This window comes from Pistacia vera, unplaced genomic scaffold (genome assembly GCF_008641045.1).
Source record: "Pistacia vera cultivar Batoury unplaced genomic scaffold, PisVer_v2 Contig426, whole genome shotgun sequence".
In the NCBI taxonomy this organism is placed as follows: Eukaryota; Viridiplantae; Streptophyta; class Magnoliopsida; order Sapindales; family Anacardiaceae; genus Pistacia; species Pistacia vera.
The window spans coordinates 796,528-857,475 of NW_022196253.1; the positions used below are offsets into that span (position 1 = coordinate 796,528).

The window sequence follows — 60,948 nt, forward strand, 5'->3', positions numbered from 1 at the left end:
GTCTGAACCACTTGGACACAAGCCTCCTAATCCCAATACACTTCCTGGACTTATGATCGAATTCAGAGCCCATGGTCACCTACGGATCACATTCCTACTCGAACACTAATAAAGCAGTCCATTACCATCCCAATTCCTCCAAGATCCGTGTCAGAGTCATACTTGGACTCCCTTTCACGCTAGGATAATGGGGCCAAAGGATATATCCCTAGAGGAAACAGATTACTATGAGAACTCCTAATCCTACCAGGAGTGGGAGACCAGAGAGCCACTATTTAAACAGAGGCCAGCCCTCTCACAAGGCAGATTACATTACACCTTCGAACCCTGGAGTTCCAACTTGAGAACTTCACATCACAGCCGTAGTCAAAGTCCCCGACTGGACTTCTGGTAACCATTCTACTCCCTAACATTCACTAAATCAGCCTCTTTCAGCCTTGCTAACTTGAGAATCAGAGTGCCTATGGCAAACACCACCCTAGTGTTTTTCGTCGCTTCACGTTTGTTTCTCTACGTGTGCAGGTACAACAGATCGCTAGTGGCCTCAATCACACGAGATCAGTCCCTCTTTTCGTACAGGTAGATTTTTACGCCCACAATCTCTTAGTAAGGGAGAAAAGTATTAAAAGGATAATAATAAAAATTTTAGTATTGTACACCTTTAATCATTTAATTAATTAAAAACAAAGGTAAGAAAAATGTGTCAAACTTGTTGGGTGTAACTGCACTTACTCAAATTCATGAGAAGTCAAGTTATTAACTCAGGAAATTAAAGACAATTCCTATATTACATGTTTAAATTAATTAATATAGTTGACATTACCATTAAATTCATAATAATCACCTTTTTGTTTTACTATCCTATCATAACCTAATTCTATCATGCCTAAAATACATATTTATTTCAATATTTTTAAAATCCAATCATATTCTATTTAACTTAAGGGTGCGTTTGTTTTATTATTCGTTGTCCTATTCCCAATCTATTTCCCAAAATATATGTTTGTTTAATTATTTGGGAAATACTATACTATTTTTTAATTACTTTTAGACCCCTTAAGTTTATTAATTTAATTAAACACTCTTGGAAAAAAAAAGTTTAAAAAATAACAAAAACACCCCACCCACCCATAGTTGCCAAATTCCAGAAACCATCGTCGGCGATTGCCGGAATCTGTTACAACGACGTAGGAACGATCAGAATTGGCTGGTATTTCGCCAATCTGGCCTTTTCCGGTCAGATCCACAATGGATCTGGCCGAAAAATGTCAGATCTGACCGATAATGACGACCATATCTTTGGCCATCACTGACGGCCAAATCTGGCTTTTTTCGGAGGTCTACGGCCAGATCTAGCCGTAGATCTGGTTTTTTCCAGCATGATTCGTGGTGGATCTGGCCGGAAAAGGCCATATCGACGCATGACCCACCAGATCAGACCGATATGCGTCGTAACGCCATTTTTCGGCCAGATTCCGGCAGTGGTGGCCGGAATCTGGCACTATGTGTGGGTGGGGGTGTTTTTGTCATTTTATAAAATTTGTATATATTGGGGTGTTTAGTTAAATTAGCAAACCTATGAGGTTTTTTTGTTAATTTTTAAATTTTACCTCGCAATACTCACCCTATTCAACTACCCAATATTATTCCCAAAATCCTATCCAAAATAACAAAACAAACGCACCCCAAAATATTTATATTTTTAATTTTTAACTCCTTAGGTTTGTTGATTTAACTAAACACTCCCAACAATTAAAATTTATGAATTGACAAAAACACCTCTATCCACCCATTAAATGCTAGCAGTCGGCCACCACCATCGGAGGGTGGTCAAAATCTGCCGAAATGGAGCATAACTGGCTGGAATAGGCCAGATCAGCGCACGATCGGCCAGATCCAGCCGATCATGCATCATTCTGGTGACTTCCGACCATCCCCCAACTGTGATGATCGGCTGTCGGAATTTAATAGTAGGGGGGGTATTTTTTTTAATTTTTAATATTTTATTATAGGGGGTGTTTAGCTAAATTAACAAATATAAAGAGTGTTTTTGTTAATTTTCAAATCTTATACTCCTAATAATAACTCAATTCAACTTTTCAAAAATCTTCCTCAAAATACTCTACCAAACACCCAAATGTTGTAAAATTTAGACGAATATTCTGATATTTCTATCAATCTATGAAGCCATGAATTCAAGAAGAGAGACGATATCTTTTAAGGAAGATATTTTTTTTTTTTTAAATAAATAAATTTATAAAGAGAATATACAGAAATATATAAGTTGAAAGTTGTGGATACATGGAAGATTGACGAATTCCAAGTTCATAGCAAATTTTAACTGACAAAGAACATTTAACGGAAGAATCTATATCCTACATTATCACCATAAACGCATACCCACAAAAACGACTACTTTTTATGAGACTTTTGTCACAACAATTCTGTCTCTTTTACTTTAGATCTCTCTCCATACTTTCTCTTTCTATTTTCTCTCCATTTCAGGTATATTTCTATTCGTTTCAGATCTCACTGGTTTTTCACGTCAAAAACTGTTCTTTTTTTTACGTTACATGGTATTGTTTCATTGTCATTTGGGTATATGCATTGCAAATATATCGACTTCAAACAATGCCGACTTGTTTTTATCTCTTTTTTTTTTTTTTTTTGTTTTCTTGGGCGGGTTTGAATTCAAGTTATGACATTGTCAACTGGGTCTATTTTATCTCTGTCCAAAGCTTGCTTTTGTGGTATCGCCTTCGCATTATAGCTAGCAACTGTCGGTGCTGAAGCTTTACACTTTGGTTGTTTTCATTTTTTGACCTCTGTCTCTTTTAACATGGCCATTTTTGATACAATTTAGATTTTGTTTTCATATAGATATTCCCTTTTGTCTCTATTATCTCTTTTTTCCTTTTTCTTATCTCTTTGTTCGTTGCTTGTTGGAAGCACTAGTGTTTTTTAGATTCTAGTTGCACTCGGTTTGTTTTGTTAATGCTAAAAATCTTGATAGTGCCATAATCTTTGTCTCTTCCTGTCTCTTAGTTGTTGCATTATATATAATATAAACATGTAATAGTTGTTTAAACTTTTAAATTATTTTCTTGTTTGATCGCGCAATGGTGGTAACGTTCTTTCTCTTTTTCAATTATAAAATGTGTTTATTTCTGGTAAATTTGGGCACAGAGTTTAGTCATTTGATGATTTGATTAAGCTTGGTTGTTGTACTGGTGATTCTGGTTTCAGAGGTTTTTTCGGTGGAAACATTCTGTTAATTGACACTTCCGATTTTGGTTTATCTGAATTTTCGCAGCATTGTTAATCATCATCCAGCCATCACATGTGATGCGAGGGCTCTAAAAGGATCATAATTTGGTCAAACAAAATTTTGGAATAATTCGAACGGAAGCCAAATTTTGTTTTGGGTTTTTAATTCAATATTCAGCCACTCAGCTTGTGAAGTTTGATCTTTGTCTTCTACATGTTGCAGTCAAAGTAGGAGGCAGATTTCCTTTTGGTGCTTTGGGTTAACGATAATAATGAGGGGGAGATCTGATGAAAATCAAAAGAAGCGATTGGTCACCTGGGTAGTAGTTTTGGTGACCATTTGTTTTGTACTTTATATGTGTTCTCAAAACCATGGTTCTCCTGCTGTAGAGTATGGTAGCAAATCTTTGAGGAAATTTGGTTCCTCATATTGGGGTGGCGATGAAGATGCTGATGATTCTTCCACCAAATCAATTGAATATGTAGATGATGGTAATATACTAAAAAGTATTCCGGTGAGCAATCTGATGACAAGCTAACTTTTTTTAAAATCTTTAAAATCAGGTTCTTATTTTGGTTTCTTTGTGCATAAATTGAACTAACATAAGTCTTTGTTGTTGCATATCGAAGGTTTGTGACGAGCGGCATACAGAACTGATTCCTTGCCTAGACAAGAACTACATGTTTCAGTCAAGACTGAAACTGGATCTATCTGTGATGGAACATTACGAGAGACATTGCCCACCACCTGAGAGGCGCTTCAATTGCTTGATTCCTCCTCCACCAGGGTACAAGGTGAGATTTTGTTCAAGATTTTTAATTTTGATTTCTGGACATTCCTTTGTGTCAGTTACTAAAACAAGGAAATATAAAGTTAGTATTTTCCTGACCTTGATGGTTACAGATCCCAATCAAGTGGCCCAAGAGCAGAGATGAGGTATGGAAGGCAAATATACCTCATACACACCTCGCTACTGAAAAGTCTGACCAGAATTGGATGGTTGTCAAAGGTGAAAAGATATCATTTCCAGGGGGAGGAACTCACTTTCACTATGGAGCTGATAAGTATATTTATTCACTAGCGCGTGTAAGTCAAGTTGATTGACCCATTTTCAGAGGAAAAAACACATAGTGATCATTTCAATACATGACTCTCTTTTTCTTTTGTATGATGAGTAAGGCAGTGATCTTTTATTCATTTCCGAATTGACAGATGCTGAGATTTCCACACAACAAAATAAACAACAGGGGAAAAGTCCGGACAGTTTTGGATGTTGGCTGTGGAGTTGCAAGTTTCGGAGGATACCTACTTTCTTCTGATGTTTTAACAATGTCATTAGCCCCCAATGATGTCCATCAAAACCAAATCCAATTTGCCTTAGAGAGAGGAATTCCTGCTTATCTTGGTGTTTTAGGGACAAAGAGACTTCCTTACCCAAGTAGATCTTTTGAATTTTCACATTGTTCTCGTTGTAGGATTGATTGGCTTCAAAGGAATGGAATTCTTCTTCTTGAGCTAGATAGGGTACTCCGGCCAGGAGGCTATTTTGCCTACTCATCTCCAGAAGCCTATGCACAGGATGAAGAAGATCTAAGAATTTGGAAACAAATGAGCGCCTTTGTGGAAAAGATGTGTTGGAAAATAGCTGCGAAACAGGACCAAACTGTTATTTGGGTTAAACCTCTGACGAATGATTGTTACATGGAACGACCACCTGGTACTGAACCTCCACTATGCAGATCTAATGATGATGCAGATGCTTTTTGGGGTGTGCCAATGGAAGCTTGCATCACTCCTTACTCAGAACGTAAGTGATATTGTCCCCATTCTGCATGTACAAGATTGGAAGTTCAAAATGCAGTAATAAGTTCTTTTTCTTTTCATTAGAAATGCATCGAACAAGAGGCAGTGGATTGGTTCCTTGGCCTGCTCGCTTGACAACTCCTCCTCCTCGTCTGGCTGAAATTGGCTATTCTAAGCGAATGTTTGAAAAGGACATGGTAATGTATCAGCATTTTTCTATCACAATTTTCATAAATATTATAGGATGCAGGTGGGTGATATGATTCATGTGTTGCAGGAACTTTGGCAGCAAAGAGTGGGACATTATTGGAGTCTTTTGAGCTCAAAGATTAAGCCTAATACGCTAAGGAATATAATGGACATGAAGACACACATTGGTTCATTTGCAGCTGCTCTGAAGAACAAAGACGTTTGGGTTATGAATTTGGTGTCTGAAAATGGACCCAACACTCTCAAGATAATATATGACAGAGGCTTGATAGGCGCTCTGCATAACTGGTATGAATAAAAAATTAATTACTCATCCCATTTGACCATTCTTGATTTTTCCTCTGACCAAAGTAGGAAAAGAAAAAAGTTTTGCCGTGATTTATATCCTTTTTTTGGGTATGCAACTGACAGGTGTGAAGCATTCTCAACTTATCCAAGAACTTATGATCTGCTCCATGCTTGGACCGTCTTCTCTGATATTGAAAAAAAAGGCTGTAGTGCAGAGGATCTATTGATCGAGATGGACAGAATACTGCGGCCCCAGGGTTTCATCATTGTTCGTGATAAGCCACCGGTGGTGGAGTTAATAAAGAAATATCTACCGGCATTACACTGGGAAGAAGTAGCAACAGCCGATTCCAACCGGGAATTGGAACAATATGAAGATGACATAATCTTTATAATTCAAAAGAAGATGTGGTACACTAGTGAAAGTTTTAGTGATTCAGAGTGAGACGGTGAGCATCATTGTCTTCCCATATCTTACCTTATTCCAAATACAGCATTGCGGGGCTTGAAGTTGCCCAAACTGTGCTGGTGGTTATATAATTTTGCCAGAGGTGATGTTCCTTGGTCTTTTTGCTCATTACTCGGAAGTAAAATGCTTACCCACATTATTTTCATTATCTCAGTCAGGATTGTAAGATGATTACATTGATAAATCTCGTATAGGGAACTGTTAAGATTCTTTATATAAACAGGAAATAGTATTGTTATCCACTTTGTCAAAGCACTTAAGAGTTACTTGTTGAATTTCTTTAATATATCCGGATAAAACATAGCGACATGGATGTTCTAACAAAGGAAATCGAATAAATATAAAAGAAAATAATCACATCCCATCCTCCTCCAAGTAGGAAAAGAAAACATACTAGGGCAATCTAGCTTCAGCCACTCCAATTTTCAAGGTCCTTTTTTTAAACAAAAAGAACATCAAGGAGCTAACTACTTCTAGATAGTTGGGTAATCCGATAGGGACTCTTAAATATATTATTTAAGGGGTTCTGAGTTCGAATCCCTTCTCGGTTGCTAATAGGGGTATTCATTGAAGCTCTTACTCGGTCGATAGTTCTAGGGTATCGAGAGATTAGTTAAGATGCGCATAAACTAGCATTCAAACACCCTCAATCATTAAAAAAAATAAAAAAATCAAGGAGCAGAAGAACATCATCTCATAGCATATTAGCATCATTTCGTTTTAATACAATAGTATTGAAGTTGCTAAGTTTGTGTTGGTAGATCATGAAACGGACCTCTCAAAAGTTGAATATTTTACACCTACTCTTTATCTCATGGATACATTCCCTGTAATTTCATATCACAATTAACGTTTACTTAATGCAGCACAAATGTCTTGAATCAGAAATTAAATGGCCAACTAATATTATAGGTAAAACAATAAAAATTAGGTCACAATCCAATCTTACAGACTCTCTCTTATAACCCGATGTGATAGCAAAAAAATTCATCAAAAATCTATTACAAACTATCAAGTCAGGACTGTGAAACAAAATTTGTAAGATTATGTTGTAATTGTAGTGTCACTTTATCAAAAACGACCATTTACCGATAGATTGAAATTTTTTCGACGTTATCAACTTATCATAACTTTGTCATCATTGTTTTAAAACCCGACCCGACCCAGTCGGTTCAACCGGTACCCAGCTGGTGAGGCTCAAAACCGTTTATATCAGTCTACCCACTTACACTCATGGTTGGACCGATGCACTGTAGCACCTGCTGGTCCAACCATTATTTTTAAAAAATTTGGGTCGGCTAATTTATAAAATTAAAAATTTAAATTAAACTCTAAAACAGTAAAACCCATACATTATAATTATATAAAATTATAAATTGAACAATAAAACCACCCTATCCCAAAGCAAATATCAACATTCCGCGTGCCCCGCCTGGGGCCGCCACCCCCCCCCCCCCCCCCCCCCCCCCCCCCCCCCCCCCCCCCCCCCCCCCCCAAATTTCAAGACATTTCCCACACTTTTGGTCTCAAAGTCTGAAATTGAAATCTTCCACCGAAGTCTCCCCTTCATTGTCGAATCTCGTCGCTTCAACCTTCACCGTCAACTGCTTACTTCGTCGTCAGCTGGGGTACCGTGAATCTCCTCTCATTTCACGATCTTCTTTGTCCTCTAACACTCTTCTTCACCGCCGATCTATGTTGTTCATCCGTCGTCGTCAATCTTCTCGAAGCTACACAGTCGATCTTGTCTTCTTCTTGCCCAGGAATTATCGCCTCTTCCCCTCACATTACTTGAATCTTAGCTCTTCATAGTTGCACTGTTCACAGTTGAGCTCCACCTCTCCGATAGTCAACTCAACTGTCAACGGAAGCTCATCTTCACCAGCACCAGGTAATTGTCACGGTGTCACCTTACTGATGTACATTCCACTATTCCAGCAGCAAATCTTTAATTTTGCTTTGGTGAATCATGAATGAACACTTGATTTGAGTTGCTAATTTTGTTTTGGTGAATGAACACTTGATTTGAGCATTGAAGAATGAAGATATTAGACTTATTAATATATGACCTGAAGACTGAACAAGGAGGTCGTAAGAGTTAAGACAAACCATTGGGTGAAAATTATTTTTTGTTAGAATATTGAAGTGTTGAAAGAAGTCAAAAACTTTTATATTATGTGATTTCTTCTTTTATTTTGTTATTTTGATTTGTAATTTGTTGTATTATTGATGTAATAATGTTTGATGATGTTTTGCTAAGGTCTTTTTATTCAGAAGTCTATGATTTGGATTCACATTCTGCAATTTTGCATTCTGTAAACAGTAACATTACTGACATCAACATGATAACATCACTAGTTGAACCAGCTGGTTCAACCGGTCAACCCGAGACCCAACAGCTTGCCAGGTTTTGTCCCGAGTCGATTTTTAAAACATTGTTTGTCATTGAATAAACGAGTTAATCTCCCTGAAGTTTCGTTTAATAAACTTTTATCTTAAAGTAACTAAAATAATAATTTACTTTTTGTCATTGTTCCACTAAAATTTCATTTGCCACAACCAACCCTTATTGTGAGAGGAGAGACACTGTGTATAAGTGAGAGGTGAGAGGATTGTTGGAGACTGTAGATGCCCATCCCATCTAAAACTTTTTTGTTGGTCCATATAGTGCAGGCGCAACCAGGAAACACGAATTTAATACTCGGAAAATTTGACAGAGCAAACTATGGCAACTTAACTCCAAGAGAAGAAGATGCTGGTTTTCTAGTTGCTACCATACAATCTTCAAAAATGTGAAAAAGCATTAGCAGCAGAAATGAGAGATGGGAGTAAATAAACTTTCTTTCCAGTTTTTCATCGTGGATGTCGGCTGTGTGCACTAAAATTCTCAATAGGTTAATATAATTTACTAAATAAGAGTCCTACAAAACTTGACCATGATGTCCATTGCACCTCTTTTGAAAGAGAAATTTCCCCTCATTTTTGTCTTGAGTCGCTATTGAAAAGGAACTTTGTTCATTTTGTTCAAGCAGATTTCACTTTGGCTGAAGCTGAAGCCAGGTGTGAAAGGATCCTGTGACCAACGAACATTAAGTAAACCCCCAAGAAACCAAGTGCCTTCAATGTTGTGAATAGATCCAACTGCAGAAAAAAAAATCACCATATTGTTACACCAGCACATAACATAGAGTAATAAACAACCAAAAGTGTAATACTTTGACATAGTTAAAGTTCTCATCTGTTTTAAGGCATATGCAATTAAAATTCTATATTTCAAATCAAGGTGCAGCCATCCAAACAATGGCTGACTGACCAATACACACTAACTGAAAAAAAAATAATAATAATAAAATATAAAAACCAACCTTCAACCAGAAAAGAACATAGAGTAACAGCACTGCTGCAATGCCAAGCTGGAAGAGGATGGCAAATGTAGCAGGCACAGGTGAAGCAGGGAAGTTCTTCAGGTTCACCCCTAATCGTAATAGCTGTCCAAGAAATCAAAGTATAACACAAATATCACTTGCTGCCCAGGAAAAGACAATTGGGAAAGCTGAATGAAAATTCAGAGGGAAATAAATTATTCATGACTCACCCCAATTAAGAATCCAATAAATGGCAAAAGAGTAAGACCCAAGAAAGCAAGGGAAAGCTTCTGAGGTGGACGCTTTTCTGGTGCCCTGAAAATGTGGGTTATCTCTGCTTTCGGCCCATATCTTGAATAGGGATCAACAGGCAGTGCTGGAGGACCGGATGCCTTCTCAGGGGGTTCTGGCAGATCTAATTCAATATAGCCAATATCTTGTAATAAAGAGTTCTCCTGTAAAGAGGCACAACATATTTAGCTCAAAATGTGGGTACACAAAAAGAAAAAAAAAAATTAAAAAAACAAACCCATGCTTACCATGACAGCATCACCAACAGTGAGTTGAATCTCGTATCTACCTGAGAGATAGAAAAACTTCTCAACCAGTCCTAGAAAATCCTGCAATCCAAATTGCCATATATATGATCAACATAAAATCTTATTTTTTTTCCAAATGATGGCCAGTTAACAACAAAACTTTGTCATTGATTTTGAAAGTCAGGCTAACAAACATTGGCACCCATTAATAACTGACTGACAGAAGATAAAGTTAATAAAAAAGGTGAGGAAAAATAAAAAAAAAGAAATGGTACTTAACTAGAATTATCTGAAATTTTTTCCCAGAGTTCCCCACCACAAAGATGTGCTCAACCTTGCTCTCATGTCTCAGCTTGAGAAATGCCTGCACACCAACAGAATATCTCAAACAACTACTGTCAATAAATTCGTACAGAGGTGTTTAAACTACTTACCTGATGTGGCTTAAAAGCATTCCCATAAGGGGTGGTCAATTCAAAGGATAGACGGAGCTTCTGCAGGTGGTTTGCCGATAATGACACAGCATTTTCTCCACCCAAATGTAGCCTATATAAATCATGGGTGTGAAAATAAAAATCCAAATTATATGGTTGAAGTTTAATTAAAGCAAGAAAAAATTAAATTGGAATGACTTCTAAAAGTATCACATCCCCATATTAAAAAGCATCTAAAATACCATCATCAGTAATAGGTAGGAAGAAAAATTATAGCCAAAATCTGAAAACTTAACAACGTACTTTTTTTGTGTTTCTACGCTCCCATGATCACTATCAAGAACTGCAATTTCAGCATTGTCGATCTTAATAAGTCCTGTCACAAATATTGGTATTTGAGTTTCGGCTCCAGTAGCATAGACACTTTGCTGCTCAGAATCATGAAGCACCACCTACAAAATTCAAAATTGGTATCAAACTACGTACAGAAATATAGATATGAGGTAAGATAATTGATCCCTCTCTGGAAACGGTAAGCAACTGATAATAATAATAATAATAGTAATAATAATAATACCTTAAAAATAAAAATATAATTTCCAACATCAACAGGCTTTGGCACGGAATCTAAGAAATAAGATTCACTCTGTGGATCATACTTGAGTTCCTACATTACACAAACGATAAAGAACATAGATTCAAGTTAGAAAAAAAAAGAAAAAGTAAATTGCACCAAATAGAGGTTAAAACAAGGAAATTTTCAGCACCTTGTTCTCAACAATGGTAGTTTCCTTTAGCCCAGAGGAAAATGCCCGCACAAGTTTCACTGTTAGAGGAGGAGCATTTGCACCAAGCACAGTAGTGACCTTAATCTAATTTACAAAGCATAAGACAACAAAGTCAAAATTAACTAAAGAAACCCTATAAAACAGGCCAATAAAATTCGGCAAATTCATAATTATTGGCCAATAAAATTTGGCAAATTCATAACTATTGCAGGACAAGTGACAAGTTTTGACAGAAGGCACCCAAAGAATAAATATAGGGATCCACCAACCCAAACCATCTTGATTCTGAATGTGAAGGAAACTGTAAAAGTGATAGATCACACTATAACATTGGAGCCATAAAGCAGCTATACTAAGTATACACATTTCACCTTTTTACTCAGTAAAGACTATATTAAAAAATGGAAAAAATGTTGATAAATTTAACACAGATGGTATCCCAGAACATATCAAAAAGAGGAAGAAAACTGAGGTAGTAACTAGATAATAATAAAAACTGAAAATGAAGCCAACAACTGACATCAGAGAAACCAGCCAATCAGACAATTACAGAACTGTGTCATGAAGACAGGAATTATATTAGGAAACAAACCTTTAAGTGTTCATCCTTAGTCACTGAAAGCACTGTATATGGAAGTGATAGGATAAGCGGAATGGCAATTCTGTGCAAGAAAAAGTAAAATACAGCGTAAGTAAAAATGAGAACAAGTTTATAAGGCTGCAATGTAGAACCCCATAATTCAGCCTTTTTTTTCTCTCCATACTTAAAAATACCCCCCCTTCCCCTTGCTCACTGATTTTTAAACTAGAAGCTACTTCTGACCCTACAACTTTAATAGCTAGGAAACTTGTGTGATATAATTATATCCAAAGTAGGTAGCTTGAAGGAATTTGAACCTATGACCTCTTGGTTAGAACCATGAAATCACTCAATCTAACTCTTGGTGTTAGAGAATTCAACTATAAAGGTGTAACTGCATCATATATTGAAGAAAGGAGTCTGACTTTCACGTTCCAAGAAAATATATTGTTAAAAACTGTTCTCTGAGAAAGAAACTAAACAAATGCTATATTTCAAAGACAGTCAGTTGATTACTATCAAAATGAGTCTATCTCACAGCAGCATCACATGAATCTATTACAGAGAAAGGCCAAAATACTGAAAACTCAAGAAAACAACTTGCCTATTGCTTTCCAAGCAAGCTAATGAGTCCACTTGGTTAAAGAAGTCTTTGGCATCACCAGGAATTCCAATGCCAAGGAAAAATTTCGCTAAACCCAATATTTTATCCCCTGGAAGCTGCAAACAGAATACAGAATCAATTGAACATTGTCCAACAGAAAATAGCTTCTAAGGCATGTACTTAATAGTATACTCCTACTCACGTTAAAACTTCCAGTAGTTACAGCAGCAAATGCTGTCAGCCCTCTAACAACTGACGAGGTAGTTGAAAGAGGACCCAGCTGTTCACGTATGTTAACAACTTTCTCATCAAAGTAAAAGGCCCCATCATCTACAATAAGGAAACTTGATTAGACAAGGATACCATAGAATTGACAAATAAACTATGAATTCAGAATTTATCACCAGTTAAAAACCATCATTTGGAATAAGAACTGAAAAAACAAAACATTCTAAAGAGGGATATCTGTTTAATTTACTAGGGGTGTCTGCACGCGCGTGTGTGTATCGTCAGAAACTTGAAAAAAAATAATGCAAGCATCCCCAAAGAGGGGTATCTTAGGCTATAGAAAATCAATCTAATATGTACAATATAAATATGCATACAGTTCCAGTCTTGATTTTTCTCTAGAGCCTATACTTCATTCTACAGGCCTGCCTTTCCAAACATCCCCATTGCCAGTTATGCTCATTTCCCTACAATACTTCTCCACCATCTAATATTAGAAAGATAAGAGAATATTTTCCCTTAAAATTATCTAGTAAAATTTTCTCTTTATACTCTAATGGGTCCTCCAAAATAATCATAGAAGACCAAAGAAGTAGCTCTCTAGGCTTTGATTGTGTGGCCAAGATCCTCCGAAACCTAGGAGATATGACTCATAGTACAGTTTTCTTGCAAATTTGAAGTCTGTAAGCATAAAATCATAAAATGAAAATAAGGAGGAAAAAGAAAAACACAATTTTCTTCAAACCAAATTCAAGGCAGAAACTACAATACCATATTTCTCAATACTGTCAAAGAGTTTCAGTACGTCATTTTTCACTGTAGCAATCTGCCAATTGTAAGCAAATGCAGAATATGAATATCGCTCAGCTGAAGCTAACAATTAAGAACAAAAGGAAAGGCAAGGAGATAATCTTTATAAAGAAAAAAATCATGACAAAATAGAAACAGAAAGTACATAAAGTAAAGCAGAAGTATGTATAAGCACACATGCAAAACTATGAATAAAAGCAAAATCTAATGAAAAGAAGTCCAATATCCTTTCAGAAGTTCCAAAATACCATAGATTGATCAATCTCAGAAGATGCTAATGAGACAACTCCAGCAATGGCTTCAAGTGCTATTCCTGCAAGAATCACGGTAAGTCAGGGGAATAAGCATAAGCCCATTTTAGCAGATAATTAAGAATCGAAATAATAAGCAACATATAGATAGAAACTGTTTTCAATAATACAACTGAAGTTGTATTAAAGCTACGTGTCAACAAAATTATAAAACAACACAAGCATATAATTATGGTTAACTGCATCCTTGAAAATAATTACCGGCAGCAAAGGTACTTGACTCAGGATTGTTAGAACTATAACGCCACCTTCCATCACTCTGGCTCAGAGCCTGCAAACATTACTTCAATCATTTAGAAAATAAATGTGCCATAAGTAGAACAAGAAAGTGGTAGTAAGACAGTGAGAGTGAGAGATGGCAGTTTGAGTCAGGTCCAACACTAAAACTCCTCCACCCACTCATTTTAAAGTCAGGCTCAACCAGTAACTGGATCTCATCTGACCTAGCATATGAGGGAAGTCTAACACTGACTCTTTTCCAACATATAAAATATTGGCGGGTAAAGAAGGAACTAACCTTAATAGAGTATAAAACTCCTTCAGCATCACTAAGATGTAAATCAGTTTTAGAAGTTTGATCCTGCATCAACAGATCAATTAAAAAATTTATCAAAATGAGAAAAATGTAAAAGTCAATAACATATTGAAGAGCAGACTAATGCATCTTTTCTTCAATAACCTTACAACAGTAAAAGAACCTCACAACCTCGGGCATATCATTTTTGTCTAGAAGTAAAAATAAATAAATAAATAAAAGAAAAATTAGCTCATATGTAAAATAAGACCAGTAAAAATAAACTTAAGTGTTGAATCCTAAATCACAAGCAATTATATGTTCAGAGTTCACCTTGATAAGTTTCAAACTTCCAATTGAACAGTAGAAGTCAAGCAACGAACTTGCACCTTTGACAGCAGTTTGGAGTCTTGAAATGATTTCCTTCACAAAGAATAAAAAACCATCATCTTGTTCACACATTTCCACAATGCTATAAAATACAAAGGCAATAACTTCCAAACTGGGAATAACACATCAGTGACAAGAGCTCAAAGATACCTCAAATACTTGTGCTTTAATCTTGCATTTTAAAATGCCGTTGACATTCAAAGCATACAACAAATCCTTTGGAGTTGAGGAGGATGACTCAAGGGTTTTTGATACAGAACCACAAGTAGTCTTGCTCAAATCAAGCTTTTTCTCAACTCCAAGAATCTCAAGGGATCTGAGGGCCTCATAAGTCTCTTCTAAGCTGGTATAATCAAAACCAAATCAGATGGTTGTTTCAAAAGAATGATGATAAAGATTATAATATGAAGAAACGTTATATACAAAACTTGTAGATTTAAATTGTAAAAATCCAGCTGAACAGAAAAAATAAGTAAACCCAACGCAACTCCTAAAAGAGAGAGAGATAGCTAAAAATAAGAATCAAGTCAAATGATCATAATTTCCCCTAATCACACGCATCGAATTCATCTCACCTACAAATGAAAGTGGAAAAATGAAAAGGCAAAGCAGCTTAAAAACTTCCATTTCCAAATGTATAAACCCCAATATTTAAAAAAATAAAAACACATTTCATTCACAAGTAAAACTTTCGATCAAATTCTTCATTGAAAATCCGATTTTCTCAGCAACCAAACAGACATAAATCTTAAAATATATATATATATATATATATCCGCTTCATAATGCGCACTGGAATTGCAGAAAAAAAATATAAAAGAGAGAGTATATGCATCAAAATAGGGTTTAAATCGAAATGGTACCTGCCAAAAGATCCATCGACAGGTTTGAAGACGTCTAAGGCAGCGGATCGGTGGGAGTCCGAAATCGGTTGAAAGATCGAAGCAGCATGGCAGATCGAAATGGCAAAAAACAGCACCAGAAATCCTACTAGACTCCGGGCCATTACTGCAATAATATTAACAGAATGAATAAATTAGAAATAGAAATCATATAATGAGAAAATTGAAAGGAAACTGAGAAAACTAGGGTTTAGATCGTACGTAGCAGTTGTGGATGTAAGTCAGTGTTGTGAGTCTGCGACGACCAGCACTGGTGCGAGGAAGTGTTTCAACTGTTATAAAACCAACCAGGCGAGGTGTGTGTTCCAATTTGTACCTAAGTCTTGGCTATTATTACCGAACTGCCACTCTAAAAAAATATTTATTGTGGTATAATAATTTTTTAATGGGTATTATTTTGATTGATTCCTGATATTATAGAGGAAATTAATCATTACCGAACTTGAATTAGTTTTTAATTGCTTCTTTAGTTTTTGTAGAGTCCAATTGTCATGAGCAATGGGTAATCTGTGTTACTGAAAATTATCAATGTTCAATCGAGATTTCTATTTTTTTTAAGCTCCACGAAAGTCCATTTTACCCTGTTCCCTCAATCTTGTGTAAGATCCTATACTTTTTTTTAAAGAAAACTCAATGAGATCGAAGATTATTAGCATATTTGGATTTATTAATTAGGTTATCTACATTTGAAGAATAAAAATAGACAAAAATTTTAATAACATCAAACTTAAAAAGAAATAGACACAGAATTATATTTTAAAATTATTTTCCTTGTTAAATTGAGCTACCAGTAAGTGATAACACGCCAAGATGCATATGCTTATTGGTAACTCAATATGTCATTTTTTTATTTTTTTTTGATATCCAGGATGTCCACGTTAGCTTGTGCATACCTCAATTATTCTTCGAAGGCCTGAAGTTAACGACTAAATAAACCTCTATTGACTATCCCTTATTAATAATCGCAAAGATTCAAACTTAAAACCTCTTAAATAATACACTCAAAAATCCCAAACGAATCGTCAAACTACCTAAAGGTAGTTTCAATATGCCCTTTTCGGTAACTGAATTCAAATATCTTCACAAATTCATCACTTATTTTCCAACTGAGCAAGTGCAAATATAAGCCCATGAATGAAAAACGCAGAGGTACCCACACATATTAAGCTAGTATGACATACTTGATTGTTAATAATATATTTTTCAATCAATCATCGATCCAACATTAACATACAACTATTCCCTGCTACATTACACAACCATAGAAAGATGAAACATTTGAAAACCCTACCATTTAAATATAAAGTTCCAAATTAAAATAGCTCCAAATGATACACCAACGCTCTACGCTCCTTAAATAAAATTTCAGTACTTGAGAGGCGGCTTCTGAGTGGGCAAAAGTCCAAATCGCTTCTTCAAAAGAACTCTTTGCCTCGAGAATTTGTCATCAGGGGAAAACCGGGCTGCAGTTGGAAGACGAAATCGACGGCACATTAAAACTTATTAATAATCAAGCGAATGCTCATTTACAATAACAGCATTTAACCAAGTAAACTATATTCTCTCCTATGCTGCATCCCAAAACATATTACTTGGAAAATCTAACCTAAATTAACATAATTACTTTGGAAAATATATAAAACGAAAGGAAATTATCCTCAATGCAGGACAAACCAATTAATAAAGATCCTCAGTATGAATCATCTTCCAAATTTTATGAAAGTGCTATTGTTGCAGGTCGGAGAAACTACATCTCAAGCAATCAAAAGACCGGAACATTCATCTAAAAATAAAGTAAGACATTGAACAAATAAACAAGAGATTACCTGGATGAGCAGATTGAGTAGGAATACCTGAAGGTGATTCCTTCTGCATTCAATAATACAATCAAAGGTTAGTAGACAGATTGACAAAAACAAGAATAAAAAGATAATAAACTTTGAATCGAGTTCAAAATATGCGCAACATAATCAACTTTACAAATCCCAAAACGACATCCATAATTGACGTTCCACAAAGACATACCTTAGTGGTGTAGACTTTATCGCCATTCTCGTTTATGTAGAACTGAAGATACATCCTCACAATTTGTTAAACCTAAACAATTACTTCAGCTCAGAGAACACAAGACAAGCGATAGAACTGGGAACCCTAGGGTTTAAAAAGAGGGGTTTTTCCTCCAAACATGCGTCGCACGTGTCCAACTAATAGTAACTTCTGGGCCGTTATGGCCAAGGCCCAGATTCAAGCTCAAAAAGAGAATGATGAAATAGTTGACCAATCAAATCAGTCTTAGAAGCCACGTCTCTGTAGCATTCTCTCAAGTGATATGTGATACCTCCTCTTCACCACCCTGCCCTCTTGTTCCTTCTCGTTCCTGAATAAAAGTTTGAAGTCAAGTATACATTTTTTCTGCATTTCCTTGCAAAACGACAATGTCGTTTGAAGATGAGGAGTCATTCGAGCACACGCTTCTCGTAGTCCGCGAAGTCTCCGTGTACAAAATCCCCCCACGCAGTACCTCCGGCGGCTACAAATGCGGCGAGTGGTTACAGTCCGACAAGATCTGGTCGGGTCGGCTCCGAGTCGTCTCTTGCAAGGACCGCTGCGAGATCCGCTTAGAGGATCCCAACTCTGCCGAGCTCTTTGCCGCGTGTTTCGTCCTCCCGGGCCAGCGTGAGACGTCTGTCGAGACCGTCCTCGACTCCTCCCGGTATTTCGTGCTTAAGATCGAGGACGGAACGGGGAAACACGCGTTCATCGGGTTAGGTTTTAACGAGAGGAACGAAGCGTTTGATTTCAATGTGGCGTTATCGGATCACGAGAAATACGTGAGACGAGAAATCGAGAAAGAGACTGGCGAGACGAGTGAGAGCGATAGTCATATCGATATTCATCCCGCTGTTAATCATAGATTGAAGGTACAGCCAACAAGTTTATAATAAATTTAATTATTCTCATAATTAGCTCTTTTAGTCTTTCTTACTCTCATTGTTATATTCGTCTATTGTCTCTATACTGTGATAAAATTTATGAGAGAACTTTTTGTATTTGATGCGTAGCTTACTCAAGTTTGTGTCTTTCGCATTGGCTTCTTATTATTTGGATTTGCAATATCGTTGTGTGGTCTCCATCAATGGGAGAGTAGAATTTCGATTGATCTAAATTTTGGGTTATTTGATGTGGGTCTGAATTGGTATTTATGTATTGATTCAGGATGGATTTGACTTAATTATGTTTCCGATAATAGGAAGGCGAGACTATCCGGATCAATGTGAAGCCCAAACCAACTAGCGGAACTGGTATGCTTTCAGCGGCTGGGTTATCAGGAGGGACTTCTGATCTGGGAAAGCCAAAGCCTAAAATTGTGGGGCTTGCCCCGCCACCTGAGGGGGGGAAAATTAGGTCTCCTCTCCCTCCACCTCCTAATGATCCTGCTGCTGCTCGGATGAGCTCTGCTAGTCGTAACATTGGTATTAGAGCACCAAACGAAACCACAAGACATTCTACGACGGATGCTTTTTCAGATCTTTCTCAGATTGAGGTATGTAGTTTGGTGATAGTATTATGCTAGTATGACTGTTGATTAAAAAAATTATACAATGAAGGAATGATTTAATGTATATTTTGTTACTAATGGAATTAGAATGCCAAAATATACAAAAGATGTTGCACATATAAACTAGTATTATCATTTAGTGTATTTACTCGTTCTTGGAATTGGCACTGTTGTGGTTGACATTCATATATTCTGCTTTGCTTAGAAGTTACTTTTGAAACCCACGTTAAGAAATGGTACATAGAGTCTTCAAATGTAACTATACACAACACTTGTTGATTTTATTTTCCTTTTGTACAAATAGGATTCTTTTATTGTTGTCAAAAAATTCATGTTTTGATATCCAGGCTTTTACCAATAGATAAAGGAACATTTTGTATCCAGTCACTCCTGGAAGAAAATGTTTTTCAGATCCGCTGTTTTCATTTGCCATTTCCCTGTTCATGGCCATGCAAAAATTAACAAATATATTATTATTTAGGGTGAAAACAGCTGGGGCTTTTTATGTTTCACCTTGAACTCTATCTATACAAACTGGTTTTTCCTTTCTGATGATTTCCTTCTGTGATGTTTATACAATCTTTCTTATGTGTAAACATTGTGCTCTGCCTTCAATGCTAATCACTACTTCTACTGCTATAAACTAGAGCCATTTTTTAGTAACTGGGGACATTAATAAAACACCATAGCTTAGTTGCTTATTGATTTGTGCAGAGGAATCTTCCTTCATCTACCACATCCGGATCTAGCAAGACTACCGCATCAGGGTGGGCAGCTTTCTGATTGTGTGAGCATTTCTTATGTATGAGATCTTTGTTTGATGTTTGTCCAAGGGAAAAAACAAAAAATTGGTGAACAGAAATTGAGGAAAAAATATGAAAGAATACCAAATACTTGCATATTTGATGATGTTATATTGATATGTCTTTTGTCCATTCGGGATTCATTATGTTTCATTCAATATAATAGAGAAATTAATTATTTTTCTTTCTTCTTCCGGTTCGGCTTGTGTGTATCTTTGTAAGTTAGACATTCCTGCTCGAATAATGTTTGTCATGGAGCTTGTATCTTTAGCACATTAAATGAAGAAATATACAGTTTGTTAGGCCTTTCTGCCAATGGTTTTGTTTCACATTTTCCCGAATTTGACATTTCCCTTTCCCATCTCGCCATGTAGTTTTCCTTTTCCTTTCCTTTTCTTTTTTTAATTTTTTGGAAGTACAAATCTTGATTTATATTCTTATAACTGAAAATGCAAAAACTGGAAAACAACTCTTTATTTTGTTTCTCCGATTTTAATATCCTTAAAAAAGTATTCTTCAGTTATTTTACAATTATGAGATAATGATATTGTAAACATAACGCAAATCAAATACGAAGAAACACCCATTTCTCCTTTTCTCAAGAAATACGAAGGCAAACGACAATCCACGCACAGACGTATGAGCAGTGAAGTTTAATGTTATAGAAACTTCCAACTTTAGTTAATCAAGGGACAGCATACACTACAAATACAGAAAAAAACTTGTACTCAAATCCGGAACCTTCTTCCTGTATTGACCATCTAATCAGTGTATCATTATCTACAAAAATAAAATTGCATAAAAAAGAAAAAAAAAAAAAAAAAAAAAACTCTACAAAAACTACCATGGAAGTTCTCTAACTCCTTTTTTGTCGACAAAATGTTCCATCATTGTGAAGAAACATATAAATTGCAAAAATCAATCCAATTGTGGCTACGGGAAAGATGGTTATGTACATCAGTGTCTGTATCTCCAATGATCTTTTTGAGTTGGAAAAGAAACCTCGTAGTAATGACTATGGCAGTGTTGAAGCAATCATTCCTATTGTTGAAACTCAGGCTTCAGTAGCCAACATGATCCATTTCGGTCCTTCTTAAGGATAGCTATTTCCTTCAAAAGATTTTTAAATAAAGGAAGATCCTTTGGAGGTATCCTATTCCTAAAATGCTGGACTATGCTGGCTGAATCCGTGCTTCCACCTTCTTCTTGTATAAAAGTACATATTTGACGAATCAATACCTCAGGCTGCACACCAGATATATTGTGAGATGAACATGTGGTCCCAACATCTGTAGATCTTGCTCCATTAGCAGAACTTGAGGCCACCTTATGCCCAAGTCCAGCGGCAGCTGCCTTTTCTTGGTTTCCTCGAATTTTAGCCAGTAACTCAGATGAAGATAATGCCTTTCCCGCAGATGCCCCAGCTGCAAAGCCACTAAACTTGCTTGTTTTGCTGCTGGATGAGTCATCTGAGGGCTTAATCAACTGAGAATTCACAGTTGAACCAAATTTCTGGCGAACAGATGATGGTGCACCAGCAGTTCCAGATTTCCCCGTCCACGTCGGGACAGATATGTCGTCACGACTTCGAAGCATTCTGGACAGGCGCAACGCTTCTACTGCTCTTTGTGCAACTTGCGAAGCTTGCTCCTGCAGCCTCAGCTTCTCTTCATCATGGGCATTCATGATTATGTCATGGTTCACAGCACTCTGGTGATTCAAAAGGGAAAGAGAAACAAAATCATGTGATGGCAAGGAAAAATAAAATAAAAGAAAAGAAAACAATAAACGCAATAGGTACATTAATGGAGATTACTGAGGGTGTCATTGTGTTTTACCATCATTTTTTTCAAAGTTCTTTGTGCTAAATGTCTTTTATAATGTGGAAAAGTTGTTTTTGTACAAACAGTTGAGGGAAGACTCTTCAAAAGCAGAGTGCATCTCACGCAGTCAAACAAAATTAACGAAGAAAGACAGTAGTTCATTTCAAACAAAAATTAAAAAACCTAAGGAAATGCTGAATTTGAATAAAGGTGGCACATCAAAGCACAAGTAATACAATCATAAGAACAAACAGAGAGGAAACTTACATGTATGCCTTGTGCATCAAAAAGACTCCTTAAGATATTTGTTTCTTCATCCACTTCACCATCATTATTATCAGCTTTTTCTTTCCCTTTTCTTCTGGAAGATCCAATCTCTAAGTTGTTTCCTTTATAACTTGCACCATCATCAGCATTTGTTGCATCTTTTTTACGTTTCTGCTTATCCAGCTTCTTTTCCTTCTGAACCCCAACAAGATTCACATCTTCAGACAACTGACTGAAAATATTAGAAGTTTCAGTTGACCCACCATCCCCATCATCATTAAAAGTGAAAAGATCCTTCATATCTCGAGCCTTGAAAAACCTTTTCTGCTGTGGGTTCTTCAATATCTTATTAGTAAGAAAATGCTTGTATATCTGACGGTGATACACCTTCTCCTCAATAGTTCCACGTGTAATCAATCTATAAACAGTTACATCCCGTTTCTGACCAATTCGCCAAGCACGCTCCCTTGCCTATTATAAGCCATAGTTTACATGTATGGTTTACAGTAAATGAAAATTAACTCACAGCCACAAGTATTTCCCATAATAATTACTGAAATTTAAATAACAACACAAACAAAATTTTACACGAGACTACCAAGCTTCATTAAATATAAGCCCTATGTAGAAAAACATGAAAAGCAGGAGTGTTTCTTGTAAACATTTCCAGAAAAAAAGAATAAAAGATGATACCATGATTGGGACAATATCTAATAATGTCTATGTATTAAGCAAATTTTCTTCATGATATATGAAAATATAGTAATTGCATATTAAAAAAGAAAATGAGTGGTAAAATGAAAAATAAATTGCAGAAGTACCTGCATATCAGTTGAAGGGTTCCAATCAGGGTCAAAGATGATCACCCTGTTTGCACCAGTCAAATTTGTTCCCAAACCACCAACTTTTGTAGTTAGAATGAATACAAACACATCACTAGAGTTATTGAACTCATCTATTAAAGCCATTCTCTGCTTGACAGGAGTAACACCATCCATTCTCCTGTAGTCATAACCATTAGAAACCAAGAAACTCTCAAGAATATCAAGCATCTGTTGAGTTTGAGAAAAAAGAAGAACACGATGACCCTGCTCCTTCCAAACCTTCAGCACTTCAGCAACAACTTTCATTTTCCCACTACGTTCAGGATTCCCGTAATCTGGGTTCTGGCAGGAATGCTCTCTCTCAAGCAGATCAGGGTGGTTGCATATCTTGCGCATCACATCAATTCCATATAAAGAATTTTTTCTCCCATCCAATATCTGTTCCACCTCAGAGCTAGCAAGAAATGCTCGATATACCGACCGTTGCTCTGCAGTGAGACTGCAGAAGAGAACATGCTCAGTTTTTTTGGGAAGGTGGGCATTCACATCAGCTTTCATACGCCGGAGAAGATAAGGCATGATCAAGTCTCGTAGGATCACAGCACATCTGCACGATGTCAAATTTAGAATTAAGAAATTATTCAGAAATATCACATTGGACATATCTGGTTATAAACAAAAGATACAGTAATTCACATAAACGAAAAAACATCTTATAATATTCAGAGATATCACAATTCACACCTGTAGGCTGTCGATACTTGTAAAGGTGAAGCATTGGCATAACCACCCACAGCTATTGGAACTGCAAATTCTGCTTCAAAAACAGGCAAAACCCCCAACTTTCCAGGGAAAACAAAATCAAACAAGGACCACAATTCTGAAAGCTTATTTTGAATTGGTGCACCGGTCATTATTATCCGGTGAACTGTCTGTAGTTGTTTGCAAACCAGAGTGATTTCAGCATTAGGATTTCGAATTCTGTGTCCTTCATCCAGAATGGCATAACCCCATTCAATATCAAGCAACTTTTCCCCTAACAAGCGTAGTTGCTCGTACGTAGTAATAAGCAACCCAGACTCTGATCTTAAAACTCGATTTATCAAGAAATCCCATTTTTTGGTGTTTTTAGAAGACAATTTTTCCTCATAATCACTGTCCAATGAACCTTCACTATCGCAATCACTATGGGAAGATTTGGCTCTGTTACCAGGATCCTGAGCAGAATCATGCAATATCTCCACACGGAAGCTTGGATACCATTTTTGTGCTTCCCTTTTCCACTGTCGCAATAGTGTAACTGGGCAGACAACAATGCTTGGTTTATACATACTACTGAAATGCAATGCCCCAAGAAAGGATAACACTTGGATAGTCTTGCCAAGACCCATTTCATCTCCAATAATTCCACCTGCTCTTTGGCAATGCAATTCCCATAGCCACTGCACTCCCACCTTTTGATAATCAAAAAGATCACTAAAAATGGATTCTGGAATTTTGAGCCCACCTTCAAGTGTCACAAAAGGAGGTTCACTATCATCTGTATCCTCCACATCCTCTTGCTTTTCTCCCTCATAACTGGAAGTGACAAAGTTATCCCTTCCATCTTCAACAAAGGAAAAAGCATAAACTTTAATAAATAAGGATCCATATCACTGGCAAAAAGAGCAGTCTTAACATACAAAAATCTATTATTGTACAGGTCAAACAGGGAGAATGCAAAGGGATATTATAAACAACAAGAGCAAACCTCTAATATGTACAATAAAGTTTGTTGATTCTCCTCAAAAAATATGATGTGGAAATTGAAATGAAGATGCAATCAAACAATGAGGGAAGTAGTGGACAACTTCACACAGGAACAAGCCTTCTAAAAGACAAGGCATTAATCAGGACCATAAAGGGATATTTTGTGAATGATTAAAATGAAGAAAGCAATTGATAGAGTCGAGGAATTAAATAACCATTCAAAATTATCATAGAAAAAAAGTTACCATACAAAATTACATATACAGAATACCTAAGCAAGAATGATATTGAACATACCATTCACTTCAACACCAGTTTCTTCACGAGAAATGTGATTCCTCCACTTCTTGTTAGGCAAAGGTCGTTTCTTTTTCCTTTTTGTACTTTTTTTCTTTTCAGCCTCACTTTCCTGAGAAGGGGGAATTCTAAAAGGTGTTTTTAGCCTCTGGAAAGGATGGGTCGGTCCATCAAGCTTGGGAATTTCTTCTGGATCAAGTAGCTTGGTTGTTGGACGAGTTTGTGCAGCTTCTGACATTGACCGAACAGCCCTGTCAACACTGGCTGAGAAAAGATCACTACTTTTGTCTTCTTCTTCCATGGTTACATTGTGCCTATTAGATGGTCCTGGTTGTTGAAGACAACGTTCAAAGCCCTTAAGCTTGTGAAAGGGAGTTAAAATTCCTTTGCGAACCAATTCATCCCTTTTCTAAGACAAAATATAAAGTTAGCAGTCCCCTGAATTAAATTATGAAACTAACAAATGTTAGAAAATAAATAACTGGAGATATCTTGCGTCCTATAATAAATCACATAAAGCAGCTCATTGTTTAAACAAAGGTAGAAATGTATTTGACTCACTGTTTCAACAAATCCTGCAGATGCTGCATCCAATACCGAATCAAAATCAGCATCATCATCAAATGAAACTGTTTTCTGACGTTTTGACTGTTTTCTGCCTGGTTTCAGAACTTCTTTTGCCTTCTTCTTGGGTCTGAATTCTTCCTTTACCAAGTCTTGAATAAGTCTATCATGCTTAATACCCTTGGAAGTCTTTTCGTTTTGAAAAATTGAAAGTTCCTGCTCAAGTTGAGCCTTAGTTTCCTTGAGGCTTTCAAGTCGATCAGTAGCTAGGGCATGCTGAAGAGTCAAACCATTGGCAGATGCCTGAACAACACACTTATCATCCTCTTTATCCACTTTTTCCGTGCCATCATCAACATCAGTAGCTTGGTCTTCATCTGCAACCCTTCTCACATGATCAACAGTCAAAGCAACAGCATTTATTTCAAATTCTACAGCCCTTAACTTATTGTAAAGTTTCTCTTGACTGGTGGAGGACGGATCAATCCTTTCCAATTTAACACGAGGCTCCTCCTCCTTGCTCCCTTCGGCTTCGTTACTGTTGCCAGCATCATTTTCCACCTACAAAATAACATTAACTATCCACAATTTATACCATCTTAAAAAATCAGACGTCATAAAATGTCTCCAAATTCACAAGAACCTAAGTAGAACAACAGTTACCGACCAGACCAAGAACAATCCACCGAAAAACTCCCTTCAATCAAAAATCTCATACATCAATTCTAATGTAGGACAATATTACACCTCCGCCATCAATGATAATAGAAATGAAATTAAACACTACCGAGTCCATAATAAAGAAGATAAAGAATGGAAACAAATACCGCAGCAGCTATTACGTCACGTTCGATATCTTCAGGATTTGCCGATGTAACACCCAAACTACTCAGCAAAATCCTGTCCTCTTCTTCCTCCATCAAATTGAACCAATCAAACAATCACTCACTCACTCCGCCATTTCATAGCCAACTACGAACACCTGCAAAAACAGAAAGCATGTCGAATTCATTCTTCACCAGCATTACGTATTAATTTACAGTAATACCCTCACACGTCACAAATACGATTTGTATTAACAATTTTCCTTGGGAAGAAATCAGCTTCTTCGTCTTCTAATTAATATTGAACAAAACTAATTCATGCTTCAAATTACAATTACTTACAGTTTCAAAAGTAAGCTACTTCGATTAAATGTTAAACAGAGGGAAAATACTTTAATTTTTCCTTAGGGATTTTAGAAACGTAATCAAATTGTAATGCAGGAGTAACAGAGTTATTATTCAGTAAAAAGCGTTTGCCCATAGCAATATCGATTAATAAATATGTCTACCTGATTGTTAATGGAAAGTCCTGAAACCTAATATTTACAGATTTGAATCGTTTCGCTCGGACCGTCTCTTCGGTTTCTCTCAGCTTTTATTTGTCGAACGGCGGTCGTATTTAGACCAACGAAACGTACGAGTGGCTTCTTTCTCAAGGACATGGCCCATGTCCATGTTAACAAACTCGAGCTCAATTAACCCGACGCCGTTTAATTAATTTATATTTAATGAGTCCCGGTTAAAGGAGGCAACGTGGCAAATTCATAACCCGCCAAATTCGAAACACGCGTCGACATGGTATTGGCTGAGTTCGGTTATATAGACCTAAATTAAACGACGTTGGCGTCATTCGTGTTGGTGCTTTGGAAGAAAGAAATGGCTGAGATGGACAAAGCGAGTGAGAAATCAAACAGTAGTAGTGTTAGAGTATGTGGCATGCAATTTTCTTACGACGGGCAGACTCGTCTCTTCTACGATTTCAATCTCGATATCTCACCGAGATCTCGTTGTCTTCTTGTTGGTGCCAATGGATCTGGTAATCTAATTCACTCTACTCTCTAGATTAGATTATATTGATTGAGTTATACAGGTACTTGAAATGTTGAGAATGGCCATTGTGATGTACAGGGAAGACGACCTTGTTGAAAATTTTGGCCGGAAAGCATATGGTTGGAGGAAGAGACGTTGTCCGAGTGCTTAATGGATCAGCCTTTCATGACACGCAACTTGTTTGTAGTGGTGACTTGGCATATCTGGGAGGCTCTTGGAGTAAAACTGTTGGCTCTGCTGTGAGTTATAAGTTCTTCCTTTTTATTCTTTATGGAAAACCAAAGATGAATAGTAGCAATGCAGCCTTGCTTGTAAGGACCTATTATTTGTTTTCAATCAAGTTAATGGCTAGCTGTACGATTATCTCTGGTGTTTTCTTAGGGCTTATATTAAATACTCTAGCATTGTGAGTATTGAAAAGGCTGAATTTTTTAAAGTTTCTTATGCGTTTAAAACTTTAAAAACGTCAATTCACTCCTGTTGTACCCTCAAGTCCCTGGCACAGTGGCACTGGCACACTAGTCTTTTAATGAATAGCGTATTGAATTTTTGCCAGAGTGCTGGTTTTGCAGCCCTGAAGTATTGCTTGCTTGTTGTCATTGGCAGACAATAAATACTTTTAAGTAACTCTATTGAAAAAATTTGCTTATGGATCTGTGATTTCATAATTATTGTCCTCCTATCTTCTGCTTTCTGTATTTCTGAACATGTTCAGTTGGAATTGAACTGTAATTCTTGCAAATATTCAGGGAGAGATTCCACTCCAGGGAGACTTCTCTGCGGAACATATGATATTCGGAGGTGTGTTACTTTTTTTATTTTTTAATGTGGGAGAGGGGAACGCGACTAAGTACATATTTATTTCTTCCAATTTCATGGGATGTTGCATTCTTTAAACTATGTCCTCTGTTTTATGAGCAGTTGAAGGTGCTGATCCTGTTAGGAGAGAGAGGTTGATTGAGCTGCTTGATATTGACCTACAGTGGCGAATGCATAAGGTATCTGATGGGCAGCGACGCAGAGTCCAAATTTGCATGGGTCTTCTTCACCCTTTTCAGGTACTATAAAATTATGGAATTTGATAACAGTTGCAAATTTACCAAAAGTAAGCCTTTTGTAGTCCGTAAAATATAGTTCTATCAGTATGGCAATAGTATGTTAGGCTTCTCTTTAGATATGCTTTGTTAAAATCCTTCTTTTTCATTGTGCCTTGAAAATATATTACATCAACAAAAGAAGAGGGTATACCATGTGGAGCAGATTCCATTCATTCAGCACAAAATCAACTTGATTGGGGTATAAAAAAACTATACAAAAATTAAATACAGATCTCTGTAGCAATCTGTACACCTATGACAAGATTTGGTTTTTGAACATTCATTGGAACTCTCTGCTGTTAAGGGTTCAAAATTTCAAGCTTTTTTCGCTACAATTTAGACCATGTCTTGTCAAACTGATTTCGTAATGCTCAAACAGTTTCCTAAATTCTTTACTAGTTGGCAGTTAAACATAATGCCAACTCCTGAAGGCTTGATTTCATATTTCTGATATTTTTGACCTGTTACTTTGGGAGAGGATTTGGCTTGGCTTTTTTCCAGTCATCCAAGCCTGAGTTGACCCTGACATAGCGTAGTTGACACTTGTTTTTCGGTTTTTTTTTTACTTTGGGAAGACTCAATTAGACATAACTATTTGCAGCATTAATTGCTGATCCCTTTGCATCTGGGGTCTTTCCATTGTTAAAATATATGTTAACTCTTTTATATATCAACTTTTTTTCACAAACTAGAAACTGTCTTCGTTGTAATTGCAGGTTCTTTTGCTGGATGAGGTCACGGTTGACCTAGATGTCGTTGCTAGGCTTGATTTACTTGACTTCTTTAAGGAAGAATGTGATCAGGTATTGATTTTTTTCCATCAATTTTATCATAGCATTTGCATTCTCACTTGGAAACTTTGATTGAGGACTAGAAAATTTGAGACGTTATATATGGATATGGTGCTGGAGGCATAACCTTTTGGTATTCACATTGAATATTATTAGGAAAGAAAAAAAAATATATATATATATGTAGCGTCTTTTTTTTCTTTTATTTAGTCCAGTGCTCAATCATCTGGTTTCTATCCAGAGAAGATATGATTGTCGTCAGATTTAAAAAAAAAAAAAAAGACTTTCAGTCAGAATTCCTGAACTCAAAATTATTTGATCATGCATTAGACCATTACTTGTGAGGAAAAAATTGGTTCATGATATACTCTGACTCATATGTTATTTGTAGAGAGGAGCTACAATTGTTTATGCAACCCATATATTTGACGGATTGGAGACATGGGCCACTCATCTAGCATACATCCAAGATGGTGAGTTGAGAAGGGCTGAGAAGTTAACAGAAGTTGATGAGTTGAAAAGCTCGGCCAACCTTCTATCCGTTGTTGAGTCTTGGCTCCGTTCTGAAACCAAGCTTGAGAAGAAAAAAAATATCAACCCTCCTGCACAAGTTCAAAAGTCCTCTCCCTTTGGTACTTCTCCCTTTATGTCATCCAGACACATGGCATACTATCGTTAATCTCCCTATTTAACAAATTTCACATTGGAATTCAAGTATACAAGAGGGTAAAGATTTTTTATAACTGATCATTCATAGTTGACCCCTGTATATTTCTTATTCTTTGAGTGATATAGTATTTTGGCAGAGTTTTATAGAGGAAGGATAGCAGTAATAGTTACTTGGAGTTTGCTCTGGTAAATAGTGAACCCAGGTTTTATGCTTCTGGCATTACGAAATAATGTTGTAATTTACCATGTTGTCTCGAGAACTACTTGTAAGATTTTCTTCATTTGTTGGAAAATTCCGCGAATACTTCTCAAAGTTATCTTTTGTAACTGTTGTATGGCTTCAGGTATTTCGTTCGACTTTCTAAATGCAACCTCATTAACCTATTGGGCTTCCCAAACTTTACCCTATTTTCTTCTGCATCTGAAGGCCCTCGTTGTGGCTCCTACAACGAACTTACCAACTACCAGGTTGGTGTGATCTATCAAATAATTTCCAAAAGGAAACACTGTAAGAATAAAGCAATATATAGTTGTTGGTTTTCTAATCCGACTAAAAGGTATAATAATTAACCTAAAATATGGACCTTTCACCAATATATTATGGAATAACAGGCTTTATGAACAGGTTTTGTGATACTTGTAGCCGCAGGTTGACAGGATCATCTGTTATCCGATGTCAACACCCAATCTAGACAAAATTTTATAAACAATCTCCAAATATGTTCGAGTTTGGTAGAAGAGATGGTGACAGTAACACCAAAATAGACAATGAAGATAAAAGAATTGCTTGTGCTGCCAGGCAGGCCACATCTTGATGGCTCTTCTTCTCCAATTTCCACACAACCAACCACCCCACATAGCAGCAGCAACTCTTTCAGTTGAATGCCGCTTTAGATTTTAGAATGCTTTTCTCATTTCATCTCATCCTGTTGACCTCCTAATCAGCTTCCCAATAACTAAATCAAATGTCAATGGGACCCAAACCAAAACTCACAACTAATTCACCACACACATTACTATAGAGAAATGCAAAATCAAAATGTGTTTATCATTTGAATGCCCTTTGTGCGTTTTGTTGTTACTTTTTGTGATATCAAAAGCACTTCCCAACTGGCTAGTTAGTTGTGGTGTAGTATCCAGTGAAAAGAAGTTGAGAAAATGGTGGGCATGAATATATAACTTGTACAGGACTCGAGCTGAAGTTTACTCAAATGAAGCAATGATGGTCCCATAAAGTCATGCCATTGCTGCAAGAAACTCTTAGTTTTTAGGAACCAGATGAGATATAATATGACGAACGGATGATGCACTCACTCTGTCCAAATTTTCAGTGTATTAGTTTACTAACCCACCGTTATGATAATAATAAACCGTATAACTGCCCATTAAAGAAATATTTCATAAATATCATATACTATAATTGGAATAGCGGTAAGCCGGTAATTGAGTTGGAATAGAACATCATACTCCCAACAACTTTTTAATCACGGAGGAAAATAGGTGACTCATTCTATCCCATAGTCAAAATATAATGGCTCCATTTGGTCCACAATTTTGTGTTTTTGGGAAAAGTTTTTTGAAAAAAGTTGAAAAAAAAAAGTTGAATTGAACGGATATTACGATGTAGGNATATCATATACTATAATTGGAATAGCGGTAAGCCGGTAATTGAGTTGGAATAGAACATCATACTCCCAACAACTTTTTAATCACGGAGGAAAATAGGTGACTCATTCTATCCCATAGTCAAAATATAATGGCTCCATTTGGTCCACAATTTTGTGTTTTTGGGAAAAGTTTTTTGAAAAAAGTTGAAAAAAAAAAGTTGAATTGAACGGATATTACGATGTAGGATTTATAAACTAATAAAATACCCCTTATGTTTGTTTTTTTATAAAACACCCCCTATAATAAAACATTAAAAATTAACAAAAACACCTCCAATCCATCCTCAAATACGGACAGCCAGCCACCACTGTCAGAGGGTGGTCGGAGTCACCGTATCAGCGCATGACCGGCTAGATCTTGCCGGTCGTGCACCAATATGGCCTTTTTCGGTCAGATCTACGGCTAGATCTGACCGTATTTGCTCGTCAACAACGGCTAAGAAATGGTCGTCGTTGATGGTTAACGACAACCGTTTGTTGGTCGTCATTACCGACTAGTTACGGCCAAAGATCTGGCCATCAACGTCCAAATCTTTGGCCTTAGATCTGTCCTTTTCCGACCAGATCCATCGTGGATTTGGCCGAAAGAGGCTAGATCGGTGTACTACCGACCAGATTCAGCCGATAGTGCGCCATCCTACTAGATTCCAACCATTTTCCGGCAGTGGTGGCTGGAATTTGGTAAATGTAGATTGTTGGAGTATTTTACAATTCTTAAAAAAATATTTATGAGTATTTAATTAAATTAACAAATTTAAGAGCTTTAAAAAAAGTTAAATAAAGTTGAATAATATTGTGAGTTTTTTGGTAGTGTAATGTTTAACTTTTTCCAACTAGAGGAAGCCATTATATTAAAGTCAAATAAAAAATAATTATTTTAATATTAAGTAAGTACAAAAGTCCCCAACATTTAATATGTCTCTAAAGTATGTGATTAATCTTAGATAACTATTAAATCGAATATCCAAATTATTTATCTAAAATAAAAAAGCCTATTTATTAATATCGGGTGCACATTACGCACAAGGCACATCATAGAACTAGAGGTCGCAGGCATAAGGCAGCAGCCGCCCGCACCATCGAATCTTCTCGGATCAGTTTCTCGCGAGATCCGATGCCAGAAAAATCATAAACTAATAAAGTTAAAAAAAAAAATAATAATAATAATAATAATAATAGATGAAAGGCAAAACGTATATAAAATGGACTATACATTAGAATACACCAATACAAAAGAGAGAATCACGCGGGCCGGAAGACAAAGAAAGCAAAAACAAGTCTTGTTTCAGTTTTCGTGGATCTCATTATCTTCTCTCTGATTGACTTAATTTTCGCGGTAATCCGAATTCCCAGCCTCTTTGTTTCAATACTAATATCAGATTATTAGGTTTTCTTTTTGTCTTTTATATTCCTTTTTTTTTCTGTTTCATCGAATCCTTTATGGTAAATATACTTTTTGTTGGAATTTTATTGATTTTGAATTTTTTTTTTTTTTTATGTTCAATTGTGATAGTAATTTTATTGGAGTTTGGAATGCGTTTGGTTTTGTGATTAGTGTTTTTATGTGCAGAAAGTGGGCGTAATTAAGAGTGTGCGTTTGAATTGGAGAATAAAGGGGATGCTTTGTTGGTAGTTTAGTGGGAGGGAGAAATGGATTCGGCGAGGAGTTGGTTGCAGAAGCTTCAACCGCGAGATAAAGTAAGGGGTTTAAGTAGGAAGAAGGAGGCTGGTGGCAATGGAAGTAATGACGATTGTACGGATGAAGAAGCTATGTCTAATGCTACAAAGCAGAAGGTCGCCGCAGCTAAGCAGTACATTGAGAATCATTACAGGGAGCAAATGAAGAATCTGCAAGAGAGGAGGGAGAGGTATGTTCTTCTGTTCTTGTTATGATATTGACTTAGTCTTTGGACGCTATTATACCTTTTTTTCACTAGTCGTTACTACCAATACATGTTGAAAAGTATGGTTAACAATTTTGCTTTCCAAATTGAGAGCTCAATTAGGAGCATATATCCATCGCATTAACCCTTTTCACTTCATGTTGTTCTTGAGCAGTGGGTGGAAGGGGGGCACTATTAGTTAGGGACATTGATTATTGTAATTGGAATCATTTGTCACTAAAGTTATTTTCTGAGAATGCTCCTCTTTGTAGAGAATGAAAAAGTTGGTGGTCTTCTAACTTGTATTGCTGCACCAAATGCCATAAGCTTTTCTTTTATTACAATTTCTTTTAGGCTACAATCTAGGCACAACCTCTTGTGGATGTTTTTCAGAGCTTGATGGTGCAAATAAGTGGGAAAAGAAAAATAAGAAATTATTTGGTAGCTGCAGCTTTCCTATTTCTTTTTTTTTTTTTTTTCAGCTGATGTAAGTTTGAAATGATGAAAGGGCATATACTCAGTTTTTCCCGTCAGGAGTGGTTTTGTTTTATTACTATTGATTAATTGAATTCTATTTATTTTATAGTTGTTTTTTCCTGCACAGCGCTTTAAGTGTAATAGGGTTTGGACAATGTTTTGGATCATCTATTGAATAGTGGTTTTCTAATGCTTCCATTCAATTATCTGTACTTTATCTATTTGCATAGAGTTTTCTTATAGTCAATAATGTCAATTTTTTTGTTTTGTTTTTTATCTCCTCGGTTTAAAATCTAATCTAAATTTCTTCTTGGGAGAATTATATATTGTGGCGCTTTGAGATCAAGAAGCTTTCTAATCATATTTTTTTCTAAATAGGCGAAATATATTGGAAAGAAAGTTGGCTGATGCTGATGTCTCTGAGGAAGATCAAAATAACCTTCTTAAGTTCTTGGAGAAGAAGGAAACAGAATACATGCGTCTTCAGAGGCATAAAATGGGTGCTGATGATTTTGAGTTATTAACAATGATTGGGAAGGGGGCATTTGGGGAGGTACTTTCTTATGAAATGTAACATTTTATGATCTCTTTTTTTAGTCCTTCATTAACAAAAAAATAATAATAATAATAAAAATAAAAATTCTAACTGCATGTTAGCTTCTTGTCCTTCAAATTGAGGTGCTTCTCTGCAGTTGTTGGTATTTTTCACAGAGCTCTCACCTTGATCAATACTTTTATTGTTGTAATTCTTTGTTCTATAGTTCTATAGTTCTTGGTTATTATATTTATCTTGTTGAATTATGACAGCCTTTATGTAGTTGTTGGTTCATTCTTTTCACATCTGATCTTCAAAGAATCTTATTTGATGTTTGTAGTCTTAGCAATTTTCTAATTGTCTCTGGCATTAGAATATTGAGAATGTGAGGCTTATCTTTGAAGCTTCAAGTATTGTAGCCTTTATGATACACACATAAAGTTATGTATCATGGATGTATGCAGTTTTACATGTTTCCCGTGGACTTGCAGTATCTAGTCATTTTAGTCAGAAGATCTTATGGAATATCTTGTATTATGTATTAGTTTTTGGCCTATGTATTCAATTTGGCACCATGCTGGTATTCTGTTATCAGTTTTTGATTTTTACAGCATTTGTTTTGTGCTGCAGGTTAGAGTATGTAGAGAAAAGACAACTGGTCATGTTTATGCTATGAAAAAGCTTAAGAAATCAGAGATGCTCCGAAGAGGCCAGGTATTTATTTATCTCTTCTTCCAAATAATTCACTAATGTTTTGTGCACTATATGTATCACCAGTTGGCTTCTCAACTTTTTAGGTTGAGCATGTGAGAGCAGAAAGGAATCTGCTTGCCGAGGTTGATAGCAACTGCATTGTCAAACTCTACTGTTCTTTTCAAGATGATGAGTTTCTTTATCTTATTATGGAATATCTACCTGGTGGAGATATGATGACTCTACTTATGCGAAAGGATACCTTGACCGAAGATGAAGCCAGATTCTATGTTGCAGAGACAGTTTTGGCTATTGCATCTATCCATAAACACAATTACATTCATAGGTTTGTTGACAAATGTATGAGTGAAATTTTACACAGTACAAAAACGTCTGTTTTTCTGGCCTGGAAATATGAGCTTAGCTTCTTTGGGTGTTAAATGTTGCAGAGATATCAAGCCTGACAACTTGCTGCTTGATAGATTTGGACACTTGAGACTCTCTGATTTTGGTCTATGTAAACCCTTAGACTGCAGCACTCTTGGAGAGCACGATTTTTCTGTCACAAACAATGCTAATGGGGCTGCACAGAATCAGGAGCAACCAGGAGCTCCAAAACGGACACAACAAGAGCAACTGCAACATTGGCAGAAGAATAGGAGAACACTTGTAAGTTATCTGCCATTATTTGTAATGATTCCCTCTCGTAAGTGCAGGTTTGGTGAATCAGAGTACTGGGTAATGGAATGATTTTTGTAGATTTTCCTTGTAAAGCATTTTTAGTGGTCTTGGGGAGATGTTCCACCAGGTTCATCCATGCCCCCTCTCTCTTCCCCGTTCCTCTCTTTGGTGATTTGGAGAATTATTTTTTCAGGATATATCAAGAGAGAAGCATTTTCTTTTGCTTTAATAGTGATTATTGAGCTTTTGGCAGAATGTTGCCTGTGACTATCAGCGGGATTTGTTTTGTTTAATTAATTGCTGATGACTTTGCAGGCTTATTCTACAGTTGGCACACCTGATTATATTGCTCCAGAAGTCCTGCTGAAGAAAGGTTATGGCATGGAATGTGATTGGTGAGTAATTACGCATGCTCATTGATGGGCATTTGCAATATTGGATACCTCATGATATAAATTAATTTGATATCTTCTGCAGTTGAAAAAACTCCTCTATGTTTAAAGATGCCTTAAATCTTTTTTGGACTGATATTATCATTGTGACTCATGGTTATTATTGATCAAATAGGTGGTCACTTGGTGCTATTATGTATGAAATGCTTGTGGGATATCCACCTTTCTATTCAGATGATCCAATGTCAACATGTAGGAAGGTAAACTAAGAGTCTTGTTTTCTTATGGTTAATCTCATACTAGATAGATTTTTAAATATCTTACTTAAAATATTTATGTTCTTAAAAATTTTCTATTTAGCTACACACCATACTCTTTGTCTGGATCTTTAATATCATACAGTTAAACATTAATGTTCTCAAAAGTTTTATAGTGCTGCAAACCTCTCTACTGTATGCCCCTACTACCCAAAAAAAAGAAAAGTGACAAAGAAGAGTGTCAGGAAAGTTTCATTAGCAGAGTAACATTTATCCCCTGCTCTTTTTTATGCAGATAGTAAACTGGAGAACCCATTTGAAGTTTCCTGAGGAAGCAAAATTATCGCCAGAGGCAAAAGATCTTATTAGCAAACTCTTGTGTAATGTCAACCAGAGACTGGGATCAAAAGGCTCAGATGAAATAAAGGTGTCGTATGGTGTGTCTTATTCTGGATTCTTATATTTATCTGATAAGGTAGTTGCCAAAAAGGGATGACCTTGTGGATTTCCAATTTTTCAGGCTCATCCATGGTTTGATGGTGTCAATTGGGATAAGCTATACCAAATAGAAGCTGCATTTATTCCTGCAGTCAATGATGAGTTGGATACTCAAAATTTTGAAAAGTTTGAAGAGGTATTATTGTCAAAATTCATGTTGATTTGTTGAGCCACTTATGTTTGGGGATTTCATGTTGCTAACAATTCTTTTGGCTGGTGCTTCTCTTTTATGTGCAGTCCGACAACCAGACCAAAACTTCATCAAAGAGTGGTCCATGGAGGAGGGTAAGCTAAGTGTATAATTGTACCTTTCAGTTTTTCTTAATTTCTTTATAGTATCAGTATCTTTAGTGCCTTTTGCGTCCTCTGTTTTGCAGATGCTCTCATCCAAGGACATAAATTTTGTGGGCTATACCTACAAGAACTTCGAAATTGTCAATGATTATCAAGCGGCTGGGATGGGTATTTACCTTTATTGTATATATGTAGGCAAATGATTTTATGATGTTATAGACTTGGTTCAGGTTTCATATTCACGTATCTGCATATATTTTCTGTTTATTTGAGTAATATATCAGAGGATGTAGAAGCTTTGTATTGTGCATTTTGAGGCCTCTTTTAAGAAGAGGGAGAAAAAAATTGATTTTGGAATAGAAACTTTACCTGCACATATCATATGCATATGTCTGAAGAATTCTTTCTTCTGATCAGGAACTCCTTTTCCTGCTTTTAATAGTTTGTTTAGTTTGACAATTATGTTTTTTTGGAACTGATTTTGATTCCACTAACTTGTAGCTGAATTGAAGAAAAACACCAAACCAAGGAGGCCCTCCATCAAGTCACTTTTTGGTAGTCTCACCTCTTCCACTATATATTCTGAAAGCGTATTGTGGGTTTTTTGGTGATATATTATTCTATATATTTTACATGCATATACAATCATCTGTGAATGAAATATTTTATTTCTCTACCCTTGTGATTCCTTGTGGCAGAGATTGAGGTGGAGGAGACATCAGAATCGTCAGAAACAGCCGGTAAGGAGCAACAATCGGCTACTCAAGGGAGCTTTATGAATTTAATGCCGAACCCAATGAGTAGAACTGACTCAAAATCAGAGTGAATCACATGATTTAAGCCAAACCAATCTCTCAATATTTCAGATAGAGAAGGCCCTCCTGCTCACAACACATGGTAGATTATAAAATTTCAGTTAATTTAGGTGGTCTTTTTGATGTTACCGTTTTCATTCAATTTGGAACTCTGAGGTCTGGTTGAATGCTCAAAGTCTTATGGCCTTGAAGAAAAGCACTGGATTTTGATGTTACTAACCAGAGCGTTGATGTGGATAACAGTTGTATAAGCTTCTTCTTCTTCTTCCTTTTTTTTTTTTTTTTTTTTTTTTGGGTCAAAGGATGGAAACAGGAGAGAAACCTAATGCGCTGATTCATTCTCCATTCTTATGTAATTTACTTAATTTTTTTTCTTTTTAGTGTGGGGGCCGAATTGTTGTACAAAAGATACTTATTTTAAAAATCTCATACCGTGTATACATATATGTGCTGATTTTATAAATGATAGTTAAACAATTTGTGTAGAAGAAAAGTTCCTATCTTTAATAATTTGCCCGACAACATTTTTTTTTTTTTTTCTTTTCTTAATGCAGTTATTCATCAGAAAGCTATGCATATAAACAGAGCAAAAGAAAAAAAATCATTTGAATTGAAGGCAATGCCTTTCGGGGTATGTTGTCTCTTTGAAGAAAGATTTGTTAAGAAATATATTTGAAGTCAGAAATGATTGTGAATTTATTTGACGGGTACCTGGTTTTGAGTTATCAAAGGCATCAGTGCACATCCTTGAGGGACACCAATTCCAAGAATATCTTTTTGCTGCTGCTACTCCCAAAAGGAGGTGGAGATATACGTATCTTTCTTTAGAATCTTGAGGATCACTAGAACGATTTACGTATAATTCCAAGAGTAGGATAAAGTGATGACTTATTGACTTCCCTTTAGTCATCGGAATGGGTCCACCAACTACTCAGTAAATCTGCCATCTGTCACAATACTATGCCTCTCCACTGTCACCATCATTCTACTTGCAGAATCTTTTAACAGCTTTGCCTTTATAATCCGCTCATTAAAATATAAAGATTAAACGGAAAAGGAAAATTAAAATCATTCATATCAGAAGCCATATATTCTCTGCCTGAGCGTTTTAAATTAGATTGTAACTGCAACCGTTTCATTTTCATAATTATATAATATTCATTCATGCCAGTTACCCTTAGCAGGCCATATCCGAGATTGGATGACCAGACGTTGACCCAGGGTCAAAGTTTGAAGATTTGACCATGCAATTTGGCAGATTCCAACTTCACTGTTGCTTGGTTTGGCCGCCGTTTGATAGCCAACTTGCATTTATCATACTTCATCCATACGTACGTAGTGACAATGAGGGTCTTTTCAAATGCCTTTGATATTTTTTTTTTTATTATTATTAATCAAAAATATTGATAGAGCTAGTATTATTGGGTAGATTGTCCAAAAATTAAACTTGAATCCTCAATTTTTAATTATTTGTGATTGATAATTTGACTGCTGATAAAGATGTGAAGATATAAAAAAATAAACAATTATACGGGGTGTTAAAATACAAAAACCTAACGGAACCAATAAACCGGTTAACCGAAAAAATAGTTCGGTTATGGTTTGAAAAATTAAAAAAACCAGATTTCTGGTTCGAGAAAAAATAAAAGCGATTAACCGAAACCGATTTTTTGAGTCGATTTTACAAATATATACTAAATAAAAATAAATATTGTATATTAAATAAAAAATAATAATATTTTTAATATATTGTTAGAAGTGGTCAATGTATACGTAAGAATATTTAATTTTTATTTGGATATATATTGTTTATATTTACAATTTAATTTAGGAAAAAAAAAAAAGGAAAACCGGTTCAAAAAAATTGGTTTTTTTTTAAAAACGGTTAATTGAAAAACCATTTTTCCCTTCAAATCGGTTCAATTTCGGTTCGAAAATTTTTCCAAACCAAAAAACCGATTCGGTTAAAAAGAGCGGTTAACCGCTTTTGAACACCCCTAGTCCAGGGTCTTCTTTCACAACTTTCAACCCGCTAACTTGTCATTGGTTACCTCAGAAATAGACAAACAGGACTCATATATGTAGACGGAACCCATTTTACGAACTGACCAATGACGAACTATCACGTCAAAGATTGTGAGAAAAAGTTATGAGATTGGATTGTGGACCTAGTATTACTAAAAAATAAATAACATGTAAATGAAGAATTTTATATGATGTTCTAACTTAAAACAAAGTTGGTGCAACTACATCATGCCATACTGAGACAACTAACAACAGAAAAAATTTCCATTAGCTATATGAAATTTTATATATTATTTTTATTCAGAGGGATCAGCTGCCAGCTCCAACATTTATCTTGACTTATTCTACGAATTAATTAAGATTAAGCAATATCAATCATTTCATCTAACCATGCAACCCTAGATGATCCTTATAATATCTTTACCATCATTACCATCATTATTGATCCTGAATATTGCGGTATCATAATCAAGATGAATGACCCACTTACATATACACGATATATAATTGTTTTCCAAGGCTTTACTTTAATGACAAAACTAGTAATTTAGCTTCCTACATGGTTACCAACTTTCATTATTTAATGCAAAAAGGGCCCCTCCTAATTTATATAATTTAGATGGTGGGGTAGTTGTTCTTTCCCCATCTTGCTAAATCTACTCAAACAATATGATGTTAATTAAATCTCTTTCTTTGATACAAGACTCTGGGACCTCAATCTCTTTCATTACTTTTTATATCCCAGAAATCTGAGTTAATTATCAGAAAATCACTACCATACTGACGTGTGCTTGGCTTTTAGTAACTTATCTTCTTCTATATGTCTGGCTATGCCGGCCGTGCTCTTGCATTAAACAATTCCATATATTTCTGTTACTTCTCAGCTGAGACCATTTCTTTGGTCATTTCTTTAGTCATCTTTTGCTGTAATCTTGCACTTTAAAAGCCACCTCCGCCTCTTCTTAACTCCCCTCTCACCACCATATTCTTCCTTTCTCTCTTTCTCTCGTTTCTCAAACTCTCCCTAAACACTTTCCTTTAGTTCATATAGATACGATAACTTTGTATACAGTTTTGCTTCAATGATGAAAGGAGGGTTTGAAGTGGTTCATGGAGCTCTTGATATGATGCAACCCCATGAACCATGGGAATATTCCTCTATCGGGTTTCCAACTCCTACCTCTAACGTCTCCTTCCCAAAACCAATGATCGAAAATCGTTGTGTAAACTTGGAGAGAAATGAACTCTCCGAGTGGGTGGAACATGTCACCAAGCAGCTCATTGATGACCTGCCGGATGCTGGCACTGAGAGCTTGCAAGCTCATGACCCTTCAATGATGTGTGAGGATTATCACAATCCTGTCTCGTCATTTTTGGGTGACTTAAGGCCAAGAAAAACCAGCAGAAGAAGTTATTTTGATGCCAATGGCGGCGAAGAGCTTCAATGGAGCAATGAGCTTGGAAACCAAACAAACATTTGTGAAAGTGGATCAAGTAGTAGAGGATTGAATAGGTTAGACGAACAAGGGTTAAGCCTAATAACCCTCCTTTTGGAGTGTGCGGTTGCTATTTCGGTTGATAATCTTGGTGAAGCTCATAGAATGTTACTTGAGCTCACCCAAATGGCTTCCCCATATGGTCCTTCTTGTGCTGAAAGGGTTGTGGCCTATTTTGCAAAGGCCATGGCCAGTAGGGTTATCAATTCATGGCTAGGGATTTGTTCTCCTTTAATTAACCACAAGAGTGTTCACTGTGCCTTTCAAGTCTTCAATAACGTCTCTCCTTTCATCAAATTTGCACACTTCACCTCCAACCAAGCCATTCTAGAGGCTTTCCATCGACGCGACAGGGTTCACATAATAGACCTTGACATCATGCAAGGTTTGCAATGGCCAGCCCTTTTTCACATCCTTGCCACACGTATCGAAGGCCCTCCACACGTTCGAATGACCGGTATGGGCACTTCAATGGAGATTCTAGTTGAGACAGGAAAACAACTTTCCAATTTCGCAAAGCGACTTGGAATGTCATTTGAATTCCACCCAATCGCCAAAAAATTCGGAGAAGTCGATGCTTCAATGTTGCAAGTCCGCCGAGGAGAGACACTAGCCGTGCATTGGCTACAACATTCGTTGTATGACGCCACGGGACCAGATTGGAAAACAATGAGACTCCTTGAAGAATTAGCACCAAGAGTTATCACATTGGTTGAGCAAGAAATCTCCCATGGTGGATCTTTCTTGGACCGTTTTGTAGGCTCTCTCCATTACTACTCGACCCTATTTGATTCACTAGAAGCATACTTGCCAAGCGATGATCCGAGTAGACATCGGGTTGAGCATTGCCTTCTCTACAGAGAAATAAACAACATATTGGCAATAGGAGGCCCGGCACGAAGCGGGGAAGATAAGTTCAGGCATTGGAGGAGTGAGCTGGCGAGGAATTGCTTTATGCAGGTTCCAATGAGCAGCAACTCAATGGCTCAGGCACAGCTTATACTAAACATGTTCCCTCCGGCTCATGGGTATAGCCTCGTCCAAGGAGAAGGCACACTGATGCTCGGATGGAAAGATACTAGCTTGTTTACTGCATCTGCTTGGACCTCTCATGCTTCAAGATAGCAGCTAGCTGATCGATATTAATGTTTTTGTTGGTGCCCAAAACCCTAGCAGTTAAGTTGTAAAGATTAGAGTTATGGAAAAGGGATATATAATAATTAATTATAATCAAGCAACAAGCTAAAGCTAGGTACTGCAGTTGTAACTTAATTATAAGGGTTAATTAATTATTGTAACCCACAATATTTATTTTCTTGAACGTATTATTTATTTTAATGTTGACTGTCAGCATCCATCGTTCCCTGCACGTAAAATTTTAAATCTTTAATTAAATTGACAAACAAATGTATGAATTTTTTTCGGTGTATAGCATAATTCAAAAACTCAAAACACATGTTATACATCTTATGCTGATGCCACATGCATGTGTATAATATAAATGAAGCTTGTGCTTCCATGCATGTGATGAAGCTTAGACAATTACAACCCATAATATAAATTAAGTATCTGATTATTCAATTGGCCAACACAGGTTTTAAGCTTATACTTAATATATATAGTTAATTTTATAATTATGTAATTATAATAGTATAATATAATTTTCTTAATTGGTATGATATACTGTATTTAATTAGAGTGACTAATTTGGAGTCCCCAGGGCAGCACTCTATTATTGAGCTTCGGATTCTCTTAAATCTAAGGAAAATTATACATATATAACATATATAACATATAAAGTGAATAAGCTTTTCTATGGACAAAGAAACAAGAAATATTTGTACCTTTTTTTTTATCAGAGGGGGCAGATATATCTCCAAATAAATCTAAGCAGGCCCAGTTTTGTTATCAATACTTATGAGAAAAGCCACGACATGTACAGTCTACAAATCTGGATGACCAGACGTTGACCCAGGGTCAAAGTTTGAAGATTTGACCATGCAATTTGGCGGATTCCAACTTCACTGTTGCTTGGTTTGGCCGCCGTTTGATAGCCAACTTGCATTTATCATACTTCATCCATACGTACGTAGTGACACTGAGGGTCTTTTCAAATGCCTTTGATGTGTTTCTTTATTATTATTAATCAAAAATATTGATAGAGCTAGTATTATTGGGTAGATTGTCCAAAAATTAAACTTGAATCCTCAATTTTTAATTATTTGTGATTGATAATTTGACTGCTGATAAAGATGTGAAGATATAAAAAATAAACAATAATACTAGGGTCCAGGGTAGGGATGTTAAAAAAAATACAAAAACCAAACCAATAACCGAACTGAAAAACTGATTAACCGAAAAAAGGGTTTGATTACGGTTTAAAAAATTCAAAATAACGGATTTTCGGTTTCAGAAAAAAAAAAAAAGGGTTAACTAAAACCGGTTTAACAAATATATATATTATATATTAAATAAAAATAATAATTATATATTAAATAAATAATAATAATATTATATATTATATAAAAAAATAATAATATTTTTAATATATCGTTAATAGTGGTATCAATGAATATATATGAATGTTTAATTTTTATTTGGATATGTATTGTTTATATTTACAGTTTAATTTAAGAAAAAAAAAAGTTTAAAAAAAAAAACCATCATAAAAAAAAAAAGGGATTTTCGGTTCAGAAAAAAAAAAAAACCTGTTTTCCCTCCAAATCGGTTCGGTTTCGGTTTGGAAATTTTTCCGAACCGAAAAACCAGTTCGGTTCAAAAAAGCGATTAACCGCTTTTGAACACCCCTAGTCCAAGGTCTTCTTTCACAACTTTCGACCTGCTAACTTGTCATTGATTACCTCACAAATAGACAAACGGGACTCATATACATAGACGAAATCTATTTTACGAACTATCACGTCAAGGATTGTGAGAAAAAGTTCTGAGATTGGATTGTGGACCTAGTATTACTCAAAAATAAATAACCTGTAAAGAAAGAATTTTATATGATGTTCTAACTTAAAACAAAGTTGGTGCAACTACATCATGCCATACTGAGACAACTAACAACAGAAAAATTTTCCATTAGCTATATGAAAGTTTATATATTATTTTTATTCAGAGGGCCTCTGTCATGTGATCAGCTGCCAGCTCCAACATTTATCTTGACTTATTCTACGAATTAATTAAGATTAAGCAATATCAGTCATTTCATCTAACCATGCAACCCTAGATGATCCTTATAATATCTCTACCATCATTATTGATCCTGAATATATATTGCGGCATCATAATCAAGATGAATGACCCACTTACGTATATACGATATATAATTGTTTTCGAAGGCTTTACTTTAATGAAAAAACTAGTAATTTAGCTTCCTACATGGTTACCAACTTTCATTATTTAATGCAAAAAGGGGCCCTCCTAATTTATATAATTTAGATGGTGGGGTAGTTGTTCTTTCCCCATCTTGCTAAATCTACTCAAACAATATGATGTTAATTAAATCTCTTTCTTTGATACAAGACTCTGGGACCTCAATCTCTTTCATTACTTTTTATATCCCAGAAATCTGAGTTAATTATCAGAAAATCACTACCATACTGACGTGTGCTTGGCTTTTAGTAACTTATCTTCTTCTATATGTCTGGCTATGCCGGCCGTGCTCTTGCATTAAACAATTCCATATATTTCTGTTACTTCTCAGCTGAGACCATTTCTTTGGTCATTTCTTTAGTCATCTTTTGCTGTAATCTTGCACTTTAAAAGCCACCTCCGCCTCTTCTTAACTCCCCTCTCACCACCATATTCTTCCTTTCTCTCTTTCTCTCGTTTCTCAAACTCTCCCTAAACACTTTCCTTTAGTTCATATAGATACGATAACTTTGTATACAGTTTTGCTTCAATGATGAAAGGAGGGTTTGAAGTGGTTCATGGAGCTCTTGATATGATGCAACCCCATGAACCATGGGAATATTCCTCTATCGGGTTTCCAACTCCTACCTCTAACGTCTCCTTCCCAAAACCAATGATCGAAAATCGTTGTGTAAACTTGGAGAGAAATGAACTCTCCGAGTGGGTGGAACATGTCACCAAGCAGCTCATTGATGACCTGCCGGATGCTGGCACTGAGAGCTTGCAAGCTCATGACCCTTCAATGATGTGTGAGGATTATCACAATCCTGTCTCGTCATTTTTGGGTGACTTAAGGCCAAGAAAAACCAGCAGAAGAAGTTATTTTGATGCCAATGGCGGCGAAGAGCTTCAATGGAGCAATGAGCTTGGAAACCAAACAAACATTTGTGAAAGTGGATCAAGTAGTAGAGGATTGAATAGGTTAGACGAACAAGGGTTAAGCCTAATAACCCTCCTTTTGGAGTGTGCGGTTGCTATTTCGGTTGATAATCTTGGTGAAGCTCATAGAATGTTACTTGAGCTCACCCAAATGGCTTCCCCATATGGTCCTTCTTGTGCTGAAAGGGTTGTGGCCTATTTTGCAAAGGCCATGGCCAGTAGGGTTATCAATTCATGGCTAGGGATTTGTTCTCCTTTAATTAACCACAAGAGTGTTCACTGTGCCTTTCAAGTCTTCAATAACGTCTCTCCTTTCATCAAATTTGCACACTTCACCTCCAACCAAGCCATTCTAGAGGCTTTCCATCGACGCGACAGGGTTCACATAATAGACCTTGACATCATGCAAGGTTTGCAATGGCCAGCCCTTTTTCACATCCTTGCCACACGTATCGAAGGCCCTCCACACGTTCGAATGACCGGTATGGGCACTTCAATGGAGATTCTAGTTGAGACAGGAAAACAACTTTCCAATTTCGCAAAGCGACTTGGAATGTCATTTGAATTCCACCCAATCGCCAAAAAATTCGGAGAAGTCGATGCTTCAATGTTGCAAGTCCGCCGAGGAGAGACACTAGCCGTGCATTGGCTACAACATTCGTTGTATGACGCCACGGGACCAGATTGGAAAACAATGAGACTCCTTGAAGAATTAGCACCAAGAGTTATCACATTGGTTGAGCAAGAAATCTCCCATGGTGGATCTTTCTTGGACCGTTTTGTAGGCTCTCTCCATTACTACTCGACCCTATTTGATTCACTAGAAGCATACTTGCCAAGCGATGATCCGAGTAGACATCGGGTTGAGCATTGCCTTCTCTACAGAGAAATAAACAACATATTGGCAATAGGAGGCCCGGCACGAAGCGGGGAAGATAAGTTCAGGCATTGGAGGAGTGAGCTGGCGAGGAATTGCTTTATGCAGGTTCCAATGAGCAGCAACTCAATGGCTCAGGCACAGCTTATACTAAACATGTTCCCTCCGGCTCATGGGTATAGCCTCGTCCAAGGAGAAGGCACACTGATGCTCGGATGGAAAGATACTAGCTTGTTTACTGCATCTGCTTGGACCTCTCATGCTTCAAGATAGCAGCTAGCTGATCGATATTAATGTTTTTGTTGGTGCCCAAAACCCTAGCAGTTAAGTTGTAAAGATTAGAGTTATGGAAAAGGGATATATAATAATTAATTATAATCAAGCAACAAGCTAAAGCTAGGTACTGCAGTTGTAACTTAATTATAAGGGTTAATTAATTATTGTAACCCACAATATTTATTTTCTTGAACGTATTATTTATTTTAATGTTGACTGTCAGCATCCATCGTTCCCTGCACGTAAAATTTTAAATCTTTAATTAAATTGACAAACAAATGTATGAATTTTTTTCGGTGTATAGCATAATTCAAAAACTCAAAACACATGTTATACATCTTATGCTGATGCCACATGCATGTGTATAATATAAATGAAGCTTGTGCTTCCATGCATGTGATGAAGCTTAGACAATTACAACCCATAATATAAATTAAGTATCTGATTATTCAATTGGCCGACACAGGTTTTAAGCTTATACATAATATATATAGTTAATTTTATAATTATGTAATTATAATAGTATAATATAATTTTCTTAATTGGTATGATATACCGTATTTAATTAGAGTGACTATAATTTGGAGTCCCCAGGGCAGCACTCTATTATTGAGCTTCGGATTCTCTTAAATCTAAGGAAAATTATACATATATAACATATATAACATATAAAGTGAATAAGCTTTTCTATGGACAAAGAAACAAGAAATATTTGTACCTTTTTTTTTATCAGAGGGGGCAGATATATCTCCAAGTAAATCTAAGCAGGCCCAGTTTTGTTATCAATACTTATGAGAAAAGTCACGACATGTACAGTCTACAAATCACCATCAATGGATGTACAAAATAATTGTGTCCAAATTAAATTTATTCAAACTTGAAAAACAAAAAACCCAATGAAATTATGTTTACATAATATGTGTAAAAACGTATATACATTAATGATTGATTAGTTATATATATTTTTAGGTTATTAATTGTCACATCCAACTTGATCATGAGGATTAATAGCTAAATTAACTAAAATATTTCAAACGCCAAACGCCTTAGTATATAACCTGAAGCATAAAATTAGGCATGATTTTACGTAAGGACATTGTGTGAAAAAAAGAAGAGAAATGAAATAGGCTATTTGTTTTAACTACTTTTAGTAGTTTGACAGTTTGTTTAGGATTCTTAGGTATATTATTAAAGAAATTCGAGTTCGAATCTCTACGACTACTAATAATTAATAAAGGAAAATTATTAAATATTTATCTGATTATTAATTTTATGATTTTTAAAGATTTATTGAAGTACACATAAATATCCTAGGGTGCGTTTGACTTATTGTTTTTATCTATATTCCCAATCATATTCTTTAAATGTTGTTTGGCACGTTATTCCCAAAATATTAGTCTATTTTTTTAATTACTTTTAGACCCCATAAGTTTATTAATCTCAAAAAATACCACCCAGAAAAAAGTTTAAAAACTAACAGAAACACCCCCACCCACAATTCTTGTCAGATTTCGGCAACCACCGCCGGTAATAGCCGGAATCTGTCACAACAGTCACACGACCATCGGAAATGGCCGATAATGGCCAGATTTGGCCATCAGCGACGGCCAAAAAATGGCTGGCGTTGACTGTCAACAACGGCCAAATCTTGGCCATCGTTGACAGACAATGACAGCCATATCTTTGGCCGTCGCTGACGACCAAAGTTGGCCTTTTTCGGCCGTCGAAGGCCACATCCGGCCTTAGATCTGGCCTTTTCCGGCCAGATCCGTGGTGGATATGGTAGGAAAAGGCCATATCGATCAAATACCCGCCAGATCCGACCAGATTTTGTGGTTATCTAATTTTCCGGCCAGATTCCGACGGTGGTGGCCGGAATCTGGCACTTTGGGTGTTAGGGGTGTTTTTGTCATTTTATAATATTTTAATATATTGGGGTATTTATTAAATTAGCAAACCTTGGAGGCTTTTTCATAAATTTTTAAATTTTATCTCGTAATACTCCCTTATTCAACTGTCTAATACAATCCCCAAAATCTTACCCAAAATAATAAATAGAATACTCTTGAATTAAAAAAAAAAAAATAAATAAATGGGCCCAAGTGGACCGGGTCAAAATGATGATAGAGAAGGCAGACAAGAGTTAAAATGAAAGTGAATTGGAATTGGAACATACAACACAAAACACAAAGTCTACAATGAGAGAGAGAGAGAGAGAGAGATGGACACACGTTTAGAAACAAAAGGCCTGACATGAGGTGAGCTGAGACGAGATCTGACAGACAGCCCAAACGTGTTAGGTTCAGCGGCACAATACACATCTTCCACGTCACCACTGACTCCCTTCGTTAAAAAATAAATTGTTTTTTTCTTTTTATTTTCTAAAAACACTCAAAACAATTTCATTATATTTTAATTAAATTAAACAAACCTTTTTGCCTTTTCCATCATCTCCTCCTCCTCATTCTCATCTCTCTCTCTTCAACACGTCTTCCTGTTTTTTCATAACACTTTCTTTGTTTCCTCTTTCTCTTTTCTCTTTTCTTTTTTTATCTTTTAATTATTAATTATAAAACAAAACTTGTTTTTGTTCTTTTTGTCTTCCTACATTTTAAATTTCGATTATCGTCTCGATTTTTGTTTTACTTGCATCTGCAATTGAGTTTCTGGTCAATGCGGCTCGATTTCTTCTAAAAATTAGGGTTTCCATTTTCGATTATCATTTCAAGATTTGGGGGCTATGGTTGCAAGTAATGTAGTTAATGAAACTGTTTTTTGTTTTTTAGTTTTCTGATAATAACTTTACCCTCATTTTGGGTATTCGATTGGGTTTTTTTTATTCTCATTTTTGGGTATTCTTTTCAATTTGATGTTAATAAATTGCTCATATTTCAATATTTGATTATCAATTTGGTATAAGATCGATTATAGTGGAGATCTTTTGACCTGTGAGCGTGATAATTTGGTAAATCTATTGATTATCGTCAAATTGACCCCAAATCTGGGTTAAAAAAAGCTAAAAATCTGCGTCGAGAACCGCTGGATTGAGCTATTGCTGTGAGGTTTATTGAAGAGAGATTGAAGATGGACCATGTGATTGGGGGCAAGTTTAAGCTTGGGAGGAAGATTGGGAGTGGCTCTTTTGGAGAACTCTATTTAGGTAATAGCTTGGTATAATTTCATTATTTTACGAGCAATGTAGGTTTTTCTTTTTTTTGTGTATTAAAGTTTTGTTTTTTGTGGTTGTTTGGTTGATTTGTAGGTGTCAATATTCAAACTGGAGAAGAAATTGCTGTTAAACTGGTATGTGATTTGTCCTTGGGTAGAATTAGAAGGAGGTCTCATTACTTCTAAATTGGGGTATAACTTTTGAATGTTGTAGTGGCGATCATTGTGGAAGTTTTGTTTGGGCCTGTTGATGATTATGTTTTATTTTTCCTCCTAAAATTGTGATGGTGAGCTTTAGGAGTTCCGATTACATTGTGTTTTTAGAAGTTGACATGTTCAGTTTTTGGCCATTGCCATCTGTTTTCGTGATCTGATTATGCTACTAGATATAAATAAAAAGCACTAGGAAGTCATTCTCTCTGAAAGTGTTTTTTTATTTTTTATTTTTTATTTTTTTTATGAATCCTTAATATCCAGCTGAGTGGTAAAAAGGAAACTAAAGATGAAATTGAACCCAAGGGATGGGTCTAATAGTACAGCCCTTGCTTACCAATCAAGAGGTTGGATGTTCAAATAGTTGTCCCATTCTAGAATTCAATGCATATGCTAGAGATTTCTTTATATTGAATAGATCAAGAAGAGTGGGGATATTACTTCAACATTCATTAAACTTTTTGGAACTTTGTTGTTCTTCATCTGAATATTATATGGCATCATTCACGATGAATGCAAAATTGATGATTTCTTAGATGTTGCATCTTATTTTTGTTAAATTTTTTTATGTTAATTCTCTATGCTTAACTGTTTTCCCTCCTAGACTTGCCTGGTGGTAGTTACCTGATACTCTTTTCTTGCAGATCCTTATTATTATTATTTTTTTTCCTCTTTTGGTGATTAAATTTTAGGAACCTGTGAAGACCAAGCATCCACAGCTTCATTATGAGTCAAAATTGTACATGCTTCTTCAAGGAGGAAGTATGTCTCTCTCTCTCTCTCTCTCTCTCTCTCTGTTTCTCTTCCCCTTCTCCTCCACCCATCCACCCACACACACTCATACTGCCAATGCATGCATGCAATCTCAAACAAATATATCACATTAGACGTGTTTATGCTGATTGGACAATTTGGAAAGTACAAACTCCTCCGCTAACACACATATATACCTTGTATGTTTCCACTCACATTTCACAGGAGTTATTATATGCTGGCTGTTTAGTTTGGGAAGTAAAACCTTTTCCTAGTTCGCCCTTTTTATGATAGCTAGAAAAAGAAAAAACCTGGGTGGAGAGGATTGAAAACCCTTCAGTGGCAGGTCTGATGGGAAACAGGATTAATTTATTTACAAATAAAACCTTTACCAAATTCACAGTAGATCCAAATAATCACCAGTGTAGAACTATAGCTTATTGTCATACTTAGGTTTTACATTTTCTATAAGATATCCTCCCTATGGAGCAATGTATTTTGAAGCTCATTATGTTTTTTCATAAATTTTGGGTTTTGTTTAATGAAGCGGGAATTCCCCACCTCAAGTGGTTTGGAGTTGAGGGGGACTACAATATCATGGTTATTGACCTGCTTGGCCCGAGTTTGGAAGATCTGTTCAACTATTGCAATAGGAAGTTCACTTTGAAAACAGTGTTGATGCTTGCTGATCAATTGGTAAGTACATGCTACTTTTCTTTAATCAGAGCCTGATTCTGGAGCAGTTAAACATGTTTCTTGTTTTTGTTATATTTCCAGATTAATAGAGTGGAATACATGCATTCAAGAGGTTTTCTTCACCGTGATATAAAGCCTGACAACTTCTTAATGGGCCTAGGCCGCAAAGCGAATCAGGTACTTTTCCTACGTGGTTCTCTTCACATCAGCAAACTAAACTACTTGTACATGCTCATCAGATTGCAAGTGATCTATTTGAGAATTCTCTGAGGATGCAAGTGCTCGCTTTCTGTTTACTTATCATCTGTGGATAAAAAATAATGGTCATGCTACAATTAGACTTTAAGAAACTTTCTTTTTACTTCTGCTTTTAATCAAATAATATCTCTTTATCATCCTAATGCAGGTTTATATCATTGACTATGGCCTTGCGAAAAAGTATAGGGATCTTCAGACTCACAAGCACATCCCATACAGGTAAATGTTTCTTTTCTGACTTTTTCAGTAAAATTTCACAATTGGTCTGGAATAATTATATTTTGTGCAGTGTGATATTTGTTTATCGAGAAAAATGGTTCTTGCTTATGCATTCCCTTTTCTGAGGAGCTAGTTAATAGGTGTTGCTTCAAGATTCTTCCAAATTAATGTAGGAAGCAGTGGAAAATTAATTATCAAAGTTGCATCAAAAAAAGAATAGCTTAATGATTAACACAACTTAATCACTGCTGAATGAACATATATATTATTTTTCTTTTGTTTGAAGTAAAATTCTAAGTTTTGTTAGTATCAGTAAAAGGTGAGGTGATGGCAATTCCACTGGAGGTAGTTAGGGAGGTTAAAGTTGGATACAATCAACTATGATTCAAACTTTTGATTTGATTTATTTCTTATTCATTGTAGATTGAGGACTCTTTTTGAGTTGTCTGGTCTAGATTCATTGGTTTCATTTCGCTTACTTATCAGCAATCTTGGTTTTCAGCTACACTGATTTTCTGTATGTGCATGTATACACATGTTTTTGCCAATCTTTGATGCATTTGTGATTAGCAGAATTCCTTCTTCCTTATTTATTTTACTTGCCACAGGGAAAATAAGAATCTCACTGGCACAGCTCGCTATGCAAGTGTCAACACTCACCTTGGTGTTGGTGAGTTATTTATGTGTAGTGATATATTTCCTTCTAATTACAGGAAATAAGAATTTTGACAGATTTAAATTTATTAGGACTCATTATTAATGTTATTGTGTCATATTTTGGTTGCAGAGCAAAGCCGAAGGGATGATTTGGAGTCCCTTGGTTATGTCCTTATGTATTTCCTTAGAGGAAGGTTCAGTATATAGTAGCCATACACTTAACTTATTCAATTTTGTGAACACTTCGAACTTGATGTTTGATACTTTTGCAAATTATTGCCAACTTTTGCATTTGTAATTTATTTGTTCAGTGTTGTTATTACAGTCTTCCTTGGCAAGGACTAAAAGCTGGCACTAAAAAGCAAAAATACGATAAGATCAGTGAAAAGAAGGTGTCAACTCCGATAGAGGTCTGTTGTACTAATTCACCCCTTAGAATAAGGGACTCCTTTGGAAATTATTTTTCACCTTGAACCCATTGAAGAAATTTGGTTAATCTGATTGCAAGTTTGACTCCCTGCCAAAGGAATGGCTGTTGCCTGATCCTGTATCTTTATAGATCTTGGTATGGCATGGGAGTTAACAAGACAAGGCCAAGTTGAACTTATCTTTTGTTAATGTCCATACTGGGCTTGGACCCATGAAATCCAACCTTGCAAAGCTGTTTTTAATTTTCCATTCATGATAAAATTTTGGGTTCTTTACTAAAATATGTTATAAGTTTGTTTTATGTGAACTATCTATATGTGGTCGTTTGGCCCAATTGATTACTGGGACAGCATTAGATTCCAAATTCTGACTATCAGCCTGGCTTATTGTTTATGGTTGTCTAACAGGTGCTTTGTAAATCATACCCATCTGAGTTTGTTTCATACTTTCACTACTGTCGGTCATTGCGGTTTGAGGACAAACCAGATTATTCATATTTGAAGAGGCTTTTCCGAGACTTATTTATTCGAGAAGGTGAATGACCAACAGTGGCTGTGTTCTTTGAATCCTTTCTACATGTTTTCATTTTCCATTTCTGAGTTTCAGCCTCATCTGCCTTTAATAGAAAATATTTATGTATAACCTTGCACACAACACTTCTTGCAGCGAATATAATGAAAAAGACCAGCTTAGTATAGTCTAAGTCTCTTATAGAAGCTATCTCAACAGTGAATATTATGAAAAATCTTAGTCTCTTTTTGAGTGTATATACTATACTAAGCTGGTCTTTTTCATTATATTCGCTGCAAGAGTCAATTCATTTTTTTCATTATGAATAAGCCAAAGGATAACAATGTTAAATTTGAAGAGGAAGGAGATTTAGTTTCGTGATCAAACATCAATTTATTGGGTATCCGTACGCAATCCATAAACCTTAATTCAATATAATAAGATATTTTTGGGGCAATATTTGTTTTTCTGTGGGCCTACTTTTTGGTTTTTTTTTTTTGCTTCTTTTATCTAGCAAGTAGTAATATACTCACCATAGACATAGATAAGGTAGTTTATGACTATTTTGTTGGCTCCTTTTTTATAATCTTTTCTCTTCCTATACAATTTCAGTTTCCTATATATATAAGGTAGTTTATGACTACTATGTTGGCTCCTTTTTTAAAATCTTTTCTCTTCCTACACAATTTCAGTTTCCTATATATATATTGGGTTTAAAGTTGTATCTTTGTCCCAAATTTTTTATACCGTTTTGGTGCAGGGTTTCAGTTTGACTATGTATTTGATTGGACTGTATTAAAGTACCCTCAGATTGGTTCCAGCTCTAGAGGAAGGGTACGTTCCTGCTAATTTGTTGGTGAGAATTTCTGTTCACTCAGGAATATTACTTACTTTGTGTGTCTATTTTTCAGCATATCAGTGGGAAGGCAGCTGTAGCTCCAGGACCGTCTGCAGAAAAACCAGAAAGGATATCAGGTTTGCACTTTTCAAAAAAGAAAAATTATTGATTTTATTTTTTAATAAGAAATGGAGTATTCTTCAAACAAAACTGTTTAAAGAATTTTGTGTAAACAACAACAGAATCTTAAATGGTAATATCGTGATACTATTGTCTCATCCAGTTGGGAAAGAGATCCGAGACAGATTCTCTGGTGCAGTTGAAGCATTTTCCAGAAAAAATACATCTGGTACTCCTCACCGTGAACATACAAGACACAAGACATCAGAGGACATACCTTCATCCAAGCATGTGGTAAACTTTTAATTTCCAACAGTAGTTTGCTAAATTCCTTGCTTTATAGTGTTCCTTTTGGACAATCTTTATTGCATATTTAAAAACCTAGTGTCAAGATGATTTAAGGGAAATTATCATGGACTCCTTTAGAGATCATTAATTATTATTGTCACCCACTGCTTTTAAATTATATCGAAAACCTCCTTATAAGAGAGGGATTTTTATAAAGAAAGAAAACTATTGAAAACCGTTTAGGCACGGGTGTTTACAATAATTCTGAAAACACTGGATGACAGCAGAAGTTGAGGATTTCTCAGAGAAGCCCAGTAATAATTGTTCATGATGTTATCGCTTCTGCAGTTAAATGAAATAGAACTTCTGATATTCTGTGTAGATTAGGCAGCACATGTTACTACCAAGTTTTGTTATATGCTAACTTCTTCTTATATTTTGACTTCTAATGAAATCTATTGAATAATTGCAATTATTGAAAGAAATAAGGAAGCAATGTTTCTATGTTCCCTACTTGTAAACTTAATTTTTTGACTGAATCCTGCTTGCAAATTAATTAGACCAAGGCTTTATATCTTATCTTCGGAAAATTTATGAGTAAATGTATAGCAGTATTCTGTTTTTTTTTTTTTTCCCCCCTTCACCACTACAGAGATTGGAACTGAACCACCAAGTTGTTCTTTCATTTGTAGTTTTCTTCTGCTTTGTTTTCTAGTCATAGGAGAGGCCATTAGCATTGTGTTTTGACATTCTGATAAAGGATCTGTTTTTTGTCGTCAGAATCCTGATACTGATAAAGTACGAAGTTCCTCTCGATATGGGAGCACTTCAAGAAAGGCTATCATCTCAAGCAGTAAGCCAAGTTCATCTGGTGAATTCAGTGAGTCCCGCTCTAGCCGATTAGTCTCAAGCAGTGGTCGATTGTCAACCACGCAAAGGACCCAACCTGGATATGAGTCCAGACAATCTTCTTTCTCCCGTACTGCAGGCGGTAGAAGCAACCGTGATGATCCACTTCGGAGTTTTGAGATGCTCTCAATCAGGAAATGATGAGTAAATGATTGTGAGAAGATATTGCATAAGCATGTATGAGTACTCTTCCAAGTGAAGAAATCAAATCTTACGGGTTATATTCTCACTTTTGTACATGGGATATTACCTAATCAATGCCATAACATTTTCATTCATACCACTTTTCCTACTTCCCCTTTCCTTCTTTCGTTCAATTTTTATTTTTTGGCACCCGGGAGCTTCAGGCAGGCCATTGTAACGTGTTCTAGACAAATCTATGAAAGAGGAATTTCTGTAATGGAATTTTATTTATAAATGAGACTTGAGTAGTTGTAATAAATACTGTTTTTTATATGTTACTTTTGAGACCAAGATTAGTAATTAATCCATGTACTTGTTAAGAAAGAACTTTATTCTTTCGGATTGCAAGCATGTGCTTCGTTTGTGTGCTTAGTAATTTGTTTACTCCAGTTGAGGCTACTACATCACAAAAAGCTGAGGCTTTTTTAATCTTTTCAAGGCAAGGAAACTGGAGCTTGTGGTGATATCCACTTTGCGTATGATTTAATGTAAGTCCAACTTTGAGTAGCATTCAGCTTGTTGGAACCCTTGCCTTGTGAAATTGGTGTTGATTGTATCCCCTCTTGTGGGTCTATTATATTTAATTGGCAAAATAGGTTTTGATGAACAGATACAACATATAATATATCCCCTTGAGTTGGAGACTGTTGTGGCAATGTTAAATTTGGAAAGACTTGTATTGATCTAATGGATAAAAACAAGGGCTCATTCTTTAAACTTGATGTTACGATACACCGGCATTAGAATAATAACTAAATAAGCAGACTGTAAAAACTTAAGCTACCCAAGGTGGTTGTGTTATTTCGTAAGATTTTTTTCTACACCATTCGGTCTTTAAGCGTAAGTGATAACAACATTACGATAAGGTTTTGACTACTTTTATAGTAAATATATCCCATGTATTAGTAGATGTGCAGTTAAATTTTTTCATCAGGGGAGATTCCCGAAAGATGTAGATAATATAAATAGAAATGAAGTACATCTTAACCTGAATTAATGGTCCTTATGGTTAGAAAACTTAATTTTTAATACTTAAGCATCATTAATGAATGAAATTCAAAATCAAATTATCGAATATAAATATCACAATTTTGATAATGAGCTAGACCATATGTCCGATGCTTTTCCTTGAGCAGATGCAATTTCAGCACGTTGTAATTTCATTTTAGTCAGCAGTACACAATTAGGGTTTAGGCTTTCGTTTCTTTCTACTTTACCCACTAGCATTTCTTTTCTTTCTCCTGATTGTGTATTTCCTTTCTCTCCCATTTTGTGTGTCATCCTTAACGACAGTTTTATCTTTGGCTACAGACATTTTTCTTTCATTAAAGTCGAGTCATAATTATTTTTTATCTAGCAATGCAACATATACAGTTCAATTCAATGAAATATTATCCAAGGAATAGAAAATCCACACCGAGTAACATCTCAGAATAACATTTACAAAGCGTAACCTTTGACTGCGTACAACCTTGCACGGATGAAACTTGTAGGTAGAAGCATAACATCGATAAAACGGGACTCGGTTTGAAGTCTCCAGCTCATGGATTTCTGAGAGCTGCCAATCGCTTCTCAAGTTCATCAATGCCCGAACTGCAAAGAGAATTAAAAAACTGAGTAACCAAATAGACAAATGAAATGATTTAACACTGTAACATGTTAAATTTTCTCCTTCCTCGTTATGTTGGGGTAAAACAAGGTTAAGGAATCATAGCACCGACTGCCAGTACATCCATATTTACAAGGCCAGAAATTATGATAAATTTCATTATCCGAAATGAATGATAAAAATTATAGCGAGTCAAGATTATTCGAGGACTGTTGCCATTGCCAACGTGGAAACTGGGCATCTGATGCAGAAATAAAAGGGGGCAAACTGAATTACCTGTTGGCATCCGCTGTACTTTTTCCGGCGATCTTGCCTTTTGGAGCTGCTGACAACTATCAATGTTCAAGTGTGTCAAATTAGCAGAAGTTAAAAAATATGTTAACTACTGACAATTAAATACCATAACACAAACCTGTGAAGCAACATCAACACCAATTTCATCTAGCACCTGGCAAAGAAACAAATACTGTTATTCTAAAAATCATCTTGCAATAATATCCACAAATATGTTATACCCCAATATTCATCCATCTACAGTTTTACAAACACTGAGGGAACACCTATCACTAAACAACACTCTTTCTAAAGTTGTTTGGATTAACAAATTCATAAATGTTTAGTCATCAAAAACTACTTCAATTGAAAATTTTCATAGCTAACCTGATTCGTCAGCTCTTCAGTTTCCTCTTCAGCCTCATCATTGTCCAAGGAATCATCTATGGCTTCGGACATCATTTCAGTCTGCAAGAATAAATGTTAACTACTGAGTTCCAAGAATATGTAACTAAGAAGCAAATATGAACCTAGTTCCACTTTAAGAGCACTACAGTATTTAAAAATAAAAAGGACGGTCTTACAGTCATATCCATTTGTGCCGACTGCTTCTGAAATTCCCGCATAACCTTCGCTTGCTTTGTAGGGTCCATTTACTGCAAGTATAACAGACATCTCAACAGAAGAAATAGGAATAAGACAAATGAAGAAATCACAAATATTGCACAATTGTCTATATTACTTTAAATGGTAATGACTCTACAAAGCAGCTTCAAAGTCAGAACTTACCATCAGGGTCTAGTTCTAATCTTATAATAAATGAAATAATATTCATACTTCAATAATTTCAAAACTACATCATAAAATACATATTGGAATATTAAGACCTTATTCATAGCTGCCATTGCCTTATTAGCCCCTTTCAAGCCAACAGCAACTGAGGACTGTGAATGCATAGCCTGTGAACAGTACATAATCATTGGTAAGAGCACAATGCACAGATACATTATCACAAGTTGAACTAGAATAAAATATCATAAACAAGGAAAACAGATGGAGAGGTTTTGACATTGCACCTGCGTATGAGTGGCTATGCCTCTCATTTGAGCTCGACTACCCTGCAAGTTAGCAATTTGTTGCCTAAGCCTGATTAGTTGCCGTGCCAGAATTTTAGTTGCTCCCTGAGAAATGAATTAACAGAGATAGTTATGACAATTCAGAAAGGAGCAACAAATATAACTTGTTCATTCTCTGATAATGGTTATATAGTCACCTATTATATCTGTTCAGGTTAAAGTACAAAATATACCTCATTTCCGGTTTTAGCAGTTCTCTTAATCTCAGCAACAAGCTTCTTCTCCTGACATGATGAAAAAAAATATATTAGACCCACGGCACCATGTTAAGATGAGGACAATCCATCTGTATAAACCCTTGACTTACTTCCAATTGCAGTGATCCAATTTCCTTCTCTATACCTGAAGAAAGGAATATTCGAGAACAACAAAATGAGTATCAGAATTGCTTCAAACTAAAAACATTATAATATAGGGAAGAAAAAAAATATTTCTACAGGTAAATAATTGTTAGGGCCTGGGAGCATTCAAAATAGAAGAATGCAACATTAGGATATTCTTCTATTCACAACCCAAAATAGAAGAAAATCATAATGTTGCATTCAAAAGGGAAAAATACAATTAACAAATAAATAAATGTCTAAATAAAAAGAAATTGGGTTTTTATTTAGACATTTATTTAGAAAATCATAACACTCTCTCCTCGGACGTTCCATGCTAACACTAAGCAACCGATAATAATAGCAACAATTACAATTGAACTAGTAATGATCAAAACTCAAATTCACTTCTGTTTCATTCCAACACCAGGAAACCACAAGTAATGAATTTGGAGCAAAAAAATACCTCTAGTTGCGTGTTGCATTTCTCTCTTGCTCTCTCGAAGAGCCTCTGTAATCAAAGAAAAATAATCATAATCAAAAGAACAAGAACTGTGATTCAAGCTTTTAATAAAAATAACACAGAATCAAAATGTGTGAATTTGCGTGCTCGAACCAAATCTCAGGCAATCACTAACAAATAAATCAGACGTGAAAAAGAATTAGTAAAATTGTAAATTGTCTGACACCTTTAGGGTTAGGTTTTTTGGAGAATATGTTCATTTTTTTTTCCTTGTTTTCTATGAAGATTTCTTAAGAGTGCTGTATTATTACTAGAGAAACAAGAAGAAAAGGTAATCGCCGAAGGAATGTGCAGAGAAAACACGAGGAAACTTTGCGGGTGGGTTTTTCTTGTTTTGTACGTAATTATCCAAGAGCCTGGGTTCTTTGACTCAATTAATTATTTACAAACTGTTCTTTTCATTTTCGTAAAATTATAGTTATGGGCATCCACTAAGAACTAAGAAGGGCTAAATTTCTACCCCAAATTATCGTCAAATTACTGTCTCCCCCCTCGATTTCGAAAACACACAAATTCATCCGGATTTTTCAAATTCAAGCGTTAACTTTAATTGAAGAGGTCATTCTGGTCATTTTATAAAACCTATCCACCATTACGGCACTAATAATATATTTAACATTAATATCTAAAATGTTAATTTCTAAGCTACGTGGACCTATAATAAAACAAAAAAATGCCGATATTCTAAGTATATTTATTCCATTACTTGTAGGTAACGAAATAATTAATATTAAGATAAATTAAATCGAGCATTACAAAGATAGATTTTCATATGTGCGTATGAGAATTTTAAATTTGAAGATTAAAGGAATAGCGCCCTAAAATTATATAATTATCTATCATAATTTTTTTTTTTTAAGT

General features: G+C 35.8%; 11 protein-coding genes across 14 annotated transcripts; 7 read left to right on the plus strand and 4 right to left on the minus strand.

Annotated features, from left to right (window-relative positions):
* The first annotated feature begins 2,386 nt into the window (after positions 1 to 2,386).
* On the plus strand, positions 2,387 to 6,256 carry LOC116143150 (probable methyltransferase PMT3). Its single transcript, XM_031428569.1, has 8 exons — positions 2,387 to 2,505; positions 3,314 to 3,782; positions 3,898 to 4,062; positions 4,172 to 4,354; positions 4,481 to 5,075; positions 5,156 to 5,268; positions 5,349 to 5,569; positions 5,693 to 6,256. Exons 2-8 carry the CDS (start codon positions 3,540 to 3,542, stop codon positions 6,012 to 6,014), a joined length of 1,842 nt encoding a protein of 613 aa, XP_031284429.1. The 5' UTR covers positions 2,387 to 2,505; positions 3,314 to 3,539; the 3' UTR covers positions 6,015 to 6,256.
* Positions 6,257 to 8,731: 2,475 nt separating this feature from the next.
* On the minus strand, positions 8,732 to 15,786 carry LOC116143129 (dolichyl-diphosphooligosaccharide--protein glycosyltransferase subunit 2). The gene is made up of 20 exons (XM_031428543.1): positions 15,705 to 15,786; positions 15,465 to 15,609; positions 14,752 to 14,944; positions 14,545 to 14,634; positions 14,215 to 14,277; positions 13,899 to 13,968; positions 13,635 to 13,699; positions 13,348 to 13,402; positions 12,551 to 12,678; positions 12,349 to 12,464; positions 11,757 to 11,826; positions 11,144 to 11,248; positions 10,954 to 11,043; positions 10,680 to 10,828; positions 10,377 to 10,488; positions 10,223 to 10,306; positions 9,943 to 10,023; positions 9,634 to 9,858; positions 9,404 to 9,526; positions 8,732 to 9,179 (listed from the first exon to the last, which is right to left on the minus strand). The coding sequence occupies exons 2-20, from the start codon at positions 15,605 to 15,607 to the stop codon at positions 9,063 to 9,065; spliced, it is 2,079 nt and encodes a 692-aa protein (XP_031284403.1). The 5' UTR covers positions 15,608 to 15,609; positions 15,705 to 15,786; the 3' UTR covers positions 8,732 to 9,062.
* Positions 15,787 to 16,632: 846 nt separating this feature from the next.
* On the minus strand, positions 16,633 to 17,665 carry LOC116143159 (H/ACA ribonucleoprotein complex subunit 3-like protein). The gene is made up of 3 exons (XM_031428583.1): positions 17,529 to 17,665; positions 17,330 to 17,372; positions 16,633 to 16,966 (listed from the first exon to the last, which is right to left on the minus strand). Exons 1-3 carry the CDS (start codon positions 17,580 to 17,582, stop codon positions 16,869 to 16,871), a joined length of 195 nt encoding a protein of 64 aa, XP_031284443.1. The 5' UTR covers positions 17,583 to 17,665; the 3' UTR covers positions 16,633 to 16,868.
* Positions 17,666 to 17,811: 146 nt separating this feature from the next.
* LOC116143126 (uncharacterized protein At1g03900) lies at positions 17,812 to 20,047 on the plus strand. Its single transcript, XM_031428539.1, has 3 exons — positions 17,812 to 18,424; positions 18,754 to 19,047; positions 19,777 to 20,047. The coding sequence occupies exons 1-3, from the start codon at positions 17,939 to 17,941 to the stop codon at positions 19,843 to 19,845; spliced, it is 849 nt and encodes a 282-aa protein (XP_031284399.1). The 5' UTR covers positions 17,812 to 17,938; the 3' UTR covers positions 19,846 to 20,047.
* Positions 20,048 to 20,540: 493 nt separating this feature from the next.
* LOC116143133 (protein CHROMATIN REMODELING 8) lies at positions 20,541 to 26,874 on the minus strand. Of its 2 annotated transcripts, XM_031428548.1 has the most exons (8): positions 26,723 to 26,874; positions 26,217 to 26,371; positions 25,387 to 25,950; positions 24,826 to 25,234; positions 23,524 to 24,385; positions 22,777 to 23,386; positions 21,956 to 22,426; positions 20,541 to 21,575 (listed from the first exon to the last, which is right to left on the minus strand). In XM_031428548.1, exons 2-8 carry the CDS (start codon positions 26,307 to 26,309, stop codon positions 20,907 to 20,909), a joined length of 3,678 nt encoding a protein of 1,225 aa, XP_031284408.1. In that variant the 5' UTR covers positions 26,310 to 26,371; positions 26,723 to 26,874; the 3' UTR covers positions 20,541 to 20,906. The 2 variants fall into 2 exon arrangements, with proteins under 2 accessions (XP_031284408.1, XP_031284409.1); XM_031428549.1 differs by lacking the exons at positions 26,217 to 26,371; positions 26,723 to 26,874 and having other exon boundaries at positions 24,826 to 25,229; positions 25,387 to 25,486.
* A 200-nt stretch (positions 26,875 to 27,074) lies between these two features.
* LOC116143119 (ABC transporter I family member 19) lies at positions 27,075 to 30,098 on the plus strand. Of its 2 annotated transcripts, XM_031428533.1 has the most exons (7): positions 27,075 to 27,249; positions 27,342 to 27,502; positions 28,013 to 28,064; positions 28,185 to 28,321; positions 29,077 to 29,163; positions 29,543 to 29,877; positions 29,958 to 30,098. In XM_031428533.1, the coding sequence occupies exons 1-6, from the start codon at positions 27,090 to 27,092 to the stop codon at positions 29,828 to 29,830; spliced, it is 885 nt and encodes a 294-aa protein (XP_031284393.1). In that variant the 5' UTR covers positions 27,075 to 27,089; the 3' UTR covers positions 29,831 to 29,877; positions 29,958 to 30,098. The 2 variants fall into 2 exon arrangements, with proteins under 2 accessions (XP_031284393.1, XP_031284392.1); XM_031428532.1 differs by having other exon boundaries at positions 29,543 to 30,098.
* Positions 30,099 to 32,525: 2,427 nt separating this feature from the next.
* Positions 32,526 to 38,285, plus strand: LOC116143116 (serine/threonine-protein kinase 38-like). The gene is made up of 14 exons (XM_031428527.1): positions 32,526 to 32,823; positions 33,058 to 33,355; positions 34,226 to 34,400; positions 35,013 to 35,096; positions 35,180 to 35,421; positions 35,525 to 35,744; positions 36,072 to 36,151; positions 36,324 to 36,408; positions 36,701 to 36,832; positions 36,926 to 37,039; positions 37,141 to 37,188; positions 37,281 to 37,365; positions 37,699 to 37,752; positions 37,896 to 38,285. Exons 2-14 carry the CDS (start codon positions 33,138 to 33,140, stop codon positions 38,021 to 38,023), a joined length of 1,665 nt encoding a protein of 554 aa, XP_031284387.1. The 5' UTR covers positions 32,526 to 32,823; positions 33,058 to 33,137; the 3' UTR covers positions 38,024 to 38,285.
* A 2,742-nt stretch (positions 38,286 to 41,027) lies between these two features.
* Positions 41,028 to 42,802, plus strand: LOC116143161 (protein SCARECROW-like). Its single transcript, XM_031428585.1, has one exon. It carries the CDS (start codon positions 41,120 to 41,122, stop codon positions 42,656 to 42,658), a length of 1,539 nt encoding a protein of 512 aa, XP_031284445.1. The 5' UTR covers positions 41,028 to 41,119; the 3' UTR covers positions 42,659 to 42,802.
* Positions 42,803 to 45,351: 2,549 nt separating this feature from the next.
* Positions 45,352 to 47,126, plus strand: LOC116143160 (protein SCARECROW-like). The gene has a single exon (XM_031428584.1). It carries the CDS (start codon positions 45,444 to 45,446, stop codon positions 46,980 to 46,982), a length of 1,539 nt encoding a protein of 512 aa, XP_031284444.1. The 5' UTR covers positions 45,352 to 45,443; the 3' UTR covers positions 46,983 to 47,126.
* Positions 47,127 to 49,423: 2,297 nt separating this feature from the next.
* On the plus strand, positions 49,424 to 56,499 carry LOC116143101 (casein kinase 1-like protein 6). Of its 2 annotated transcripts, XM_031428510.1 has the most exons (14): positions 49,425 to 50,145; positions 50,248 to 50,288; positions 51,059 to 51,128; positions 51,667 to 51,815; positions 51,897 to 51,992; positions 52,222 to 52,292; positions 52,901 to 52,962; positions 53,080 to 53,143; positions 53,275 to 53,359; positions 53,786 to 53,912; positions 54,649 to 54,722; positions 54,800 to 54,863; positions 55,010 to 55,140; positions 55,915 to 56,499. In XM_031428510.1, the coding sequence occupies exons 1-14, from the start codon at positions 50,070 to 50,072 to the stop codon at positions 56,182 to 56,184; spliced, it is 1,380 nt and encodes a 459-aa protein (XP_031284370.1). In that variant the 5' UTR covers positions 49,425 to 50,069; the 3' UTR covers positions 56,185 to 56,499. The 2 variants fall into 2 exon arrangements, with proteins under 2 accessions (XP_031284371.1, XP_031284370.1); XM_031428511.1 differs by lacking the exons at positions 52,901 to 52,962; positions 53,080 to 53,143 and having other exon boundaries at positions 49,424 to 50,145.
* Positions 56,500 to 57,595: 1,096 nt separating this feature from the next.
* On the minus strand, positions 57,596 to 60,483 carry LOC116143124 (vacuolar protein sorting-associated protein 2 homolog 3). Its single transcript, XM_031428538.1, is given in 11 exon segments — positions 57,596 to 57,819; positions 58,112 to 58,167; positions 58,248 to 58,283; positions 58,496 to 58,576; positions 58,693 to 58,764; positions 58,996 to 59,067; positions 59,185 to 59,289; positions 59,418 to 59,468; positions 59,552 to 59,586; positions 60,031 to 60,075; positions 60,254 to 60,483. Coding segments are annotated over 11 exon segments (639 nt in total). The 5' UTR covers positions 60,288 to 60,483; the 3' UTR covers positions 57,596 to 57,767.
* Between the last annotated feature and the right edge of the window lie 465 nt (positions 60,484 to 60,948).

What these genes read in the sequence shown, in the direction of transcription:
- LOC116143150 (XM_031428569.1), top strand. Translation starts at nt 3,540, where the DNA reads ATGAGGGGGAGATCTGATGAAAATCAAAAGAAGCGATTGGTCACCTGG. An exon ending in CTCCTCCACCAGGGTACAAG is followed by an intron (nt 4,063 to 4,171) that starts GTGAGATTTTGT and finishes TGATGGTTACAG; the next exon opens with ATCCCAATCAAGTGGCCCAA. An exon ending in ATAGGCGCTCTGCATAACTG is followed by an intron (nt 5,570 to 5,692) that starts GTATGAATAAAA and finishes TGCAACTGACAG; the next exon opens with GTGTGAAGCATTCTCAACTT.
- LOC116143129 (XM_031428543.1), bottom strand. Translation starts at nt 15,607, where the DNA reads ATGGCCCGGAGTCTAGTAGGATTTCTGGTGCTGTTTTTTGCCATTTCG. An exon ending in CTAAGGATGAACACTTAAAG is followed by an intron (nt 11,249 to 11,756) that starts GTTTGTTTCCTA and finishes TTTGTAAATTAG; the next exon opens with ATTAAGGTCACTACTGTGCT. An exon ending in AGCGTAGAAACACAAAAAAA is followed by an intron (nt 10,489 to 10,679) that starts GTACGTTGTTAA and finishes TGATTTATATAG; the next exon opens with GCTACATTTGGGTGGAGAAA.
- LOC116143159 (XM_031428583.1), bottom strand. Translation starts at nt 17,582, where the DNA reads ATGTATCTTCAGTTCTACATAAACGAGAATGGCGATAAAGTCTACACC. An exon ending in ATAAAGTCTACACCACTAAG is followed by an intron (nt 17,373 to 17,528) that starts GTATGTCTTTGT and finishes TATTGAATGCAG; the next exon opens with AAGGAATCACCTTCAGGTAT. An exon ending in TACTCAATCTGCTCATCCAG is followed by an intron (nt 16,967 to 17,329) that starts GTAATCTCTTGT and finishes TTCCAACTGCAG; the next exon opens with CCCGGTTTTCCCCTGATGAC.
- LOC116143126 (XM_031428539.1), top strand. Translation starts at nt 17,939, where the DNA reads ATGTCGTTTGAAGATGAGGAGTCATTCGAGCACACGCTTCTCGTAGTC. An exon ending in CTGTTAATCATAGATTGAAG is followed by an intron (nt 18,425 to 18,753) that starts GTACAGCCAACA and finishes TTCCGATAATAG; the next exon opens with GAAGGCGAGACTATCCGGAT. An exon ending in CAGATCTTTCTCAGATTGAG is followed by an intron (nt 19,048 to 19,776) that starts GTATGTAGTTTG and finishes TGATTTGTGCAG; the next exon opens with AGGAATCTTCCTTCATCTAC.
- LOC116143133 (XM_031428548.1), bottom strand. Translation starts at nt 26,309, where the DNA reads ATGGAGGAAGAAGAGGACAGGATTTTGCTGAGTAGTTTGGGTGTTACA. An exon ending in CTGCAGGATTTGTTGAAACA is followed by an intron (nt 25,235 to 25,386) that starts GTGAGTCAAATA and finishes ATTTTGTCTTAG; the next exon opens with AAAAGGGATGAATTGGTTCG. An exon ending in AACTGGTGTTGAAGTGAATG is followed by an intron (nt 24,386 to 24,825) that starts GTATGTTCAATA and finishes CCTTTGTTGAAG; the next exon opens with ATGGAAGGGATAACTTTGTC.
- LOC116143119 (XM_031428532.1), top strand. Translation starts at nt 27,090, where the DNA reads ATGGCTGAGATGGACAAAGCGAGTGAGAAATCAAACAGTAGTAGTGTT. An exon ending in GTAAAACTGTTGGCTCTGCT is followed by an intron (nt 27,503 to 28,012) that starts GTGAGTTATAAG and finishes GCAAATATTCAG; the next exon opens with GGAGAGATTCCACTCCAGGG. An exon ending in GGAACATATGATATTCGGAG is followed by an intron (nt 28,065 to 28,184) that starts GTGTGTTACTTT and finishes TTTTATGAGCAG; the next exon opens with TTGAAGGTGCTGATCCTGTT.
- LOC116143116 (XM_031428527.1), top strand. Translation starts at nt 33,138, where the DNA reads ATGGATTCGGCGAGGAGTTGGTTGCAGAAGCTTCAACCGCGAGATAAA. An exon ending in CTGCAAGAGAGGAGGGAGAG is followed by an intron (nt 33,356 to 34,225) that starts GTATGTTCTTCT and finishes TTTTCTAAATAG; the next exon opens with GCGAAATATATTGGAAAGAA. An exon ending in AGAGTGGTCCATGGAGGAGG is followed by an intron (nt 37,189 to 37,280) that starts GTAAGCTAAGTG and finishes TCTGTTTTGCAG; the next exon opens with ATGCTCTCATCCAAGGACAT.
- LOC116143161 (XM_031428585.1), top strand. Translation starts at nt 41,120, where the DNA reads ATGATGAAAGGAGGGTTTGAAGTGGTTCATGGAGCTCTTGATATGATG.
- LOC116143160 (XM_031428584.1), top strand. Translation starts at nt 45,444, where the DNA reads ATGATGAAAGGAGGGTTTGAAGTGGTTCATGGAGCTCTTGATATGATG.
- LOC116143101 (XM_031428510.1), top strand. Translation starts at nt 50,070, where the DNA reads ATGGACCATGTGATTGGGGGCAAGTTTAAGCTTGGGAGGAAGATTGGG. An exon ending in CATGCTTCTTCAAGGAGGAA is followed by an intron (nt 51,129 to 51,666) that starts GTATGTCTCTCT and finishes TGTTTAATGAAG; the next exon opens with CGGGAATTCCCCACCTCAAG. An exon ending in TAGGCCGCAAAGCGAATCAG is followed by an intron (nt 51,993 to 52,221) that starts GTACTTTTCCTA and finishes ATCCTAATGCAG; the next exon opens with GTTTATATCATTGACTATGG.